Here is a 72,089-nt window from a genome sequence, read left to right as displayed (position 1 = left end):
GACTTTTATTTCAGCACAATATATATATCAACTTCTAGGATTTAATTAAGGAATTTGATAGACGTAATCTCTATAAAGTGTAAACTTTTGTTCTATCAATATATATATATATATCAACTCTATTTTCTCCAATTTATATTTCTCTCTTTCATGTTTGTTTTCTCTTTCTCTCCTTCAATATAACACTAGCGTTCACTTTCTATCCTAAATATTAATATGTCCCCTTTATATTTTAGATCTGATTTGGATCACTGATAGAATATGTGCGTCCACTATCAGTCAACGGACCAGGTCTCTTGACTCAGCAAGAACAATAATAAAGAATAGACAATGAACAAAAAACACACAAGCAGTTTAAGTGGAAACCACCTTGCTCAACGGAATAAAACCACGACCTGTCACACAAGATTTTCAATTGTTTTCACTAATCTCTTCAAGCAAAAGTGAAACACGGATACAACACCAAATGAGATTAAGCTATTAATATCAAAGCTAAGTAATAACTCTATTACTTACTGAGCCTAAGAATTATCACACTGCCCACTAAGCTATCAACCCTAGATAACTTAAACTTCAACTAAGCAGATACCACACTGCCCACTAAATCAGTTAGCTCTAACCGATTTAGACTTTTACAAACGGAACAAAGATCTGAATCCTTTATAGATTAGGAACGGATTTACAATGAAAGCACAAAAGATATAATCCTAAGACAACTAGACAGCTTGCAACTTTATTAGGTCATGTTGCTCTTGAGGATGATTCTTCACCAAGATGGTCTTTGTTTGTATACTTGAGAATTTTCAAGATGCAAAAACTAAGGTTGTGTCTATTGGACATAACCTTTATGAATAATAGACACAACCTTCGAGGCCATGCCATTGGCCGAAGTTTCTGGCACAGTTGGAGACTGTGCACGAACCAATTGTTCTTTTTACAGCCTGGCATTTGTGTGTACATTAACACAAGGATTAGGTCCCTTTACAAGGTCCCATGGTTTGTCAAATCATCAAAACTGCAACTAACATTTTCCCCCTTTTTCATGATAACAAAATCCACACAAATGCCTTCATTTTCATTCCCCCTATCAACCTGCCAAATGCCTTCATTTTTATTCCCCCTGTCAACCGCAACTTGTTCATTCCCCCCCGCCCCTCCCCCCGTCAACCTGACTTGCCACGTGTTCTGCCTTCCCCAACCTATGTAACCAACATTTTACCCCCTTTTGGCATCATAAAAAAAAATGCAGTAAACCAGCATCACAAGTAAGTTTGCAAAGTAAGATTGTAGCTAGGGGCAACACAAACATGGTGAGAAAACAGGATTAAACAAGGATTAATCACAAAAATCAGGAACCAATTTCATTGCACAAAGCATAACATTCAATACATTAAAATTAAACTGATATTGAGAACCCCGGACACTGTCCACACAAAAGAAAGGCACAAGAAGGGAAAGGGAAAGACTATGTAGATGGTGGTTGATGGGAGAGAGACTTGACAACAAAAGTAAATCGAGCATTTACTTCATCATTATCTTTGATCAATTTCTCTTATATAGAAGCATTCTGAGCTACAATGGCAGCATTTTGTAACCTTAACTCTTTAACTGCCTCAGTACCAGGTCCCTTAGTCTATGCTTTGAGCAGTTGAGCCTTTAATAAGGCAATATCTGCATCTTTGTTACTCACAAGTACAATCATCTCCTCCAATTCGTGCTTCAGTGATTTTTTTCCGTTAACAACTGAAGCATCTTGCTCAGTGGTCCTGCTCTCCCTTCGATGCACTCAGTTACATCCAAAGAATTCAGAGAGAAGGACTGTTTGGCAGTTCCAATAGTACCTAGTCCCACTGGAATGTTCTAATATTTAAACACTTTTGTTAGAAAGTGTCCATAACCCATGCCATGTTTGCCCTTGTGTTTAATTATGGTTTTATACATATGATCCAACATTAGATCTTGGAGATTAAGTGGTTCAAATTTGCTGAGTGATTCCATTACAAACAGGTCAGTTGCAGATGCCACTGTGCGTTTCTCAGGTCGAGGAAGAAGTACCTTATTCACAAACTCGAACAGCACTTGGTACTCTCCTTTCGTGAGTTTCTTTTGAACACCTACATGGCGCATGTCAGGAAGTTTGGAACATTCTTTCACATACTCTTTGGTGCACAACTTTCCCACCACAGATCTGGTCCCTTCTTTGGGTACCTCCAGTATTTTCCCAGCTGTTTTTCATCCATATGTAGACTTTCATTACCCACCCAGGTGTTAAGGTTGCCATCCTCTGCAAACTCTACATTGTAGTAGAACTCTCGAACTTGTTATTCATGTAGAACGGGAGATTTTTCATGAACAAGTGCGACCATGATTGAAGTTCCACAAGATTAGCCAATGAGCCCATCCCTGACTATGTAAGGATTTCAGTATCAAACACCCTCCCTCCTAGAACCTTCTGTAGGCATAGATTATCAATAATCGCTTGCTTGTTCACTTCCTTTTCATCCTTATTTCATTTGGTACCTAGTCCCTGTTCAGAGTTTTGCTGCAGAACAGGGGAAGTTTCTCTCTTCCTCTTTGATGGTTCCCTCTTCTTTTGTGAATCATTTTCTTTTCCTTTTGTAGTGTCAGCTTTCTTGACTGTATATGTTCTAGATTTCACCTTACTTGTTTTCTTCGCTGGTTCTTTTTCCCTTTGTAGCAACAGCCAAAGGGGTGTCTTCATCCACATACTTATTTTCAGAAACTTCGATGGTGACATCCACCACATCATCAGTAGGTAACTCCATTACCATATCACCAGACCTTCTTCTCCTTTTATTCTCTACTGTAGTTATTTCACTTGACTTCATAGCATTACCCATGAGTTTTTGAGAGATTGCTCTAGTAAAGTTCCTCCTTTTTGAAGTTTCTTCTGTGACCTTTTCTTTCCCCTTTGTTGTGATAGTGACTATTCTCCTTTGCAATGCGCACCTAAGAGGAACGTCGTCCTCGCCGGTGTCACTTGAAACAGTAGAAGGATGGAGACAAACCTCAGGTGTTTGGTCAAAAACTGGTTCGGTATCTCCGAGCATTCCCTTTATAAAGATACCTTCTTCTACATTCGCAAAACTACCTCCTTCTTCATGTATCACCCCTTCTATCATCTGTGTCAGACTTTCGATAACTATGCTTTCACTAGCTACCAGAATGTTTGACCCTGAAGACTTACTCAGTGGAAGATCTCCCTCAAAAAAATGGTCAGCTAACATAGTTGAAAGGGGACCAGGTTGATACGAGGGTGCAGAGTTGTTGAGATCTATGGGAGCTTGGGGAGTAAGAGGACTAGTTTCAGTAGTGTTGACTGGAGAGATAGTCGACAATTTTGTTGGAAAGGGAACAGAGGATGATGTGTAGAAGGTAACTGGATCTATTTCATTTGGGGAGTCCAGTATTTTCTTTAAAGAAGAACGTGACTGAGACATGTTAGAGAGAGGAGTAGAAATAGTATTGGAGAGAGAACAATTAGGGTTTTTGCAGAGGACTTTGTGAGAGAAGAGTTTGAAAAGTGACGAGATGAAATGGAGGGAAGAGGAATAAAAGGAAAATGAAATGATATGTCAGGTCCCTGAGTATACGCATCGCTTGGACTTGAAGCGATGGGACAATGGTCAGAAAATCGATGACTAACACGTGGAGATCTCAATGGTTCTCATCTAACAGTTTAAGAAAAATGTAGAGAGTGCTAACCTTTAGACATGACCTTGTCCCTATTTGTGGGAGAATTTTGATTCCTGAATGGTTCTGACCATTCTTTGCTCCTGTGATTTTCCATGAGTGTATACCTGCAGCAGGTACATAGTTGATCTCACTTAAACAAAGAATTACAAGTAATGAGGATATCTGCCTTTCCGATCATATGTAACGACCCAAATCATTGTTATTTAGGAGAAATGAAAAATTCAGGAAATTTTGGGCCACTGTCACGCTAGGGCGGGCCAGATGCCGCTAGGGTGGCGGCGCCAGGGTGGGGTAAGTTGACGCCAAAGCAGGATAGGTGAGGCAGAACATAAATTACAAGAAATCCTATTTTCTCCATCTTCCTAAAATATCTAAATAAGTCATAAAACACCATAGAAACCTCAGAAAAGCTCCTCTAAACTTGGGAAGGAATGAGAGGAAGATGTGTAGCGTGAGGATGGTGATATCTTGCAGATTCTTGGCCAAATTCACTGTCGCGATGCCCGAAAAACTAGAATCAAAGTCAAAAACTTCGTGCAACTACTTGGCGCCCAGGTAGGCTAGGTTTTATAAATTGAGTAGTTATAAATCTGTGCTTACTTCTTAATATATGTAAATCAATGGTAGGCTTTATGTGTAGGCCTTCGTGCACCGAGTGAAATCCATGGATAACCCTCGAAATCCAAGTATGTGGGTTTATTCCTGGTGAAGAGAAGTTGATGATTCTTGTTAGGTCTTCTAAAATTGCCACCATGGATAAAATTGGTTCAAGAATAAGAATATGAAATCATGAATGGTACTAGAATTATGAATGTATGCTATATCTGATAAAATTGGAGTGATTGAATTTGGGACTTTATGATGAATTATGATGAAATCCTAGAAATAAGCCTTAGATGATGAACTAGGGCTGAGTATGGTCGAATTAATGTTTACATGATATGGGCTGAGGAGTAGTTCATGGTGATGGTTGTGATTCTATGATTGTGTGATGTATGTCTGTTTTTGCATCATTATGATACATGTATGTATATGAATGTTGCATTATTGATCACACTTGTTGTAAATGAGATGGATGGACTATGATTGCCATGAATTCATGACTTAAATATGTGGTCATTGAGAATATACTTGTGATTGTGATTGTGATGTGTTGAATGGATCGGTTGCCACATTCTGACATAACTAACTTGGATCGATTGCCACGTTCCGGCATAATTAACTTGGATCGGTTTCCAAGTTCAGGCATAACTATGGATCGGTTGCGACGTTCTAGCATAAATATTGGATCGGGTACCACGTTCCGGTATGCTAACTGTTTGGGTTTTGGCTCCATGAGAGGACCAATGATTTCCCATAATTATGTAGCTTGAGGAATGTGAAATGTGTTGTTGTTCTACATATGATAAATGATATTGTATATGTCTCATATATATGCATGTGATTACATTGTTGTATTGGCTTATATTTGATTGTTCTTGGGTTAGTGAACTTGTTGGGCATAGTGGAAGGGTAAAGTGTTCAAGGGGCGAGTAATGGATAGTAAGGGTTGTTCGTGCGTTGTAATGGCAAGAAGTAGAGGTAGATGGTGTGATGAAATATGCTTAGGTGGATTTCACCTTTGGAAAAGAAATTGGGTCTAGTTGTGAAAAAGCTTAATATAATGTACTATGTGACCATAGTTGGGTAATGTGACGAGGAAGTAAAGGTAGGACGTGAGCGGTTAGTTGAAATACAGCGTGGTGGTTAATTGGGGATTTGTTAATGAGTTAGAAGGTTAGGCCACGATCAAGTAACCGGTAGGTAAGTTGGTTGAGAAGGTGGTTAGTAGTCAGAGCACCAGTCTTGTAAATTGGAGGTATTTTAAGACAGGATAATGGTGGAGAAGCGAGTGGTTTATTGCATAAATGTACTAGTTATTTCCTTATATGATGCGGTGGGAGTTGGGTTGACCGATGATGCCTACTAGTACGTGTGGTTGTACTGATACTAGTCTTACTATGTCTTTTGACATAGTCTGGATGCAGGTTGATGAGGTTTAATTAGGTCAAGATGAGGTAATTCTCCAGCAGCTTCTATTCTTCCTTCCGCATGGTGGGAGCTGTGTCTTTTATTTATCTTGTCCAGTTGTACTCTTAGTAGCTCTTGTACCTGTTTAGCCTAGATCCATGGGAATTGTTAGTTACTGTACAAGTGTTAAATCAAAGGAGTGTCCAAAGTTATTGTTTATAAAATCTTGTTATTTTACTTATCTCTGTTTACCTAAATTTTATGCATGTTTTAACTATTTGGATATGAGGGTTCTCCTACTTAGGTGTTAGAGTGGGTGCCCGCACGTCCCTGTGGGTTAGGTTGTGACAAGTTGGTATCAGAGTCCAGGTTACCAGTCTCCTAGTGCAAGAGCAAAATGTGGACTAAACTCATGCAGATTGGTGTGTTGAAGTCCACATCTAATCTTCCGGAAGATAGGAAGCATTCTAGGAAATTGTTCCACTCATTCTCTCTTTTCATGCGAAGTGTCGCTTGTGGTATGAGTTGCCAATTGGTATCTCCCGATTCCAATTGGTATCTCAATGAAGTGAACCAAACGTCGTGGTCACGACTAAAGGAACACAATCAACGTAAACTGGAACTCGGAAGGTTTCAATTGGTATCTGGCCTTAAGGGTTGCGTAATTGCATGGATGACTAGAAATGTCTATCTGTGAAGCGAACTAACTAATAATTTGGACTTGAATGTGGGTTGTATCTTGGAAACTATGAATGGATGATTCTAGTTGTTTGAATTAATTGCATATATGAAGTTGTAATTGTTTAAATGTTATGAGGTGAATATGTGTGATTTAACCTTGCTATGTGCTATGTGTTGGCCTAATTGAACGAAACAAATTGCGTGAAAGAGCTACACGCGTCTTGTGCTTGTGTAATAACTGTGTGAATGTCTAGGTGTATCCTGGGGATGTGTGGGTTGTGGTGCTAAAATAATGTGGATAAATTTTGGTTCGTATATCATAGACTGGCCGTAGTAGACAATGATATTTCCTAGTAGTAAAGCCAGAACCTTTGGGAAATTTTAGAAAAGCGAAAAATCCCAGAAATATTTTGGCCAGGTTCTATTTCCGTTTTGACAGCTGGGGCTGGACTATTTCCCCAGGGCGGAACCGCCAGAGCGGAACAGAGTGAGGCAGAACCTCAGCCCTGCTTCCCCTATTTTTCCTAACCACAATTTCAGACCTCGAATAGTATCCGAATTCAGCCCTACCAATCTATCAGTGTTCAACAACAGATTTAATAGATCACAACACCTTAAGATTTAATGTAAGGTTACATTAGGCAGCGAAAACAAGCATCCTTGTGCTTATAAAAACTTAAGCGAGTCGAATAATTAAAACAAATCTAAAATTTACAAGCCAAAAGGGCGAAATAATAGTTAGATTAGAACCCTCAGACTAGGTGGTGTCCACGTCGGAGTCAAGGTCCTCTGGGAATATCACACCAGTCAGGCCTCATTCAGCATAGGGAACTGCGTGTAGTCCTTCGGATCGAGTCGGGTAATCTCCTTGCCAGGAGCAACACAAGAAAATATGGCCTTAATAGTATTCCACATTTAGGCCATCAAGCGATCCCTCTCCATAACTTTTCTCTTCTCCTGGCATAGCTGGCGACGGAGCATCTCGACCTCTAGGGAAGTGTTGGGTGGAACCGGAGTGAAGTCGGCATAGGCGCTCCCCATCCTCTTCCGAACAGCCTCCAGATCCTCACCTGATAGTGGGTCCTCGTCGTCTGAATCCACGGCTGCCTTATTGCTACTATTCCTGCCCTTCCTCCTAGAAGTAGAGGCTTTTCTGACTAAAAGAGGGTGAAACGGGGGATCCATAGGAAGTACCTCATCGGCGTCAAAAAGTGGCACTCCCTCCCACTTGCACAACGCAGTAATCAGTCCCGGTAGAAAGAAAGCCTTCTTGTTACCCCGGTAGAACATCTTCCACTCTGAAATGATCTGCGTCCCCACATTTAACTGAATGCCCTGTATAGCGCATGCCGCCACCAGAGCCCGAGGAAAGGTCACGTTTGTGCGGTTGCCCGATGGGCGGATCCTCCTAGTCACCAAATGTAGCCACCTCTTAGCATCGGGTGACCAATCAGTGCTAGTTCTACCCTCTGCAGTAGCCCAGTATATCTGATCCCAGCGTGCAGGCTCAACCATAGTGTCTCTCAGCCACTCCAGATCCATCTCTCTTAGCTTGGCTTCAAATTTCGCATTTGAGACATCGGGAAACTCTAATACTTCATTGATGGTGGTGGCATTCAAGGGGATGTCGACTCCCCGGACACGAATGACTGGGTAAAAGTCATCCTAGTGGACGGTAGGGAGGATGGCATAAAACTCCCTCACCCAAGTGGAACGTGCATTTGGGGGTGCCTTAGTCAGTGGAGCCCATCCGAACTCCATCAAGCGGGCATGAAATGCAAGCGCCTTCTCTTCTAGCTTGAGTAATAAAAAACCCCTCTCGCAACAGAACCCCTTGGTGCGGTTGTTGTGATACCTTTCCCGACTCGCGACAATGGGAAATCGGACGAAGGGTAAGTGTTCGTCATTCTGAACTGCCATTTAGAGAGCCTGCAATAAGTTGAACATAAGTTAGAACACGATGGGATAGTCGGATGAGGCTAAAATAAAAAGGAGAGAAAAGTATGTGTTAAAGGGCAGGCCACTGCGTGGCGTATCCCGCCACAGCGGCTATAATCCCTCTTTGGTGAGGTTATGAAGGCCGCCATAGCGGGATAAAGGCTGCCAAAGCAGCCTTCATCTGGGACGAACACAAGCGCAAAAATGGTGCCTTTTCATCCCAAAATCCCCATTTTCGACAGAATTTTAGCGGATCAGAGTTATTTAACTGTTCTAGAACATGAATAAGTAAGTATTTCAGAAAAATAAAGCTTAATTGGGGCCTAAGTTGGAGTTTTGCACCAAGAGACCCTTCAACTTCCCCCTTCCATTTTTGTATCGATTTAACCATATATTTACGAAATCCTTATGCCCAGGACGTTGCGGAAACATTAGGCATGTAAGGAAAGTGCCCATGCTACGTTTATTATATCAATCAAGGAACCTAGTTCAATTTCAAAATAACTACCATAAAACCATTTCTAAACAATCAAATAGCAGCATGCAATTGTTGTTTAATGAAGTAATGCAGTAAAGAACGTGAGAAACGAGAATTTACCTTGAGTTTTGACGCTTGGAGGAGAGTAATTGAGAGGATTTTGGGAGTTTAAGGGAGAAATGGGAAAAATGTTTCCATTTTCCCCCTTTACTGTCTCACGATCTTCTGCCTCAGTGGGAGATCCTCGCCACAGCGGCACCGCCTCAGCGGGAGGGCTACTACCCTAGCAGGTCAGACTGTATAGTTTCAATCATTTCATTTCTTCGTGGGTTGCCTCAATTTTCTCCTAGTCCTTGAGTATAGTACCTTTCTTGTATTAACTAGATAATCAGACACCATCCCTCGTGGTTCTGCAATAGCCTTATTTTTTAGTTTGAGAGTACTCCAGAAATAAGGCGTGTGATTATCCTATGTTAATCTTTCGGGGATGAACGGGGGGTAAATTGGTATCTATTGTAACAACTCGAACCGTCGTTATTTAGAAAAAACAAAAAAAATGAGAAATTATAGGCCATTGTCCCACCAGGGCAGGCTAGATGCTGCCAGGGTGGGCCGTATACCACTAGGGTGGGGTAAGTTTACGCCAGAGCGGGATAGGTGAGGCAGAACATAAATTACGAGAAATTCTATTTTCTCCATCTTCCTAAAATACCTAAATAAGTCATAAAACACCCTAGAAACCTCAGAAAAGTTGCTATAAGCTTGGGAAGGAAGGAGAAGAAGATTTCTAGCGTGAGGATGGTGATATCTAGCAGATTCTTGTCCAAATTCACCATCGCGAAACCCAAAAAACCAGAATCAAAGTCAAAAACTCCGTGCAACTACTTGGAGCCCAGGTAGGCTAGGTTTTATAAATTGAGTACTTATAAATCTGTGCTTACTGCATAATATATGTAATCCAATGGTATGATTTATGCGTAGGCCTTCGTGCACCAAATGAAATCCATGGATAACCGTTGAAATCCAAGTATGTGGGTTTATGCCTTGTGAAGAGAAGTTGATGATTCTTATTAGGTCTTCTAGAATTTCCACCATGGATAGAATTGGTTCAAGAATAAGAATATGAAATCATGAATGGAACTAGAATTATGAATGTATGCTACATTCGATAAAATTGGAGTGATTGAATTTGGGATTTTATGATGAATTATGATGAAACCCTAGAAAGAAGCCTTAGATGATGTACTAGGGCTGAGTTTGGTCGAATTAATGTTTACATGACATGGGTTGAGCAGTAGTTCATGGTGATGGTTGTGATTCTATGATTGTGTGATGCATGTCTATTTTTGCTTCATTATGATACATGTATGTATATGAATGTTGCATTATTGATCACACCTATTGTAAATGAGATGGATGGACTATGATTATGAATTCATGACTTAAATATGTGGTCATTGAGAATATACTTATGATTGTGACTGTGATGTGTTGAATGGATCGGTTGCCACGTTCTAGCATAACTAACTTGGATCGGTTGCCATGTTCCAGCATAACTAACTTGGATCGATTTTCACGTTTCGGCATAACTATGGATCGGTTGGCATGTTCTGGCATAATAATTGGATCGGGTACCACATTCCGGTATGCAAATTGTTTGGGTTTGGGTTTGGGTTCCATGAGATGACCAATGATTTGCCATAATTGTGTAACTTGAGGAATGTGAAATGTGTTGTTGTTCTGCATGTGATAAATGATTTTGTATATGTCCCATATATATACATGTGATTATATTATTGAATTGGCCTATATTTGATTGTTCTTAGGTTAGTGAACTTGTTGGGTATAGTGGAAGGGTAAATGTTCAAGGGGCGAGTAATAGATAGCAAGGGTAGTTCAGGCGTTGTAATAGCGAGAAGTAGAGGTAGAGTGTGTGATGAAATATGCTTAGGTGGATTTCACCTTGGGAAAAGAGATGGGTCTAGTGGTGAGAGATCTTGATATAATGTACTATGTGACCATAGTTGGGTAATGTGACGAGCAAGTAAAGGTAGGACGTGAGTGGTTTGTTGAAATACAGTGTGGTGGTTAATTGGGGATTTCTTAATGTGTTAGAAGGTTAGGCCATGATCAAGTAACCAGTAGGTAAGTTGGTTGAGAAGGTGGTTAGTAGCAAAAGCACCCGTCTTGTAAATTGGTGCTATTTTAAGAGAGAGTAATGGTGGAGAAATGAGTGGTTTATTGCATAATTGTACTAGTTGTTTCCTTATATTATGTGGTGGGCATCGGGTTGACCGATGATGCCTACTAGTACGTGTCGTTGTAGTGATACTACTCTTGCTATGTCTTTTGACATAGTCTGGATGCAGGTTGGTGAGGTTTCATTAGGTCAGGACGAGGTAATTCTCCAGCAGCTTCTATTCTTCCTTCCGCATGGTAGGAGTTGTTTCTTTTATTGATCTTGTCCAGTTGTACTCTTAGTAGCTCTTGTACCTATTTAGACTAGATCCATGGGAATTGTTAGTTACTTTACAAGTGTTAAATCAAAGGAGTGTCCAAAGTTATTATTTATAAAACCTTGTTATTTTATTTTCTCTATTTTCCTAAATTTTCTGCATGTTTTAACTATTTGGATATGAGATTTCTCCTACTTAGGTGTTAGAGTGGGTGCCCGTACACCCAGCGGGTTGGGTCGTGACATCATAGCGAAAGGAAGATTGGATGCCTTTGGATAGGGTTAGCTCAGTACATGCTCATCATCCCCAACTTCAACCTGCTACTCTCAAATTGATCCTTACTGAGGGCCTTTGTGAAATCGTCTGCAATTGGATCTTCAGTTCTGCAGTACTGCATGTTGATGTTTCCCTTCTCAACATTGTCTCTCAAGAACTGATTCCTGACATCAATGTGCTTTGTTCTCTTGTATTGTACTGGATTCTTTCTCATGTTGACTGCACTGGTATTGTCAAACATGAGAGGAATGGTATGGATGAGTACTCCAAAATCCTCAAGTTGTTGCTTAATCCATAGTAGTTGTGCTTAACATGATGCAGCAGCTACATATTCAACTTCAACCATAGAGAGAGCCACTGAATTTTGTTTCTTAGTTCCGCAAGAGATGAGTGAGGACCTCAGGAAAAGTATCATTCCGAAAGTGCTCTTCCTATCCACCTAATACCCTGCAAAATCAGCATCTGCTTACCCCACTAGATCAAATAAGTCTCCTGCTGGATAGAAGAGGACTAGGTCCCCTATCTTCTTTAGATACCTCATAATCTGATTGGCTGGCTTTAGATGCGATTCCCTGGGACATGCTTGAAACCTTGCACACATGCCTACACTGAAGACAATGTCAAGTCTGCTTGTTGTTAGATATGGCAGTGATCCAATAATTCCCCTTGATTCACCAAGGCATCAGACTCATCTGCTCCCATCTTTGAGTTTGTACCCATAAGGGTGTCAATAGGCTTAGAGTCAACCATATTAAACTTCTCTAGCAACTCTTTTATGTACTTCTCTTGAAAGAATAAGGTGAACTTGCGGTTTGCTTGATCTGCAGTCCTAAGAAGAAATTCAACTCTCCCATTATGCCCATCTCAAATTCATTCCCCATCAAGGTAGCAAATTCTTCACACAGATATCTAGAGGTGGCTCTAAAAATGATATCATTCACATACACCTGGATGATGAGCAGCTCCTTTTCTCTTTTCTTCAGAAACAAAGTGTTGTCTATCTTGCCCCTTTTGAATCCATTCTTCAAAAGAAATCTGGACAGCCTCTCATACAAAGCTCTGGGAGCTTGTTTCAATCCATACAGGGCCTTGTTGAGTTTAAACACATGTTTTGGGCAGTCAGCATCCTAAAAGCCAGGTGGTTGTTTCACATACACTTCTTCCTTTAGGTATTCATTCAAGAAGGCACTTTTGACATCCATTTGGAAGAGCTTGAATCCCATGAAGGATGCAAAGAAATAAGGATTCTGAAAGCCTCCATTCTAGCGACAGGGGCAAAAGTTTCGTCATAGTCAATGCCTTCCTCTTGATTATAACCCTGAACAACCAGTCTTGACTTCTTCCTTGTGATAACTCCATTTTCATCAAGTTTGTTTCTGAATACCCACTTGGTCCCTATAATGGTTCTATCTACAGGTCTAGGAACCAGGTGCCACACTTTGCTCCGCTCAAATTGATGGAGTTGCTCTTGCATGGAATTGACCCAATCAATATCTTTCAAGGCCTCTTTCACATTTTTGGGCTCAATAGTTGATATGAATACTGAAAATGCAACCAGATTTCTAGTCTTGGATCTGGTTTGCATTCCAGAATTCAATGGTGAAATGAGGTTATCAAGAGGATGAGATGATTGATGCTTCCATCCTGATTTAGAGCTCAGGGGTTGAGGTTGATCCGTCTGTTCTTCTTCATCTTCGAAATCACCATTCTCAGATTGAGGTGATTCCTCATGATCTACATTGTTGGATGGACCAGGTCCCTCAGTAGACTTGTCAGCTTCATTAACTTTCTCTGATTGACCGAAGCTAATACCATCAGGGCCTTGACTTCCTTCAGCTCGTGGACAATTAATTTCATCTCTTTCAATTTTAAACAGCTCCTCAAGATCATCATCATCTTTCAGTTCAAGATTCTTCAAATAACCACTTTCATTAAACACCACATGAACACTTTCCTCAATGCATAATGTTCTTTTATTAAAGACTCTGTAAGCTTTGCTAGAAGATGAGTACCCTACGAACACACCTTCATCACTTCTAGGATCAAACATTCCCATATCATCCTTGCCATTGTTTAGCACAAAACACTTGCAACCAAAAGTCCTTAGATAATTCAATTTTGGATTTTTGTTGTTGAGCAGCTCATATGGTGTTTTTTTCAGTAGAGACTTGATCAAAAACATGTTAGTCACGTAGCATGCAGTGTTAACTACTTCAGCCCAAAAGTTCTGAGAAAGATTTGACTCTATGAGCATGATTTTGGCAATATCTACCAGAGTTCTGTTCTTTCTTTCAACAACTCCATTTTGTTGAGGTGTTCTGGGTGCTGAGAAGTTGTGATGAATACCGTTGTCTGTATAGAAGATATCAAGCCTTTTATTCTCAAACTCAGTCCCATGATCGGACCTGATCCCTGAAATCTTGCAGTTAAGCTTTGTTTGAATCATTTTAAGGAATATCATCACCACATCAGTTGTCTCACATTTGGACTTGAGGAACATAGTCCAAGTGAATCTTGAGTAGTCATCCACAATCACTACGATGTACTTTTTTTGACCTCTACTTTGGACTTTCATAGGCCCACACAGATCCATGTGAATCAACTCAAGATCTCTTGAAGAACTTACTTGCTTCTTTGGCTTGAATAAAGATGTGGTCTATTTCCCTTTGACTCATGCATCACTGATGTTTGCGTAATCAAGACACAACTTCCGATGCAAGTGTCTACGATCGTACAATAGTTTAGTAACTCAACCAAGGGTTAGGATCGTCCAAGAGAGTGGTTTTGAGAATTTATAGAAAAATAAAATTTAGTTCTAACTAGTTGTAGCTAAAGACATTAACGAGTAAAAACATTGTAAATTAAAGGGGGACACAAACTTGTCAATTAACAAAGGGGAGTTTTGTCACTAGTAAGTAAAAACAACAAAATAAACAAGGGTTTCTAAGCAATGAGAGGGGATCCTTGGGATATGACGGGAATACGGGTTAATATAGATTATTGGGTACATGCTTTCAATAGGACATTCATAGAGTAATTGTGACTAGGCTAAGCTTTAAAGGGGATAAGCTATCTCTTGAGGAACTTACCCTGTCTCAAATGTGTTCCTCTCGGACACCCACTTACCGCATGAAGACCAGCCTACACCTTAACCCACTCATTCTCTCGAGCTGAGTGTGTGGACATGGGACTAGGGTTAACTCTCTCGAGTTGAACCTCATTTCGACCCACTCACACTGGCCATCAATCTAGTGGTCTTACTTTTACGACCTCTCTCTTGAACAAGATGAAAACACATAAATAAACTTGTATTTGCAACTACAAATACATTAAATTCATCCACAACCACTAAACGAAATCACAATTAAACTATGATTAAACTATCAGGAAGCAAGACCCAACAATTATCTTAACCCATATTCGCTAAATCACACCCCAAGAATTGGGGGTTTTAGCCACATATCAAGAGATAGAAATTTATACCTAAATGAGCTTACATTCAAATGGGTATTATGTCTTGTTACATGCCAAGAATGAAAAATCCAAGAGACCCAAGTCCAAATCCTTGGAGATGAAACCCTCTTCTTCTTCAAGTCTTCAAAACCCTCAAAAAGTATTATTCTATATGAAAATTATAATAATTGTTCGACTCTAAGTGAAAATTATAATAATTATTCCACACTTAAAACTATAACTCTAACTAGTATTTATAGATTACACAGATCTATGTTGCAGCTGATCATTCGACGTCGTTAGTTAGAATTGTCGATTAACTCGGCGATTCGCCCTTTGGTGTAGTTCATCGCCATCTTGCACTAGCCTTCAGCATTGTTGTGCTCTGGGTCATGGGGCGGCATGGTACTGCTTCACGGAACTGCTCGGTGATGCACCGACTGCTCCCTTTTTCCGCTGACTTGATCCTTTTCTTCAAGGCTCAGCACACTGGAACTAAAAGGAAAAGTAAGACCCTTCAGCGACTTGCCAAGTGGACTCAGCGATCCTCAGGCCTTCATTTCTTCATTCTTTTCAGCCTTTTCGTTCCTTTTTGCGACGTAGTGTCCATGCTTTCTTTAAAACTTCAAATACCTGAAACTTAAGGGTTTTCATCAGATATTGAGATAAAATAAGCATTTGAGGACACAATTTCTATTAAAATATAGCCCTGAATGAGTCCAATTTGGGGACTCATCAACCACACACTNCCCTTTGGTGTAGTTCATCGCCATCTTGCACTAGCCTTCAGCATTGTTGTGCTCTGGGTCATGGGGCGGCATGGTACTGCTTCACGGAACTGCTCGGTGATGCACCGACTGCTCCCTTTTTCCGCTGACTTGATCCTTTTCTTCAAGGCTCAGCACACTGGAACTAAAAGGAAAAGTAAGACCCTTCAGTGACTTGCCAAGTGGACTCGGCGATCCTCAGGCCTTCATTTCTTCATTCTTTTCAGCCTTCTCGTTCCTTTTTGCGACGTAGTGTCCATGCTTTCTTTAAAACTTCAAATACCTGAAACTTAAGGGTTTTCATCAGATATTGAGATAAAATAAGCATTTGAGGACACAATTTCTATTAAAATATAGCCCTGAATGAGTCCAATTTGGGGACTCATCAACCACACACTTTGTTGTTACTGAACTTCAGCTTTGGTAAGCCACAAACCAGGTCCCTAGAGACAAGTTTGTTCAGTAGAGATGATCTCACATGACCTAGCCTCCTATTCCATAAGTTGGCATTTTCACTTTGAGCGTTGAGGCATGTCAAATCGTTTCCCTGAGCCTTGTTCAGGTCTACCACATACATATTCTGACGGCCAGAATCACCTCCTTAGTTGACAAGCTGGTAACAATGCATTTTTCTATTAAAAATTTGACCTCTTTTCCCTTGTCATAAATCTGGAAACACTAAGAAGATTGTATTTTAATCCACTCACGTAGTAAAAATTTTCAATAGAATGTTCAAGTGATTTCCTAATTCTGCCAACTCCAAGAATATACCCTTTTTCCATTATCAAAAGAGACACCTCCACCTTGAAGTGCCTTGAGTGAAAGGAAGTTTTCAATATTCCCAGTCATTTGCTTCGAGCATCCACTGTCCATAAACCAACACTGACTGCTACTTCCTTCACTCCCCTGCAACAAAGATCACTTGTTAGACTTGGGAACCCATTTTAATCTGAGTTCCCAGTAAGCTGATAAGGGCGTAATAAGAGTTCTTCTTGCCCAATGAGGCAGGTTAGTCCTTTTCCTATTTGAGGACTTAGAAATAGGAGCAGGTCCTCTTTTTTGTGCTATTTTCTGTCTAGAGTAGACTGAAAATTTTTCTTTTGAGGCTTGCCAGGCAGGGCAATCCCTTTTCAGGTTACCATTGCGACCACAGTGAAGATATAATAGATTATCTGACACCGACACATATTTACTATGGGGATTGTAGGGAGGACTAATGTTCAAGCTACCTAACCCCTTCCTGTTGTAGTTACTTTGACTGGTGATGTTAGAAAGTAGCTTGGTGGAGCTAGTCCATTTTAGAGAATTTTTCAGTTCATCTCTAAGACGGACCAGGTCCCTCTCCATCTGATCATTCCTTTCCAAGGCTAGAGCAAGTCTGGTCTCAGCAGACTGGTTTCTAGCTCTATTTGCAAGCTAGTGGCCTCCTCTTTTCTTTTGCCAGATTTCTCATTCATTATGCTCAATTGTTCCTTGAATTCTACATTTTCAGTTTCTAGAACCATCAATTGTTCCTCGATAACAGACATGTGGATAATCAAGGCTATCTTTTCTTCACTAAACTTATCTAGATTGTTATTCATAGAGTCCTTTTCAGTTGTTAACTCTCTAACAGAATCGATCGGAACATCAGAAAGATTTCTCAACCTTCTAACAGAATAAGTATTCAAGTTTTGTTTAACGTCAAAGAGAGTTACCTTTTCTTCATCTTCCCCGTCATTAGATTTTTCCATGAGGGCGAACAAGCCATCAAACATGTTCTCATCATCTTTAACAACCAACATGGATGCATCATCCAGACATTCTGAATTTCCTGACTCACTTGAAGAATCCCCCAGACGGCAAAATCTTTCTTCACAACGTAGTCAGCTGCAGCTTTTCTTGCATTATTCTCAGGGTACCAGGTCCCTTCTTTTATCATTTTCACCTCCAGGTCTTTGATACTCTTTGGTTTCATCTTTGAGCATCGGACAATCTCTCATGAAGTGTCTCACCTTTCCACACTTGTGACATAAGTCACTTACATTTGCAGCATGGAGAGGGTTCCCTCCCTTTCGAAAACCTCCATGCTTTCTCACATTTTTTTTTGAAATCTCTTGGTGAGATAAGCCATGTATTCATCTTCACTAGAGATTTCACCTAGTGAGATCTTGAGAGCTAGAGGCTTATCTTTCTTTACCTTCTTCTTTGAAGTGTCTTGGCTTCTATTCATTTCATTAGTCTAAAGGTTACTAATCAGAACATCCATCGTCAGAACCTTCAGGTCCTTTGCTTCGGTAATGGCATCTACTTTTCTTGCCCATGTCTTGGGAAGGATTCGAAGACTCTTCCTGACCTGCTTACTGGGATGGATAGGTTCTCCCAAACATCGCAGCTCGTTGGTTATGGAGGAGAATCATGTATGCATGTCATGAATAGTTTCCCCCTCCTTCATTGTGAAGTTCTCATATTGGGTGGTCAGCATATCCACCTTTGATTCCTTCACTTGCTTTGTTCCCTCATGAGTTGTTTTCAGAAATCCCATATTTATTTTGCCGACTCACAAGCAGAGATGCGATTGTATTCTTTAGCACCTATACCACACACTAGCAACTTCTTAGCTTTATAACTTTTCTCGATCTGCCTCATTGTACTGTTGACGAGGTTTAGAAACGACCTTTGTGATTTAACCATCCTTCATTTCCATTGTTGGGATAAAGGGTCCATCCAGCACAATGTCCCACAACTCGCTGTCTTCAGCCATTAAGAAGTTGTGCATCTTTGTTTTCCACCATATATAGAACTGGCCATTGAAACGAGGTGGCCTTGTTGATGATTGTCCTTCTTCTAGATTCAGTGGAGCAGCCATCTTTCTACATAAATCTCTCTCTCTCTTGGTGCTAACCAGCTAGAGAGCACCTGCTCTGATACCAATTGATAGAATATGTGCGTCCACTATTAGTCAATGGACCAGGTCCTTTGACTCAACAAGAACAGTAATAAAGAATAGACAATGAACAGAAAACACACAAGCAGTTTACGTAGAAACCTCCTTGCTCAACGGAGTAAAACCACGACCTGTCACACAAGATTTTTAACTATTTTCACTAATCTCTTCAAGCAAAAGTGAAAAACAGATACAACACCAAATGAGATTAAGCTATTAATCTCAAAGCTAAGTAATAACTCTATTACTTACTAAGCCTAAGCAGATACCACACTGCCCACTAAGCTATCAACCCTAGATAACTTAGACTTCAACTAAACAGATACCACACTGCCCACTAAATCAGTTAACTCTAACTGATTTCGACTTTTACAAACCGAACAAAGATCTAAATCCTTTATAGATTAGGAACAGATTTACAATGAAAGAATATAAGATATAATCCTAAGACAACTAGACCACTTACAGCTCTATCAGGTGCTTGTTGCTCTTGAGGATGATTCTTCACCAAGATGGTCTTTGCTTGTATACTTGAGAATTTTCAAGATGTAAAAACTAAGGTTGTGTCTATTGGACATAACCTTTATGAATAATAGACACAACCTTCAAGGCCAAGCCATTGGCCGAGGTTTCTGCCATAGTTTGAGACAGTGCACCAACCAATTGTACTTTTTGCAGCTTGGCATTTGTGTGTACATTAACACAGGGATCAGGTTCCTTTACAAGGTCCCATGGTTTGTCAAATCATCAAAACTACATATAACAATCACCACATAAAATATATTTTTTTGATTTCTTAAAAGATAGCACAGCAAAAAAGATTGAAAATTCTAGTTGAAAATAGTCTCTCAATAATTTTATTAAGTATATAGGGCTTTCACTAACCAACTTAAAATTACATAATTTTAATGGAAAAGGTTCAAATATGCCATTAAACTATTAAAAATGACTCATATATACTTTGCATTAAAAGTTGGTTTCATCTATGCCACTGCCGTTACAAAAATGGCTCATTCATGCCATTATTTTTTAGCAAAATAATATTTAATTTTTATTTTAATTAAATAGTGGGTCTTTTTAATTAGGTGATGTGGACCTCGTATAATATGCCATGTGGCATGAATATTTTTGCAAAATTAGATATATCTTTTGTTAAAAAATAATGGCACAAATGAACCTTTTTATAATGGTAGTGCATAGATGAGCCCAACTTTTAACGGATGACATAGATGAGTCATTTCTAATAGTTCAATGCTATATTTGAACCTTTTTCCTATAATGAAATATGATGTAATGACCAAATAAATCTTATGATATACATTCTCCACAGTGGCATGCTGGAAGGTGGGACCCATGGGAGACTTACGAGCTCCATATATTTGTCTCCATTTTTGTCCACTAACAACTAATTTTTTCTATCCATGACATTATGAAGTACAAAATACGTCAGATCTTGTCAAAAATCAGTGAAATCCTTATGCAAGTCTTTTCAAACATCATTTTTAAAAAATCATGAAATAAGCTGAGTGAGTATGCTAATATAATAAAAGGAAGTAGAATGCAACAAACATGCTAGTATAATGCAATGCTCAACTCAAAAACACATGCTACAAGTTTCAATATCAATAAAATTCCTCAATCTTGCACAAGACCACATCTCATCATCAACCCATTACATTCTCTATCGTCCTACTTCTGAAGTTGATTCTACGAACCTTATCTACGGTCTGTGGTTCCATCTACGACCCGTAGATGCTTCTCGTAGATCCCAAAAATTTCTGCAAACTTAATTTATGAACCTTCTAATTTTGATATGGATTTTAGACTTCTCGGGTGTTACAATAACATAGTAAATAGACCGAATAGATTTTAAAAATCTCAATTATTACTATCATTTTACAGTTTCATATTTAAATTATTAAATATTTTTATTACCTCATGGACTATGATTCTCTTTAAATTGAAAACCCCCTTTGTGAATGTGTACTAAAATATTGAAATGATTTCATGCGAAACTAAGGAAAGAAAATAAAAAATCTTAAAATGAGTCCACCTTACCCAATGAATTCACAATTGTTCATAGGGTTTGGTGAATATTTTATCATTTGGGTTTGAAATTAGCGAAATGGTAATAATTTGGGATTATTTTAACCTAATTTACTCAAAAGTAAAAAAGTAAAACTTCACATATAATGTCACTTGAAACTCTTTAAAAGAGCTTTTTAACTGTGATGCTCACATAACATGTTATCTTCTCCAAGGAATTTATGTACAAAACTCACAAAATGATGTAGAAGAATAATAACATATTTGGCCAAATTTCTAAAATCTAACTTATTTTGACAATGTGTTTTTTTTTCGAAAGTGCTTTAAAAAAATATTACTTTATACTCCCAAATGCTTGTCAACAACACTTGCCAATACATACATACATAAATAGATAAGAAATACATAAAATCAAGGTTTAATTGTGTTTCGTACACACAAGTTTTACACATTATACTGCACCTTCAACTAATGAAGAAAAATATTCTTAAAATTTTCAAATTGCAAGAAACTTCACCTCATCCAATTTCCAGAGGTCTGCATACTTATACCACCTCATGAACCCCTCATCATTTCGAGTGCGCTGACACATGATGCACGAGTCACTCATGCAGGTTAGAAATTTGACCTAGACGCTTTTTCCAGAATAAATTCATCAAGCTCGGTCAGAATTTTCAATGGTGCGGGTGGAGGAAGGTATTCAGTAATTATGCAATGCGATATGTTGTGCACTTTCAACTTTTTTAAGCCCTCCAAGAGAATAACCAAAGCAGGTTTAGATAACTCCGTACACCTCACACTCAACACTTTCAAGTTTGAAAGAAATGAGATCAGTGCAGATGCAAACAATATATCGCAGGGAGTCATAATCTTGAGCTCAGAATTTTTTTGCAAATCCTTCCAATTTTCTCGATGACATAGGCAGGTTCTTCTAAACTAGGCATCGTCAGTGATTCAAGATCTTTCCATTCATGAAAAGCACTGAATATTGTTTGGTTTTCTAGTTTTTGTCAAGTAGGCATAATAAGGCGTTTAAGCCATGGACACCTGAAAAAGAGGAAATTTAATTAGCTGTCCAAATTATCTCAGATGCGATGCTTGCTATAAAGTTTCTTGATTTAAGGTACAATACTATAGAAAGATTAAAGTTTATCTGGGGAATACCTTTTGGTAGTATAAGTCAATTGCTTGTTGTCAACATACAAATTGTAATGGAAGATCAATGTCAGTATATTTCCACGACTATGGTTCAAGAAAATCTTTAGGATGCGGGTCAATTTTTCACGAGATGGAGTGTCGACAAATACATACGGCGGTATTGAAATTCTGATGAAATTTGACTGCATTACTGACAAGTCCAGCGTTTTCCAAAGATGTTGGTCAGAACAAGCTGATTACAAAGCAGGACAAACTTGAGGAATTACAAAGATTAACTGGAAAAGACCGAAGGACTGGAATATCTTCACCAGCATATCAATATTAAGGTCCTCCCATCTCCTTGCAGGAGAATTTCCTTCTTCCATCACAACAACTTCAATCTTTTCTTATTTTTGAAAAGACATCATAAAAACTTCAATCTCCTAAGTTCCTGTAGTTACAAGAAAGGCTATTACTTCACTAGATCCAAGTAGAATATTTGAACTCCTGACATCAAATTGATGTTGCTTATTGTCATTTGTGTTCTAGTGAATATACTCAGACCATGAAGAATAAAAAGTTACGCCCGGCAATATAAAGAAACATAGAAGGGAGTACAAATACGCTCAAGGAGTACTTTGATGCCCAAAAGCAAAGAAAATACGAAAATATAACCTGGAACTTAAGTTGGTTGTAGATAACGACAGAGAACTAAGTTCTTGTTGGCATAGCTGACGAAAGGATCACATTTTGGATAAAAATAATCATTATTGAGAGTAAAATCATGCAAAATCAAAGAAAATATTGGAACTCGCATTACGTTCCTCGTAAGCCTAGTGTTGTTATTCTTCGGTAACATGGAGGACGGTCATTTCTACTAAAACTGTCTCTAACTTAACTTGGTCAATGATCTCAATGATTTCTCATCAAAGCTAAATCAGTAATATCCTACCTTATATGGTATATCCCTCCAACCCAATTTCCATACATTTTTCAATTGCCTTGCAATTAAAGTAAGGAAATTTAATTCTGAGATTTCCTTACGCATTTCTCTTAACTTTCATTTAATTAATTTCTAAGCTCAAATGTACTTCTCTTCTGCATCTTCTTGATATATTTGCTGATGTTTTTTTACCTTAACAGAAAAAATATAATCTTAGCTTCCTCGTTTCCTTTCACTTACATTTTATAACACAAATTCAAGCATAGTTTTAGCCAGTGTACCGGAAGCCCTTTCCGATTTTCTTAAAACAAAAAACAAAAGAGGGCCTGAAAGCAAATGTATCTTTACCATAAGAATTGTATATAAACCTATAAATATATGAATCTGTGCACCAAAATATATTTTTAAATTAGCCAATGGGAGCTCATAGACCAAGTGTGAAGCCCCATGAATTTCTATAATTCATTCAGGCTAGATACAAGCTAAAGAATGCAATTTAATTGAACCCAAGCAACATGAGGTGAGTTTAGTGGAGAGAAGTTATTGGGATGCTTTGGGATAATTATTTCATACACTATTGAGAGTTGGACTAAAGAGAATACCTAGGATTTTAATTTTTATGTAATGGGAGTTAAATAGAAATGTTAGCAAAGGTGGAAGCTCACAGTATTGATGAAAGTGAACCAGATAGGCTAAGATGGGGAAGCAAAGGTGCATTTTATAGTGAAAGGATGTTATAGACAACTATGCTCACAAAGTCAAGTACTTGTTAGATGGCCACATAAATTAGTATGGAAGACCAATCTACCTATGAATATTAAGTGCTTCAGCTGGATCAAACTAGACAATGCGTGCCTTAGACAACCTGAATAGGTAAGGATTACAGGTGGTCAACAAATGCTATTTTGCAATACAACTCAGGAGACAGTCAACCACTTGTTTCTTCACTGCCCATGAGCATATGATCAATGGAACATGTTCCTGTGTTTTTTTAAAATGTAAGTTGGTGATGCCACAAAGATTAAGAGATGCCAAGATGTCTTGGAGTCTATACACAGTTGATAACGCTAGACAAAAATATTTGTAGTAATAAGAGTTCTTGATAAACATCAATACACCCAAAAATGTTGTGAATATCAAAAATACCATAAAAAAATAATGGTAAAGATTATAAAAACTTACCAATTCAAGAATAAAAAGATTGGTATCTATTTGGGTAATGAGGGGGAGAAGCATGAAAACATGGTAGAGAAGAGAAGCAAGAGGCATGGAAGTTTTTGTGACATAAAGAGTGTTATTTTAAACGAGTTCGAATAATATTAAGATTCTGTTATAGATCTAATTCATTTAGACCTAATAAGATTCATTAAACGATTTTAAACAAAACAAAAACAACTACACTTAATGGGTTAAATCTGAATGATTAAGATTCAGATCTTACAAACAAATGAACTTAATTGTCTGAATCTGAACAATTCACATTAAGACCTCCATTAAGTGCAAACAAATGAGGCATGAGTGATGTTTGCCTCTAAACTGCTAGTTGCCGACTGAATTCCATAGAGAGGAAACTAACATTAATATTTTAGCAATTAATATGAAACCTATATCAATCTTTTCTCTCATATAAACTACTAATCCTCTATCTACGGAGATTATATGTATTAAATCTATACTGGTCAAAATCTAAATCTCTTTTTGAGAAAAGAAAAGATGGAATAACCAAAGCACCATTTGCATTAAATTTATATAGGTCAAAAAATGATGTTACAATTTTTATGGATATCGATGAGAAGTCTGTAAAAACATCAAAAGAAGCTACATTCTTGATTGCAAGACTCAAATTGAATCGTTATTTAAACAAAAATAAAAATTCAGTAAATCAAAACCAACCTTGACAAAGAGCTAAACGTTAATAACAACAAAACACACATTTTATCATACCACACTAAATTACTAATAGTTGAAACGCAGGAAATTAAGATATAAAAATTTAGAGAACCTTAATTCATATTTGTATGGGCAAAAATCAAATAGCTTGAAAAAGAAGAAAAGAATTCCACAAGGTGTACACCGAATTCCTTAAACACCCACAACAACTTCTGGAATCTAGATCCGACATGAGTAAAGAATTAATCAAAAAAACATTCTTAGAGAATGTAAGAAGAAGATAAGACAGAGAGAGATTTAGGATATACCTTTAGATTGTTTATTCAATTCAGTGTGTGCAAAAAATATTGGGTGAAAATTACGGGATGTTAGTGTGCTTTGATGAGGAGTGAGATTCGTATACGAAATCTTGGTCAAATGTAAATGGATATGTCATCCACCTGTAAATTGATTCTGGTCAACAATCTTTAACATTTTTTCCTTTTTTACTATCCTACCTATTTTTTTTTATAAATGACAAAAAAATAAATCTAAGTGAGATTTTCTTTTGAGTTAATACCTCTAAACTCCCTAAATTATTCACGTTTTCTAGTTTAACACTTAAATCATGGGGTATTGTGGATAGTTATTATTAACCCCTGAACTATAGACCACGTTATATGGAGAGTGACAATCAAAAAGAGCATTTATGTGGATCTAGTACACTGTGTGAGGTCCGTCATTTTCTAAGATTCACCTCGTTTAGTGCATTTCTATTACTTGAATGGCAGCTTATGCAAATTGATTACTCAATTTTCTTTCTATAAGTATCAAAGTTAAAATTGACTGGTAAATTCTATCCAATATAGAATTATATTTAATATTTCTCTATTTTCAGGAGGATTTTAGTAATGATCGACGCCCTTTTCTGTGAAGACTTAAGAGATGTAGATTCTCTTAATTACTTGACTTTCATATTCCTTCAACTAACCTCTCTCGTAAAATTCTCAGATTACACAATCTGTAATCATTTTAAGTGTCTAATCAGTAAAGTGATCAACTAAACATTTGATAATGTTCACAAGTCTATGAATTCAAAGTAAACGAGACTCTTACTGTTATTTATTATATACACTAAAGTAACATTGAAAGATTATGTAGTACTTGTTATTTTAAAAAAATCCATAGATTTTTTTATTTTTGAAGATGATCTTTTACCTTTGCATGTTAAAGCCATTTACCTCGTCTTTCAGTAGCCAATAAAATGATATAAATGGTAATCAATTAGCTACATCTTTAAAATGAAATTAGAGGAAGTTGTGAAAAAAATAATTCTAATGAACATACATTCATAATCAGGAAGAGATTTAGCCATTTGAAATATGTCAATTGTATTATTTTGAAAATTTTCAAATCATCTAATTTGATTTTACATCAAGATTTAAGTAATACAAATTAAATTTACACAAATCTAATGGCGTGTCTGCAAGTATTTGTAACATTTACATTTATGAAAGGAAAAGAGAAAAAGAACAAGAAATCTCCCGAATGGTATCCAAGAGTTCGTATGAGCATTAAAATTTAATAATGAAAATATATAATTCTTGTGTGAGAAATAGGATTTCTTCTTCTTTCTAAAAGACAAGATAAATGAGTTATATGAGAGATGTTAAATTCAAACTCTGAACGAAAAGGGCTTTAAAATGTCCTAATGTATTGTAAAGGAGAAAAGGCTCACAACAGTCCACTATTATTTGGACTTGGACTCAACATGAATCTATTTCTTTCACATGGTGCACTATCGGTCATAACCCTTACTATGGTGAATTTTTAACAGAGACTAAATTTTGCATGCTTCTCACGTGTTTCTGACCCTAATATCTAACCTCCATTCTTCTCTTCCCTCTTAACTCAGACCATCTGCAGGCAAACATATACATATAGAACTAAATATATATGGTAGTCTTGTTTGTAACTTCTTCTTTGTTTGCTTCCACATGACCTGCTCGCATCAAAGCCGAAAAGCGCAAAAAAACTCTAAGGTCCATAGGAGCTTTAAGTGCAAAGTGCAAATAAAGTGTGGGCTTTAATGAAAAAAGGCGCAAAGGGAGAAAAAATACAAACATATATGTTTAGTCCAAGACTAATAATTATAAACATGAATGACAAATATATGACCAAATAATTGAATTTTTTTATGATAAAGTGAAATATCAATTATTTAGTGTTCACTTCTTCAGAAAAGGTTCATTAACAAGGAAATGTTTGTCTTAGAACCTTGATGATGACACTGAAGCGCACATAAAGCGAGGCGAAGCACACAACACATTTTGAGCCTCGCTTCAAGGCTCAAGCACCTTTAACTACACTGCCTGCTCGTGATGGATTTTCAACCAGACCAATTTTAGTGAACTTCACAAAAGTCTACCCGTGTATGAAGGAAAATTTGTTTAAATTGCCTAGAGTCTTTTTGACAGTATTATTTTTTGACGGTCCTTTGACTTTTAGATGGTTAACAGGATCTTCCTAGTCTTCCATAACAACTATATTAATTTCTCACCTACAGTTACTTCAAGTTAAATATGTTTCTTGTTGAATGACAAGAACTTCATTATACCAGCAAGGCTTGCTAGCTTTTGTCAAATGGGTTGAGATTCAATCAATTAGAAGTCAAAAGTTGTAGATTGAGTTGGCTTTGATAAATTCCACACATTGATATATATATATAGTATGACTAATTTAGCATAAAACTAAATACTCTGCCATTGGTAACTCTCTTTTTCTTCCTCTACCAAAAGTTTCACAACTTTCCACAACGAAAATCTAAAAATTCAAATTCAAAACTTCACGTAGAAATTACGATGAAATTAAACCTACCCAGAAGACATAAACCACTATGAAAATTACCTTCTCTGAAAAATATGATAGATCTAACCCTTGATTTCCATCTTCTTTGAATCATACTGCTCCAATACCTCTCCCAGATGAACCGGAGGTTGTATCTGTTCCTCGAAATCTTTGGTGGTGAGCATGATCTGGTGAACCCAAAAACTCTGAGACAAGGAGATGTAATAGAATCTTTCAGTGTTTCCCATATATCTTCCGCTATACTTGTACTTGGACATGAAGAGAAGGAGACTACAATAGCTTCCTCCCACCCTGGAATGAAATTGAAAATTAATTAACACAAAAATTTTAACATTACTTTTTGTAAAAATAAGAGAAATAAAGAAAAATATAAATGGAAAAAGAGAAAAGAGTAAAAAAAAAATATAAAGCTATTTTTTTAGGTATATTGTGATTTAATTTTTGTATCTATTGAAAAAAATTGAGGTATCTATAATACACTTTACAAGAAAATAAGTAAAAAATAAATAATTTGACTGTTAAAATAATAAATTCAAATTAGTAGTTATAAAGTAAAAAAAAATACTCTAATAATTTGAGCAAATGTTACAACAGTTACAATAACAATACATTTTGTTGATTAATAATATGTTTTTTCATTTACTTAGTAATTTAATAATTACTAATTTAATATACTTTTGGTAAATTTAATTTAAAAGTCAAACAAGCCTAAATTTCTACACCAAATTCAAAAATATTTTCTTTACTTGAAAGAGTATTAGTTTTTTTTTCTTTCTAAAAATAATCCGTCCTATCATTCCTTTGCAAAAAATAATTCCTTTCAATATTCAACAATATCCTCTCGACGTCTCTTTTGTATTTCCTTCATATAGCTAGCTAGACCTAGTACACATGAAGGAGAGGTATCACTATTTTCATTGAGGTTGTCACTCGAGGCTGTGTTGATGTTAAAGGCTCATTGAGAATCTTAATTCTCAAAAGTTGTATGTCGAAAATAATAATTCAAAATTGGAGTAGGAATCCTAAGTTGTTTAGAATTTGTTATTTATGACATTTACTTATTTATGTTTAATTATGATTTGTTAGTTAGGGTGGTTCCTAGTCCTAGTTTAATTTTTTTTTTTTACTTTTATAATAGACATGTTACTGTTATTTTCAACATACAACGATATACATAATAGATAGAACTTGAAGTAAGATTCAAGAACCTACTAGTACTTGGAGATGAAGAGAAGGAGACTGCAATAGCTTCAAAATAATAAACTTTCCTATCATTCCTTTACAAAAAAATAATTATTATTTTCAATCTTCAACTCTATCCTCTCGGCGTCTCTTTTATTTTTCCTTCATAGAGCTAGCTAGACCAAGTACACATGAAGGAGAGGTATCACTATTTTCGTTGAGGTCGTCACTCGAGGTTCTAGTTGGTGTTCAAGGCTCATTGAGAATCTCAATTCTCAAAAGTTGTATTTTCACCTGATTGTAACAAATATATTTTCTCTAAAAAATCAGCAATGAAGGTCCTTTCTTTACCAATGAAATGCTAATTTAATTTTATCCATATATGAATTTGTTGATTGTTTGCTGAACAAATTTAGCATGAATAGTTTGTAAATTTGTGTATTAACATTTTCTTCTTTTGATATTATATACATTTGTTAGTTTTGTCATCTATATTGGCTCCCAATTGGTTTGTTTGTGCATTTTGAAAGCATGTAGTTCAATTTTGTTCATTTTGTAATAGAATTTTAATGTTTCGTGCTAATTATGAGATTTATGCAAATTTTAAAGTAGAGCGAGATTTGTTTATGTGCTAGTAGATGTGAGCAAAGGTTGAACGTCAAATGATGTTTATCCGTTAATCTTCAAGAACCAATTTTCAACTCGAGAATTTCACTGTATATTTTTCATCAATCTTAAGATTCTTACGGTCATCACTAGTTGAATTATATCCCAATCTCCAAGTATAATAGTCCCTTGGGAAAATTGTCTAATAGAAGAGGATTATTGATTCTCTTGTATACGGGTTCCATAGCAAAGGTAGGAAGTGTATTTAAAGTTATAAAACCTGATAAGCGCCAAGCCATGGTAACAACAATATAATGTGCAATGTCATGATTTAGTGTTAGAACTTCTGGGTTGTTAATGAGACGGTTCGGTCGGTTATTTTTAAGAAATTATACCATCCCAATTTTTCAGATTTTTTTTATAATATGTAGCCAAAATTAGATTTTTTTAAAACCATCCTTATCATATCGGTTTCTCTTCGGTATTCATACAATTCGGTAATTTTCATTCTATTTATTTCTAAAGTATTACGTTAAAATTATTAAAATATTTCTTTCACAAGTGTATTCTTGAAGAAGCACTTCAATTTTTAACCACAAAGCTAAGATTGTAAAACCTTGTTATTGTATGGTTTGATCTTAAACTTTTAATAAGAGTGTTTGCATACGTTTTGTTGTATTGTTTGATGACTTTTATTATAGTATTTTTTTAAAAACCTGATTAATTAAAGGACAAATGCCCAAAGTCGTCACCAGAGGTCTAGGACCTAGGCTATATTTATATTTGAAAAATGTTAGAAAATGTATTTATATAAAATTTAACATATTGTTAGTATATAAATATATTTGCATACATGTAAGGTTATTCAATTCAGTTCAGAAATTTTTCAATCTTCTTTATGAATTAAAAAGACCATCTCAATTGTTCGGTACGGTTATACACTTAAATAAAAGTCCACAATTTTCTTTTTAAAATGATATAAATTTGTTCAGTATGGTTTGGTTGGTTCGGTCAATTTTTCCTATTCTTTTGACACCCCTAGTTAGAAGGACAATAAAGTTTGTATACTTGCTCAACTTGTTGAGCTGACGATAAAGAAGAATAATACAAGGAAAATTCCTCATATTTAGAGTACCAGTGGTTAACAAGGATTTTTTTGAAAATTCTTGTCATTCCTTGCATGATTGAGATGCTCCATCGAAAAGTAAGGCTCAAATATCAATGTCATCCATAACTTTGAAACACATTTGAATTGTAGAAGTGACCTCATAGGTAGCCTGTTGAGGATGTCTGCAGCCACATTAACATCCATCTTCTTTGTTTTCTTTAATTTGAATGTTTTGCAACTCTTTTCCCTTAAAATTAAATATTGAAGATTTTACCTGCACAACTAGTCAACTTAAACTAAAAATAGCCGAAAGTTATATATATACCATCAAAAGATATTTGGCAGAATAATCGAGATAGTAGTGTACCTTTGAAAGAAGTTGCTTCAACTTTTCTCTATTGCTTATGATTTCCTAGCTAGGGTTTTGCTATTGGGAATGTAACGATCCGAGCCTACACCCTGGACGTGGCCGGCACTCGACAATCATTGATGGTCCCCAAGTGAACCGTCATCCTGGCTGGCTACAAGCGGAAGACTAAGTCAAGCATAGAAAAGCTTAAAACTGAATTAAATTCATTGAACTTAATTACAAATCTTTAAATCAAATGAAATAACTCTGAATAAAAATAATATATTCAACTCTCTATAAAATAGGCAACTTAAGTCTTTAAAACATTTAACAAAATAAATGAACAAACTTTCGAAACTCTATTGTCTATCTATGAAGCCTGTAACTGACAAAGATGGAAGTCGAGACATGACCCACGACATCCTAACAATTGATATAACTGAAATTGCAAGTGAAACCCTTTGGAAGCAAGGAGGTTCACCATAGCTAACTCGAAATGCATGTGGTATCAACGAAGCGCATGTTGATGATCCTGAATCCCTGTTCTGCATCACGTAACGATTCAGGTCAAATGGCTCAGTACGTGGAATGTACAAGAATGTAAAGGGAATTCTAAAGCATAACATAAGCTTGAACTTGATAAAAAGGAAACATACATACCTCTTCTCAACTCACTCAACTAAACTCAACTCAAGAAAACATAGTTCAACTCAACTCAGAGAAAATAGGGCTCAACTTAATGATAAGGTATTCAACGCAGAACTCAATAGTAAGATACTCGACTCTGGGTACTCAACTCTGGATACTCAGCTCAATATAAAGCAATAATACAAGATGCAATATATCAAAAGCTTTGAAAATAGTAGATAGCAACTCAATGTATTAGAAAATGCAATGTAACTCTGTTTGTATGCAAAAATACAAAATAAACTCTGTTTGTATATAAAAATAAAAAATAAACTCTGTGTATATAAGAATACAAAATATCTTTGTGGGAGTTTCTCTAACCGACAACCATCACTATGAGCTAAGTGATGATACAACGTCTCGCCCGCGCTGCATGAACTATCCTATACTTTGACAGTGTATAAGACCTACTCACTAAGTATATCCACTAGTCTATGCTAAAAAGCATTAAGGAATTATCTAAAAGTATGACCCTTTCTGCTCACGTTGGCAACATGGTTTATGGGGGCTGGGAGTTATCTGAACTCTCCCCCATATCGGTGCTCAATACTACTCCCAAAATATACTAGCTCATATGTTTAAAAACATAACTTTTTCTATGGTTTGAGATTATTACTCAAAAATCTTTCTCTTAAAAGAGATGGTACTCAAACTGCTCAAAACTCTTTTGGAAATCTCAGTTTCTTATCATCTTAAATGTGAAAACATTTACTCCTGGTTATACTTAGTTCCCATATATCATTTTAAGGAAAATGAACTCAACTCTGCTCTTTCTCAAAAACATTTCAAATACATATTATAATTTGATCATTGATGACTCGGGAAATCATACTGCATAAATATTGATGGTATATCTAGAACCATACTGCTCATACATTGATGGCATACTCGATTGTCATACTAATCATGTTTTTGAAAACTCATTTCTCAAAACTCATGTTTACTTTCTCAAAACTCAGTTTAAGAACTTAAGTGTTGTCTTTAAAGATCTTTTTAAAATTGATAACTCAAATCATAGGGTTAATGTGGAATAGTGAACATGACTCAACTCAGGATCTTAATAACAATAAATTAAAGAGCCTCAGTACTCAGATTCAAGACTCAATGATACTACTCATCTCTAGACTGTTCGACTCATATGGTTCATGCAGAATTATGGGCATGAACTACTCAACTCAAGGACTTTCATGGGTAACGTGTAGTAGCCTCATGGTTAGGAATATAATTCCAAAATGATTAGGAACTCAATACTCAAGACTTAGAACTTGAAGATACTACTCCTCTCAAAGATACTTAACTGATGGAGTTCATGCAAAATTAATGGGCATGAACGACTCGACTCAAGGGTCTAAATAACAATATAGAACTCATGTATACGACTCTTCTCATTTTCATACTTACTTCCTAAAAATCCAGTTTAAAACTCAAGTGTTGGCTTTGAAAAACTTCTGAAGATTTATAACTCAAAATATGGTACATGCTGAATTATACACATGAACAAATCAACTCAAGGATCTCAATAAAATATAGAAACTCAATAATTAGGAAATTATTTTTTAAAAGAACCATGAACTCAATAATTCAAATCAACTTATCTCAAGAATACTCAAATCTAGGGGTAGAATCCTAAATTTCACTTTTATTGATTTGAAAGAAGATGTAGGGCTTGAGGACGAACTAGTCTAACACTATGATAGCCTTACATACCTGGAAGAACAAGGTTCTTGAAGAATCTTGAAGAATCGTGAAGAATCTTAAAGAAGAACTTGATTAGAAGTCTTGAAACCCTAGCTTGAAGGTAAACGATCAAGAAAACTATTCTTCAGATTCTTGAATTAGTTTGTTGAAATCTCTTGAAGAAGAATCTTGAAAAAGATTGAAAGAATCTTGAATGGAGTCTTCTACTTTGATTTTTCCTTAGGGTTTTGCCCTAGGGTTTGAGAGAGAAGGGAATGACGAATTAAAAGATGAAAATCTAATTGTTTTGAGCCTTTTATTAGTCAAGAAATTTGTTTAGGGTTTTCTTAGAGGAAAAAAAAACAAAAATGACCCTTTTTAGTGTTTTTCGTCGGGTAATTTGTAGCAGCACTGTATCAAGTGACTAAGATAGTCATAAATATTTACTCAGAAATTGGATTGACGCGAGATTAGTTGCGTTGGAAAGTAGATTCAAATACCTTTAATTCGATAGGTTATGGCTCACATAACTCTTTATATTCTAAGAGATATGATCGTTTGAAGTTGACCCAAGTAGAATCTTACATCAAAACTTAATCGATAAGGAAACTTCAAGAACACTTATCAAGAACTCATCAAGAAATTAAATTGCTCAATTTTAAAGTAAAGAGATCTAATAAAAAAAAAGTATGGGATAATAGTTATGTATTGTGAATTGATATTTTTCAATTTTCGATATATATATTGTGAAACATTAATATTTCTAAAGATATTCCGTGAGTTGGTTATTTCTAAATTAGTATATAATTTTTTAATGTATCATGGTTATAGTTTTGTTTTGTCATTTGATATGAATATGTAAGTCATCATATATTAGTAGTAAACAACACGCGTGTATTGTAATTTTGAATCTATGGATTATGATGTGATCATTATTTTGTATCTAACTGCGATTTGTATAAAAAATGTATCATCATAATAGATTGTATATGATACATGTAATGTAACACCCCGGAAAATTTTTGAGCTAAGAATCGAACCATTCTTCGTTGTGAGAAAGATTTTACCGAGGAATTTAAATTTTTCTTAAGAATTAAGGTCACTAGATGTAGCACCTTGAGTTCCAAAAAGAACTTAAGAGAATTCATTCAAGTCATTCGTAAGTTCTTTTAAGTTTTGGGTCAATTTCAAATGACCATAACTTTTACCACAGGATGAGTTAGGAGACCCATAAGATATCAAATGAAATATCTCTGAGTCTTCTTTCCAACGTCATTGTGTTTGCTAAATTTTGGTTTGGATGAGGGAGATATGACCGTTTGAGTTCAACCTGTCCAGTTAAGAAAAGTTACTCGAATTAATGAGGGGTATTTTGATCTTATCCTTACCCCACTAGCCTAGCTCGTTTTTGTTAACCTTTTAGGGGTCTAAACTGATTGGAATCAGTTTTAGTTATTCCAAAACACGCTTAGGGTTTGGAGAGGAATTCAAGAGGAGGAAAAGAGGAGAAAAGGAAGAACGATCAAGGTTCTTGCGAATCGAGGATTTGTTTCGCCAAATTAAGGTATGTAAGTTTTCATAGTGTTGGGTTCATTACCCACAATCCAATCATAATTTACATAGTCGAATTTCATCCATCAGATTTGGAATGTTGAGTTCTTGATGAATTCTTGATGAGTGTTCTTGAAATGTTGCTTTCATTCTTGAAATTATGATTGTTTGATTGAGTTCTTGAGGCGCGGACCTTGTTAATGATCTTTGTTCTTGAGTGTTTTTGAGTATATTTTCATGAAAATAAGTTGAGTAAGCAAATCTAAGAGGGTTGGGAAGAAACCATTCAATTCTAGGCGAATTAGGGTAAGAAAACGAAACAAGAAAATTTGTCGATTTTCTAGGCAGAGGCTTAGGGCGCCACGCAACTTAGTGCACCCCAACTAGTGTTATGTATGTTAGGGTATGGTGCCCTATGCCACTCAGTGCGCCAGGGTCGCCAGGGCCCTTACCCTTCCGTCCTTCTTTCCGCCTGAGTCCCCTCAAATCGTACCTATATTTTCTACTTTATATCCACAATTAAAATCTTCATTTATCCTTGATAGATCATGCTTATCCAAGTTATAAATCTTGAATTCATAATTCAAATTCAAGATAGAGTTAAGAGTAAGGTTTGAGAAAGTCCCTTTGAGTCTTTTCGAGGAGTCTTCTACAATTACTTATAAATTGTTTCAAGACTCGAGTAAGTGAGTATGCTAATAGGAGAATGAATTCATGAGTCTACATTATAATTGAGATCCTTGAGTCGAGTTATTCATGCCTATAATTCCGCATGAACTCCATTAATTGAGTATCTTTGAGATGAGTAGTATCTTCGAGTTCTAAGTTCTTGAGTATTGAGTTTCTTATTCTTTTTAAAACTATATTTCATAATTATGGATTACATAGAGGTCCTTGAGTTGAGTCGGTCATGTCCATAATTCCCCATGAACCCTATGAGTTGAGCATTCATAAGATGAGTAGTATCATTGAGTCCTTGAGTTCTGGAACTATTGGGTTGCGAGTATTGAGTTCTATTTATGGTTGAAAAACCTTGAATTGAGTAATTCACATCCAGAATTCGGCATGAACCCTATTATGAGAAGTCTCTTACAATTATTTATAATCTGTTTAAAGACTTGAGTAAATGAGTATGGGGATAAGGAGAGTCGAGTTTCATTTTTTCAAAATGAATACATGGGAACTAAGTATTCCCAAGAGTAATTTTTTTTACATTTAAAATGAGGGGAAACATTGATTTCCAAATGAGTTCATGAGGAGTTTGAGTACTATCTTTTTTAAGAGAAATATTTTGAGTAATAATCTCAAAGTTTGAGGATGAAGAAATGTTTTAAAACATATGATCTAAGTTATATTTTGGGAGTAGTATTGAGCACCGATATAGGGACGAGTTCAGATAACTCAAAGTCCTCATAAACCATGTAGCCAATGTGGGTAGAAAGGGTCATACTTTTTAGATGATTCCTTATTGCTTTTTAAGCATAGCTTAGTGGATCCACTTAGTTGAGGAGTTCTATATCCTAACAAGGTATAGGACAGTTCTAGCAGCATGGGTAAGACGTTGTATCATCACATAGCTCATAGTGATAGTTGTCGCTTAGAGAATCTCCCAAATAAGAGTTATTATTGTATTTTTCATACAATTGAGTTATTATTGTATTTTTGCATACAACAGAGTTATTACTATTGTTTTAAAAGCTTTCCAGATATTGCATCTTTTATTGTTGCTTTCATTTTAAGTTGAGTATCTTGAGTTTGAGCTAAGTATCTTGAGTTTGAGTTGAGTATCTTGAGTTTGAGCTAAGTATCTTGGGTTTGAGCTGAGTATCTTGAGTTTGAGTTGAGTATCTTGAGTTTGAGTTGAGTATCTTACCTTTGAGTTGAGTATCTTATCCTTGAGTTGAGTCTTCTATCCTTGAGGGGAGTTTGAGTTGAGAAGAGGTAAGTATGTTTCTTTTCTATCAGTTCAGGCTTATGTTTATGCTTTAGAATTCCCCTTGCATGCTCGTACATTCCATGTATTGACGCCATTTGGCATGCATCTTTTATGATGCAGATACAGGTATTTAGGATCATCAATAGGCATTCTGTTGAGGTCATGTGATATTCTAGCTTTGGTGAGCCTTCTTATATTCTAGAGGACTTCGCCTTTACCTTACATTTAGTAGTTTTGAGATGTCGCGGGTCTTGTCCTGACATCCTTCAGTATTAGTAGAGGTTTCATAGATAGAGAACGTTGAAGAGTTTTTTGTATATATTTCATTTGAGTATTGTACAGACTTTTTAAAAGGCTTAGTATTTGCATTCAATGAGATTTAATTCAGCCTTAAGCTTTTGTATGCTTCAGTTAGTCTTCCGCTTGTACTAAGCTAGGATGAGGGTTCTCTTGGGGACCAGTAATGATTCTCGAGTGCCGGCCACGTCCAAGGTGTAGACTCGGTTCGTGACAAACTTTCTATCAGGGCCCAGAGTTCAAGTGTCCTATGGTATCTATGAAGTCGTGTCAGTAGGATCTTATTTATGGTTGTGAGGACCCCACTTCTATAAATGAGGGACTATATACATTTAGGAAAAATGTCCATTCTTTCATACTTTTAATCGTGAAATAGAAATATGTCTAGAATTAATCCAACTCATGTGTTCGCATATCCATTCGACTAGCCCTCATACTAGAGGTGGTTGAGAAGCAAAAATCAGTTCTTTATTGATGAGTTTCTCTTAGAAAAACCTTGAGGAAGTCATGAGACTCCATGTCACACCACAAACTAGAGAAGGCGTGACTGGCACTCGACACCTTAAGCAATCGAGTTAGCCACATAAACATGCCAACTGACTCAATTGAGGGCTTAGAAGGTCGGGAACCATTTTTGTTGCTAAGCCTTGCCTCTGAGCTGATCTAAGCTAGGATCTTCACTTTGTCAAGCCTTCACCTCCACAAATAGAGATGATATTACCCAGTCCTAAATTGTGACTCTAGTATCATTGGAGTTTTATAATATAACCTCAAACCAGCTAGTTGATGGAGCTTTAGGCCATCTCCTGGTTCTTAGTTCCCAAAGGTGATAAACTACCCATAGAATTACGACTGAGGGCATCCGCTACTATATTTTACTTTCCTTGGATGATATAAGATATCCACATCAATAACTTTCAGCGATTCATTCCATCTGTGTTATTGTAGAATTACCATTTTCAATCTAAAAATATACTAGGGGGCTCTTAGGATCTGTATAAATATCAACATTAAAGACATTCAAGTAATGCCTTAAAATCCTCAAGGAATGAATACTTGCAGTCAACTCTAAATCGTAGATCGAGTAGTTCTTTTCATTCTTCATTAACTATCATGAAGCATAAGCAATTACCTTTCTTTAATGTTTCAGAACATAAACCAGCCTAATTCTTGAAGCATGATAATACATTACATTTCCCTCTTGACCGTCTTGTAGGGTCGGAACTGGTGTTGCAGTAATTTGATATCTCAGCTCTTGGAATCTCCCCTCATAGGCTATTGTCCACTGAAACTTAACTTCTTTTTAAGTCAACTTTGTTAGGGGTAATGAAAGTGGAGAAAAAGAAAAAATCCTTCCACAAAACTTATATAATACTCCACTAACCCTTAGAAAGATTCAAACTTCCACCAAGTTCATAGGTCTAGGCCAAGTCTTCACGACCTCAGTCTTCTGTAAGTATACCTGAATACCAGCATCTAATACAATATGTCCCCGGCAAAAAAAACAATTAAATACAACCAGAACTCATACTTTGAGAATTTAGCTTACAACCTCTAACCTTGGTGTAACTGAAGCACTACTTAGTGATGATCTCTACGATTTGCCTCTAAATGAAATGTACCAGAATATCATTAACTAATACAATTACGAACAAGTATAGAATGACATTGATCTACTATTCATCAGGTTCATAAATGTTGTTGGGTCATTCGCCAATCTAAAAGGCATTACAAGAAACTCAAAATGGCCATATCTAATCCTAAAAGTTGTCTTTGAAACATTACTCTCTCGAACAAGTACCTTGTGGTACCCTAAATGTAAATCAATCTTTGGGAAGCATCCGACATCATATAGTTGGTCGAAAAAACCCATCAATCCTTTGTAGTGGATATTTGTTCTTTATAGTCACCTTATTCAGCTTTTTTGTAGTCTATACACTTCTATAATGATTTATCTTTCTTCCGAACAAATAACATTGGTGCACCGCTTGGTGATGCACTAGTCCTGTTAAAGCTCTTATCTAATATATCCTTCAATTTTGCTGGTGCGATTCTAAATGGGGAAATTGATATTAGTAGAGCATCTTGTAATGTATCAGTAGAAAAATTTATCGCTTGTTCCAGGGAAATAGCAAGAAGCTCACCTGGAAATACACCTGGAAACTCATTGCCCACTACAATAACTGAAGAGTCGAGGTCTCAACATCAATATCTTAAACTCGCTCGGAAAATATGATAAGTACAGCCATTGGCAAACATTTCCTTGCCTAAAGATTGCAAATAAACTTGCCTTTTGGCATTGCACCATTAGCCTTCCATTCTCATACTACTTCCCCTGACAACTGAAATCTAACAGTCTTCTCTTGGTAGTCGACATCGACATAATAAGGTTTCCACCAATCCATAGCCATATCAATAACAAAGTCAAGCATCTCTAACCCTATCACGTCTAAAAATAATTGATGACAAACAATCTCTACCATAGAACCTCGATAAATCCTCTTGAGCGTATGTGAAACACAAAGCACGAATCAGATTTATACGTACTTATAACTCAGCTCTATAGCATGATCTATAAATTGAAAGAAATGTAACCAGTCCTAAATGCCCTATAGCCTCTTGATTATAAGTGTGGTGCACAACACACCCATAAACAAGAATCTACAAGACATGGCTTATGTACTCATCGGGACACGACCTGCTCTGATACCAAGTTTGTCACGCCCCAAACTAGAGAAGGCGTGACTGTCACTCGACACCTTAAGCAATCGAGTTAGCCACATAAACANAATCAGATTTCATACGTACTTATAACTCAGCTCCATAGCACGATCTATAAATTGAAAGAAATGTAACCAGTCCTAAATGCCCTATAGCCTCTTGATTATAAGTGTGGTGCACAACACACCCATAAACAAGAATCTACAAGACATGGCTTATGTACTCATTGGGACATGACCTGCTCTGATACCAAGTTTGTCACGCCCCAAACTAGAGAAGGCGTGACTGTCACTCGACACCTTAAGCAATCGAGTTAGCCACATAAACATACCAACTGACTTAGCTGAGGGCTTAGTAGGTCGGGCATCATAACATTTAAAATACTATGACTGGACCCTTAAGGTCATAACTTGAATATCGGTAAGTCATATAGACGAAGGTAGACAAGCCAAAGATAATAAGGTACTAGCTAGCCGATAAGGCTACAATGAAGATATACACACATACATACATACATACATATCTATACACGCCAAGCCTATGTGGCTGGAAACTAGAAGCTGAAAAGAAACCCAGAATAATGTGTCCACAATATCCTCTATGAGTGACATAAGCACTGGTCGAGACAAGGCCCCGATTATATCCAAACTTTACAATAAAAGTAACATCCTATGAAAGCTCCAGGAAGAAGTGGAGCTTACCAACTCACAGTTGAACGCCGAATCATAGCAGAGGTGTCAATCAGAATCCCAACCTGGACCTGTACACATGAAACAAAAATGTGTCCCCAGGCAACGGGACATCAGTACGAATAAAAATGTACTGGTATGTAAGGCAGAAAATAGAATAATAAATAGTTACTGTAAAAAGGGCAATGACGATACCACCTTAAACAAAAACTCTAGTAGCCACCACGCCTAACATCAAACCTTATATAAATTAAATATACATGGTATGCTCACATAAACGTATGTCATGAATATATATATATATCTATATAGATGCAAATGCATGTCATACCCAACCAAGTGTTAGCAATGGTGGTGCCTTCCGGTAGCAAACTGAGATCATATTCGCCAACTTGTGGCCATCTGTGTCTCATACGTATAAATATAGGCAATAGGCCCCATACCTTTCGATTATAGCTCGGAAGTAGAATGCATAGCATGTAATGCCATGGATCTGTAATGCCTTTGTTACCTGAATCATGTTGACAATCTTGGCTCATTGGTACTCTTGTTCTCATAATCTCGTAATCACTTTCGTATCACATGTAAATATCTCGTGAAACTTATATATTTGTAGATTAAACTGGAACACTTAACTTGGATTTAGAAAGGCAACTTAAACTTGAGGACGTTCATAAAGAGCTTAAAGTTCTTCACTTAGTATCTCTATATGTTTCCTTAGTGGTTTGTAAAGGAAAGTATTTCAGAAAAAACCTGTACTTTAGTAGTTTAAACCTACGATTTATATTTAAGAGCTTTGGAGATCGACGTTTTATTTTAAAGTTTTCAAAAATATAAATTAGTGAGAAAGGAGGACTGATTTCAAATTCATATTGTTCATCTCTAATCTTTTTAAGTTACTACACCTAAAGAAGAATAAGAATATGTACACATGGACCTATAGTCAAGAGAATCAACAAAATGATATAAAGACGCCAAATACCCTATCTAACCGAACGAGTGGAATAGCAACATAATGGAGTCACAAAAATACACCAACTGCAATATCACCTTTCACCAAAGGTCTTTCTAGTAATAGAGTAGTAAATCAATATTTGACGATTTAGGATTCCAAAATTCGTGCTCAAAGGAAGTACAGTGCTTAGCTTTAACATACCTCAATTTTGGGTCTTGTTGTATCAATATGGATTGTACCCCTTCCTTACAGTATGTAATCTACAGAAAATCATGTCACACAACCATTACAGGCAGAATATTAACACGACAGGGTCAAAGTAGCAATTTAGATCTTACTAACAGAGTAATTAGCTCGCCAGACCATTTTTAAATGTATGCTTCATTACCTTTTCTTCTCCAAATCACAACCCCAAATTAATGGCGTAACATACATTTTTGCAGCATCTATTAACAAGTGGAGGCCTACACAATAGTCAACAACAACCAAATAGAGTATGCCTGCACAATAATAAAAACTCGGCGTATCGCCACACCCCTCTTTTCCAACCCAAAATAACCATAACCAAATCCTAACCATGAGTCTTCAAACCATTAATGCCATAAAAAAATATGTATAATACAGTCCTATAATTGTTCAATATAACCATAATAACTTGAACTCCCCACTTCCAATCATCATCCTATACGTTCATCCAATAATTACATTTGGAGTCATGTCTTTCTCTTCATATGCAATAAGATCTTAAAAGGAAAAAACCTAAACTTAAACTTGATGAAGCTTTCAGTACATTAACATGTCTTGTCAATAACAAGCAGTCTCATAAAACGCAAGACATTGAACCAGGAAGAAACAATTTGAAAATTGCAATGCAATAATAGAACCAACGTTAAACTAATTTATGTTACAATCAAATATCCATTTATACTTCTTCTTCTCTTCCAGACTCATATCAACAAGAACCACACACATACAAAGCATTTCCAAAAAAATTCCAGCAACAACAATATCAGAAAATACTTCAAAACAGCCCAACATCACATAAATATCCAAATACGATTTTTCCAACCATCTATTCGTGTTCTTTCTTATATAGCATAGCTATAACTTGGACTCACTCAATAAAATGAAGGGTGAGAATTATTACCTCCAAACAGTAGCAACACCACATAAAAAACGAGACTCCTTCACCATGAAGAATCCTTCTAATCACAACCAACGAGGAGGAAAGAAATAGCACAATCTCTACGAACGTTCCGAGAGTGAAACCACGTTGAAATCTTGTAAATCTTTGCTTGGATGATAGGGGAACCTTTAGAGAGGATTTAGGACTGTTTTATTTTTATTTTGGTAAAAAAATAATGAGATAAAACGAAGAGAAATCTGATCTTATAAAGCTAAGCCGACATATGTGCTAGGGGCCCACCTTCACGTGCCTACTTGTGCAATCTCACTAAAATCTGAATATCTCTCAACTCTAAAGTCGTATGGACAAATGATTTAGTGCATTGGAAAGTAGACTCGTAGACCTTCGATTTCATATATTGGGGTTCTTCTAAAGCTTTATAGATTGGGAGAAAAGCTCCAAGACATTTAACCCAATTTTCAGAAAATTTATCAAAGAAACTTACTCTAACTTTTGCCAACTTTTTATTTCTCAACTTGCTTGACTTCAAAACTTAACTTACGATCATTGGGCAACTATATCACCTCATAAAACATCCTTATTAGCATATAAGACACTCTTTGTCTTATCCCCAAAGGTACCAGTTAACTTAAGCATTATGAACGGGCGGGGTGTTAGAATAGACATTCTTTAACTCGAACTTGTTTAAGGGCATCCTTGACCCCTAACGTTAGTCTAATTCTTTGATTTTTTTTCTTTTTTTTACCTCCCCTTTGCAACCTTATTCTCCTGAAATGATACACCAAGTCATATAAGCCTCATACACTCATTCAATGATACACATATTACGCGAAAGAACCACGGGGTCTCACACTCCAGAGGGGCTTGAGATAAGCCCATGAGTGATTTAAGTGCTGAGTTTCAAAGAAATGCACTCATGTTCATATGAATCGTGCGTTCAAGCTAAAAACGAGATGTACTCTCTTCTCTTAAAACCTTGTTCCTATTGAGATCCTTATGAGGAAATGTGTTGTAGAATTTGGGTAATATTCCACCCGAAAAGGTAGCATGAGTTACGAGATTATGAGTTGTAGTAGTGAAAGTGCCCAGAGTTAGACGAAAGTATGCAGAGGTATAGTAATCTAAGAAATGGATATAGTGAAGGGCAGATTATGTTATTGCAATCATTTACCTAGTCAGTTTTAAGTGATGAGTTTCTGTATGAGTAGAAAATGGAATAACAATGTTGTAGAGAGTTCTTGATAGAAGGAAAAGGAAGAGTTACTATGAGGTGATAGACCCAAGCTAGGCTTATAAATTTTAAAAGGGGAGCCCCATGGTATTTCGAAGGTGATAGAACTATTTGAGAGGTAATGCGCAGTAAGTGAGTAAATAGTACTTAAGTTGTGAAATGAAAGGTGAAGGTAAAATGTAGGTAGGTAGACGGAGAGCTAAAGATTTACTACTTGTCATGACATCTCAGTGGTGAAGTGTTTCTGGACTTTTCTGGTAGTCGCAAGTAGTATAAGGTGTGAGCAATCATATTGATAATTGTGTTTAATACTAGACACTAAGCTTGAATTTGAGATGAGTATTGTGATCAGAAGATGGCAACATGAGGGTGATGGTGTTAGTTTTGAGATCTGATCTAGTAGGTCTGACCTGAATTAGGTGAGGAGATCAAAGTGGTACCTTGTAATGAAAATGTGGTATTATGACCCATATAGGAGAGAAATGAATGTAGAGCAGTAAGAGGTACACCCGAGGTAGTATCTGGCCAGACCAGGTCCCAATTGAGGTTAAGAGAAGCATCTTAGAAAGAGGTCTTAGTACCTGATTATGGAGAGTTCGGTAGTCATGAGATAAACTTTTACCGAGTGTTAGAGTAAAGGGGGATGTAGACTAGTTCAGAGATGATTGAATAGGTCCATAGCTTTCAAGTGTCAACTTTAGACCTAAGTGGGAGATGATAAGATGAGAAATCAAGTCAAGTGTTGAGAATAAGATAGTAATGAGTTCAAAAGAGTATGGGAGAGATCTTTTCAGAGGTCCTTTTAGTAGTGGAGTGATTTTAGAAGGAGAAGGTTAATGTTCTTATCACAATAATGATGGTGCATGTGATAATTCCATCTAAGGTTATAAATGAGGAGGATGAGGTTTTACTATGAGAAATAGTTAAATAAGAGCCCTTAGTTGGTTCCGAGTAGTAATGCTGGAAACTCTAGTTGGTATGGAAGAGATGATGAGAGAATGAGAACTTCTTAGGTGTGAATAAGGAGGTTTAGTCGATTAACTTTTCTTTAATGCCCCTTTAGAATAGGCCAAAAAGACATAGTATAGGAATTAAAAGAATAAAAACAAAGACCAAAACAATCATGGGAGAAAATTGCTACCGGAAGCTTTCACGAAATCAATTGTGGTATGTAAATTGATCTATGGTCCGTAGATATCTCCCGTGGAAATCAGGTCAATTTCTGAGTCTCTGAAATTTGATCTACGAGACCTATCTACGGTCTGTGGTTCCATTTACATACTCCAGATAGTGTCCATAAAAGTCAGATCAAATATCGAGTTTCAGGACTTAATCTACGAGATCATCTATGACCCACAAAGGGTTTTACAATCTGTAAACTTGCCTCATTAAACTCAAGCTAATCTTCCTACTTCTGAAGTTGATTCTACGAGCCCTATCTACGGTCTATGGTTCCATCTACGGCCCATAAATGCTGCTCATAGATCCCAAAAATTTATGCAGACTTAATTTATGAACTTTCTAGATTTGACATGGATTTTAGACTTCTCGGGTGTTACAATAACATAGTAAATAGACCGAATAGATTTTAAAAAATCTCAATTATTATTATTATTTTATAGTTTCATATGTAAGTTATTAAATATTTTTATTACCTCATGGACTATAATTCTCTTTAAATTGAAAACCCCCTAATTGAATGTATACTAAAATATTGAAATAATTTGATGGAAACGTATAGGGAAGGAAAATAAAAAATCTTAAAATGAGTCCACTTTACCCAATGAATTCATGATTGTTCATAGGGTTCGGTGAACATTTTTTCATTTGGGTTTGAAATTAGCGAAAGAGCAATAATTTGGGGATTATTTTAACCTAATTTACTCAAAAGTAAAAAAATAAAAGTTTCACATATAATGTCACTTGAAACTCTTTAAAAGAGCTTCTTAAGTGTGATGCTAACATAACATGTCATCTTCCTCCAAGGAGTTTACGTACAAAACTCGCAAAATGATGTAGAGGAATAATAATATGTTTGGTCAAATTTCTAAAATCAACTTATTTTGACAATGTGTTTTTTTCTGAAGTGCTTTTAAAAAAATTACTTTATACTCCCAAATGCTTGTCAACAACACTTGACAATACATACATAAATAGATAATGAATACATAAAATCAAGGTTTTATTGTGTTTCATACACACAAGTTTACACATTATACACTACAGCTTCAACTAATGAAACAAAACATTCTCTGGTTCCACGTCAACATACAAATTATAATGGAAGATCAACGTCAGTATGTTTCCACGACAAAAGTTCAAGCAAATATTTAGGATGCGGGTCAATTTTTCATGAGATGGAGTGTCGACAAATACATACGGCGGGATTGAAATTCTGATGAAATTTGACTGGATTACTGACAAGTCCAGCGTTTTCCAGAGACATTGGTCAGAACAAGCCGATTGCCAAGTAGGACAAACTTGAGGAATTACAGAGATTAACTGGAAAAGGTCGAAGGACTGGAATATCTTCACCAGCATATTAATATTAAGGTCCTCCCATCTCCTTACAGGAGAATTTCCTTTTTCCATCACAACAACTTCAATCTTTTCTTGTTTTTGAAACGACATCATAAAAGCTTCAATCTCCTAAGTTCTTGTAGAACCAAGAACGGTTATTACTTCTCTGGATCGAAGAAGAATATTTGAACTCCTGACATCAAATTGATGTTGCTTATTGTCACTTATGTTCTTACTCAGACCATGAAGAATAAAAAGTTAAGCCTAGCAATATAAAGAAACATAGAAGAGAGTACAAATACGTTCGAGGATTACTTTGATGTCCAAAAAAAGAAACTAAGAAAATATAACTTGGAATTAATTCTGCTGTAGATAACGACAGAGAACTACGTTCATGCTGGCATAGCTGACCGAAGTATCACATTTTGGATAAAAATAATCATTACTGAGGGCAAAATCATGCAAAATCAAAGAAAATATTGGAACTCGCCTTACGTTCCTCACAAACCTAGTGTCGTTATACTCTGCTAACATGGAGGACGGTCACTTCTACTAAAACCATCTCTAACTTAACTTGGCCAATGATCTCAACGATTTCTCATCAAAGGTAACGGTATATCCCTCCAACCCAATTTCCATACATTTTTCAATTGCCTTCCAATTAAAGTAAGGAAATTTAATTCTGAGATTTCGTTACGCTTTTCTCTTAACTTTCTTCTTATTAGTTTCTAAGCTCAAATATATTTTTCTTCTGCATCTTCTTAATACATTTAATAAAGTTTTTTACCTCAACAGAAAAAATATAAGCTTAGCGTCCTCTTTTTTCTTTCACTTACATTTTATAACACAAATTCAAGCATAGTTCTAGCCAGTGTACCGGAAGCCCTTTCTGAAATTCTTAAAACATAAAAAAAACAAAAGAGGGTCTTAAAGCAAATGTATCTTTACCATAAGAATTGTATATAAACCTATAAATATATGAATTTGTGCAGCAAACTACATTGTTAAATTAGCCAATGGGAACTCAAAGACCAAGTGTGAAGCCCCATGAATTTCTATAATTCTTTCGGGCTAGATTCAAACTAAAGAATGCAATTTAATTGAACCCAAGCAACATGAGGTGACTTGAGAGGAGAGAAGTTATTGGGATGCTTTGCGATAATTATTTCATAAACCATTGAGAATTGGACTAAAGGGAATACCTAGGATTTTAATTTTTATGTAACGGGAGTTAAATGGAAATGTTAGCAAAGGTGGAAGCTCACAGTATTGATGAAAGTGAACCAGATAGGCTAAGATGGGGAAGCAAAGGTACATTTCATAGTGAAAGAATGTTATAGACAACTATGCTCACAAAGTCAAGTACCTGTTAGATAGCCACGGAAGTTAGTATGCAAGACCAATCTACCTATGAAGATTAAGTGCTTCAGCTGGATCAAACTAGACAATGCGTGCCTTACTCTAGACAACCTGAATAGGCAAGAATTGCATTTGGTCAACACATGCTATTTTGCAAGACAACTCAGGAGACAGTCAACCACCTGTTTCTTCACTGCCCATGAGCATATGATCAATGGAACATGTTCCTATGGTTTTTTTAAATGTAAGTTGGTAATGCCACAAAGATTAAGAGATGCCAAGATGTCTTGGAGTCTACGCACAGTTGATAACGCTAGACAAAAATATTTGGGGTAATAAGAGTTCTTGATAAACATCAATACACACAAAAATTATGTGAATATCAGAAATACCAAAAGAAAATACTGCTTACAAATTCAAGAATAAAAAGATTGGTATCTACTTGATTAAGGAGGGGGAGAAGCGTTAAAACATGGTGGAGAAGAGAAGCAAGTGGCATTGAAGGTTTTGTGAAATAAAAAGTGTTATATTAAACGAGCCTAAATAATATTAAGATTCTGTTACAGATCTAATTCATTCAGACCTAATAAGATTCATGAAGTGGTTTTAAACAAAATAAAAACAACTACACTTAATGGATTGAATCTAAATGATTAAGATTCAGATCTTACAAACAAATGCACTTAATTGTCTGAATCTGAACAATTTAGATTAAGACCTCCATTAAGTGCAAACAAATGAGGCATGAGTGATGTTTGCCTCTAAACTGCTAGTTGACGACTGATTTCCATAGAGTTTTAGCAGCTAACATGAAGAATACATCAATCTTTTCTCACATATAAACTACTAATCCTCTATCTACAGAGCTTATATGTTAGATGCCTCAAAATCCAAATCTCTTTTTGAGAAAAGAGAAGATGGATTAACCAAAGCACCATGTGTATTAAATCTATACAGGTCAAAAAATGATGCTACAGTTTATATGGATAACAATGAGAAGTCTGCAAAAACATCAAAAGAAGCTACATTCTTGATTGGAGGACTCAAATTGAATCGTTATGAAAACAAAAATGAAAATTCAGGAAATTAAAACCAACTTTGACAAAGAGCTAAACGTTAATAACAATAAAATACGCATTTTATCATACCACACTAAATTACTAATAGTTGAAACGCAGGAAATCAAGATATAAAAATTTAGAGAACCTTTAATTCATATATGCATGGGTAAAAATCAAATAGCCAGAAAAAGGAGAAACGAATTCCACAAGGTGTACACCGAATCTCTTAAACACCCACAACAACTTCTGGAATCAAGATCCGAATGAGTAAAGAAATAATCAAGAAAACAACCTTAGAGAATGTAAGAAGAAGATAAAACAGAGAGAGATTTAGGACATACCTTTAGATTGTTTATTCACTTCAGTGTGCGCAAAAAATATTGGGTGAAAATTGCGGGATGTTAGTGTGATTTGATGAGGAGTGAGAGTCATATACGAAATCTTGGTCAAATGGAAATGGAAATGTCAGCCATCTGTAAATTGATTCTGGTCAACAATCTTTGACATTTTTTTCTTTTTTTACTATCCTACCTATTTTTGATAAATGACAAAAAAAAAACTAAGTGAGATTTTCTTTTGAGTTAATACCTCTAAACTACCTAAACTATTCACATTTTCCAGTTTAAAACTTAAATTATGGGGAATTATGGACAGTTGTTGTTAACCCCTGAACTATAGACCACGTGCTATGGAGAGTGACAGTCAAAAAGAGAATTTACGTGGACCTAGTACACTGTGTGAGGTCCATCATCTTCTCAGATTCACATTGTTTAGTGCATTTTTATTACTTGAACGGCAGCTTATGCAAATTGATTACTTAATTTTCTTTCTATAAATATCAAAGTTAAATTTGGCTAGTAAATTTTATCCAATATAGAGTTATATTTAATATTTCTCTAGTTTTAGAGAGGATTTTAGTAACGATCGACGCCCTCTTCTTTGAAGACTTAACAAATGTAGATTCTCTAAATTACTTGACTTTCATATTCCTTCAACTAACCACTCTCGTAAAATTCTCAGATTATACAATTTGTAATGCTTCTAAGTGTCGAATCAGTAAAGTGACCAACTAAACATTTGATAATGTTCGCAAAACTATGAATTCAAAGAAAATGAGGCTCTTACTGTTATTTGTTATACAAACAAAAGTAACATTGAAAGATTATGTATTATTTGTTTTTTTTAAAATCCGTAGATTTTTTATTTTTGAAGATGATCTTTTACCTTTGCATGTTCAAGCCATTTACCTCGTCTTTCAGTCCCAGTAAAATGATATATATGGAAATCAATCAGCTACATCTTTAAAATAAGATTAGAGGAAGTTGTGATAAAAAAATAGTTCTAATGAACATGCATTCATACAGGAAGAGATTTAGCCGTTTGAAATATGTCAATTGCATTATTTTGAAGATCTTCAAATCATCTAATTTGATTTTACATCAAGATTTAACTGATACGAATGAAATTTACACAAATCTAATGACATGTCTACAAGCATTTGTAACATTTATATTTATGAACGGAAAAGAGAAAAAGAACAAGAAATCTCCCGAATTGTATCCAAGAGTTCTTATGAGCATTAAACTTTGATAATGAAAATATATAATTCGTGTGTGAGAATTAGGATTTCTTCTTTTCTAAAAAACAAGATAAATGAGTTATATGAGAGTTGTTAAAGACATACTCTGAACGAAAAGGGCTTAAAAATGTCCTAATGTATTGTAAAGGAGAAAACGGCTCAAAATAATCCACTATTATTTTGGACTTAGACTCAAAATGATTTTATTTCTTTTACATGGTGCACTATCAGTCATAACCCTTACTATGGTGATTTTTTTAACCGACACTAAACTTCATATGCTTCTCACGTGTTTCTGATCTGAATATCTAACCTCCATTATTCTCTTCCCTCTTAACTCAGACCATCTGCAGGCAAACATATACATACAAAACTAAATATATATGGTAGTCTTGTTTGTAACTTCTTCTTTGTTTGCTTCCACATGACTTGCACGTGATGGATTTTCCACCGAATCAATTTTAGTGAACTTCTCGAAAGTCTATTTATGTATGAAGGATTTTTTTTTTAAATTGCCTAGAGTTTTTTTGGGAGTATTATTTTTCAACTTCTTCCATAACAACTATATTAATTTCTCACCTACAATTACTTCAAGTTAAATATGTTTCTTTTTGAATGACGAGAAGTTCATTATACCAGCAAGGATTGCTAGCTATTGTTAAATGGGTTGAGATTCAATCTATCAGAAGTCAAAAGTTGTAGATTGAGTTGGCTTTGATAAATTCTCCACACATGGATATATAATATGACTAATTTAGCATAAAACTAAATACTCAGCCATTAGTAACTCTCTTATTTTCCTTTACCAAAAATTTCACAACTTTCCACAACGAAAATCCAAAGCTTCACATAGAAAGTACGATGAAATTAAACCTACCCAGAAGACATAAAACACTATGAAAATTACCTTCTCTGAGAAATATGATAGATCTGACCCTTGATTTCCATCTTCTTTGAATCATACTGCTCCAATTCCTCTCCCAGCTGAAATGAAGGTTGCATCGGTTCCTCGAAATCTCTGGTGGTGAGCATGATCTGGTGAACCAAAAAACTCTGAGACAAGGAGATATGATAGAATCTTTCAGTGTTTCCCATAGATCTACAGCCATACTTGTACTTGGAGATGAAGATGAAGAGAAGGAGACTACAATAGCTTCGAATGAAATTGAAAATTAATAAACACAAAAGTTTTAACATCTTGTAGTTTAAGTTCTTAATATTTTTTTTTTAATTTTTTATTTATAATGTAAAAATAAGAGAAATGAAGAAAAATATAAATGGAAAAAGAGAAAAAAGTAAGAAAAAAATGTAAAGCTATTTGTTTAGCTATATTGTGATTTAATTTTTGTATCTATTAAAAAAATTGAGGTATCTATAATACACTTTACAAGAAAATAAGAAAAAAAAAAATTTACTATTAAAATAATAAATTTAAATTAATCGTTAAAAAGTACAAAAAAAAAAGTTACTCTAATAATTTGAGCAAATATTACAACAGTTACGACAACAATACATTTGTTGATTAATAATATGTTTTTTTTCATTTACTTAGTAATTTAATAATTACTAATTTAATATACTTTTGGTAAAATTTAATTTAAAACGTAGCCTATATTTTTACCAAATTCGAAAATATTTTCTTTACATGGAAGAGTATTACTTTTTTTTCTTTCTAAAAATAATACTCGTATCATTCCTTTACAAAAAAATAATAATTCTTTTCAATCTTCAACTCTATCCTCTCGGGCTATCGGCGTCACTTTTATTTTTCCTTCATATAGCTAGCTAGACCTAGTACACATGAAGGACATGTATCACTTTTTTCATTGAGGTCGTCACTCAAGGCTCTAGTTGGTGGTGTTCAAGGCTCATTGAGAATCTCAATTCTCAAAAGTTGTATTTTCACCTGATTGTAACAAATATTTTTTCTCTAAAAAATCAGCAATGGAGGTCCTTTCTTTACCACTGAAATACTAATTTAATTTTTATCCATATATGAATTTGTTGATTGTGTACTGAACAAATTTAGCATGAATAGTTTGTGAATTGGTGTATTAACATTTTCTTCTTTTGATATTATATACATTCGTTAGTTTTGCCATCTATATTGGCTCCCAATTGGTTTGTTTGTACATTTTGAAAGCATCTAGTTCAATTTTGTTCATTTTTGTAATAGAATTTTAATGTTTCCTGCTAATTATGAGATTTATGCAAATTTTAAAGTAGAGCGGGATTTGTTTATCTCCTAGTAGATGTGAGCGCAGGTTGAATGTCAATATGATGTTTTATCCGTTAATCTTCAAGAACAAATTGTCAACGTGAGAATTTCAAGGTATGATTTGCCATCAATTTTAAGGATCTTACAGTCATCACTAGTTGAATCATATCCCAATCTCCAAGTATAATAGTCCCCTAGGAAAAAATTTTAATAGGAGAGGATTATTGATTCTCTTGTATACGGGTTCCATAGCAAAGGTAGGAAGTGTACATTAAAGTTATAAAACCTAATAAGCGCCAAGCCATGGTAACAACAATATAATGTGCAATGTCATGATTTAGTGTTAGAACTTTTGGGTTGTCAATGAGACAATTCGGTCGATTATTTTAAGAAATTATACCATCCCAATTTTTCAGATTATTTTATAATGCGTAACCAAAATTAGATTTTTTTAAACCATCCCAATCATATTGGTATTCATACAGTTTGGTAATTTTCATTTTTTTTTTATGTTTAAAGCATCACCTTAAAATTATTAAAATATTTCTTTCGCAAGTGTGTTCTTGAAGAAGTACTTCAATTCTTAACCACAAAGCTAAGAATGTAAAACCTTGTTATTGTATTGTTTGATCTTAAACTTTTCATAAGAGTGTTTGCATACGTTTTGTTGTATTGTTTGAGAACTTTTATTATAGTATTTTTTTTTAACCTGATTAATTAAAGGCAAATTAAAGGACAAATGCCCAAAGTCGTCACTAGATGTCTAGGACCTAGGTTATATTTATATTTGAAAAATGTTAGAAAATGCAGTTATATAAAATTTAACATGTTGTTAATATATAAATATATTTGCATATATGTAAGGTAATTCGGTTCAGTTCGAAAATTTTTTGATCTTCTTTTATAAATTAAAAAGACCATCTCAATTGTTCGGGACTGTTATACACTTAAATAAAAGTCCACAATTTTATTTTAAAAATGATATAAATTGATTCAATATGGTTTGGTTGGTTTGGTCAGTTTTTCATATTCTTTTGACACCCTTACTTAGAAGGACGATCAAATTTGTATACTTTCTCAACATGATGTCACGACCCAGACCGTCGTGAATGGTACCCACACTAACCCTCCGGTGGGAGAACCATTACTACAACCCAACTAAGCAACTTAACGAAAACTAAAACATTTAAAGATACGAAAGTAGGTTTAAATGTCTAAAGAAATATAGATTTCCCATAAACTCTTAAGTTTAAATAACCAACTAACATAACTATTGCAGAAATTCAACCCCTAGAACCTGAAAGTCAATGTAGCAAAACTCTACTAAATGATAAGTCTAAGAAAAAGGGGTACAACCCCGAAACTAAACATAAGCAAATGTCTAAAAGCACAAATAATCAGAGTCCAAAAAGAGTGGACTAAACTAAGGATGGATCTGTGGCAGCCTAAAATACCTAGCTCACCCTTGAATCCAGTCTCGATCAGTGATCTCCTAACAAAGGTATGTCAGTAGCCGCCTGAAGATGCCCTGTACTCAACAAAGAAAGAGCAAGTGCAGTATTAGTACACAACCACAGTGCACTGGTAGGATCACGCGGCCACTCCCATAAGCACAATAACACAAGCAGGAACATACAATTTCCCAACTTAAATGGCAACTAGATATAACACAATTGTCACAAATGGTTGTCTCATGGAACCCATACCTAAATTGTTAGTGTGTTGGAACGTGACACTCGGTCCAATATATGTGTCGGAACGTGACACCCGATCCAATATATGTGTCGGAACGTGACACCCGGTCCAATATATGTGTCGGAACGTGACACCCGATCCAATGCATGTGTCGGAACGTGACACCCGATCCAATTAGCACAACCATAATAATAATCACATCCATAATGAATACTACTAAAACCATGCAATCAAGTAACAAGTTCATGGCATGTATTGTTTGCACATCATCATTTCATTAGATTGCTTCACATTTCCCTATTCACATACACATATGCAATACAATGTAGCAATCAACCGGCCTATATCACACAAACAGGAAATCAAACCATCGCCTACCTCAAAACTAAGCTTGAATGCTCCTAGACACTTAAGCCTTCCCTTCCTAGATTCTTTCCGCTTGTTCTTGGTCTACAACGAGTAATTTAACACAAGGATCATGATTCAGGTCTAATTTACTCGGATTATAACAAACCCAATAACCCAAGACCAAACCCATGATCCTAATGTGAAGCTAGGGCTTTTTCCCACTATTAACTTCAGGCCAAAACCCTCCCCCAACGATAATTACCCAAGAATCTAAGTTTTACGGATCAAAAAATAGATTAGGGGAGTAAAATCCTTACCTTTAGCACTAAAAGTTGTGGAAAATTGTCAAGAAATCACCTTGTGTCGTCTCCTAGCTCTTAAGAATGAATTTTGCAGAAAAATAATGAAATTGGGGTTTTTCCTGACTTAAGTCGCAATTGGACAAGTTCTCGAACGAGGTTTTTGAACAGAACTTCGATAGGTGAGAGGTGTAAGCACCGCGAGGTGTGAAGAATCTCGTACTTAATGAAATGACTTTCACTTTCAGGCCAAATTATATATGAGGAAAGGTTGAAACGACAAGAAGAGTGGTTAGTGGTGAGACAGCACCGGAGGGAGGAAATTCTCTACCTCTCTCATCCTCTGATCATTTATCTACCATTCAATCTATTGATGAAATTTCTTCTCGACTGGCTTTCATTGTCTTTAGTACGATCTGGCTTCACACCTCTCACCTATCGAAACACCAACCCACGACTCACTTTGGAAGCAGAACAACAACCTATTTTCGCTATTTCGGGCCGCTACAACAGACCCCAACCCGCCCTGGTGGAAATAATCCCACCTCGACGGCTTACACGGAGATAGAAGCTCGGAAATTGAGTTCCAAGATCCCATTTCACAACACACCTTCTACCCTTGACGTTCAAAAACTACTCGTTCACGCCAAGATCTTTTCGAGAGTTCTACTCGCCCGAATTCGATTCCATAAAGCTGTACATGCTCCATAACGTCTTGTCTATCCACTCATGTGATAAAATTCATAATTATATCCCCCATTCATTACCAGATCTATCTAGAACTTCCCTGACTCCAATTTCGTCTAAATATTGCCTAGGCTAGAATTTCCAAGTACTACAAAAAAAAGTTTTCTGGCCCAATTTCCTTCCCCGTTGGCTTTTCTATAATGACGAGAACTGGTCATTACAATATATACCAATTTACCCATCATTCGTCCCCGATTGACAAACTAAGAGAAAAGGGCTAAAGCAAGAGTAGAGTAGTACCTGAATCGTCGAATAACTGGGGATACTTGTCTCACATGTCCTTCTCGGTTTCCCAAGTAGCTTCCTCAACTGGACGATGCATCCATTGAACTTTCACTTACTTTATCTCCTTGGTCCTCAGCTTTCGGACATCGCGATCAAGAATTGCAATCGGTTCCTACTCGTACGGAAAGTCTTTGTCTAACAGAACTTAGTCCCACTTTATGATGTTATCTCTGTCACCATGATACTTCTTCAGCATGGACACATGAAACACTGGATGAACTCTAGATAAGCTAGGGGGTAAGGCCAATCTATATGCCACTAGCCCTACACAGTGAAGGATCTCAAATCGTCTAATGTATCGAGGGCTAAGCTTGCCCTTCTTGCCAAATCTCATCACCCCTTTCATGGGTGACACCTGTAGAAAAACTTGCTCACCAGTCTGAAATGTCATGTCTTTTACCTTACCGCATATTTTTTCTGTCTACTATGGACTGCTAGAAGTGTAGCTTGAATGCTTCTTACCTTATCCTGAGCATTTTTCACCAAATCAACCCCCAAAGATTTCACATCTCCAGCCTCAAACCACCCTATGGGTGATCTATATCCCCTCCTATAAAGTACCTCAAAAGGTGTCATGTCAATGCTGGAGTGATAACTGTTATTATAGGAGAACTCACACAAAGGTAGGAACTTATCCCAATGCCCTCCAAAGTCGATTACACATGCTCTCAACATGTCCTTTAACACTTAAATCATTTTCTCTGACTACAGGTATGTCTGTGGATGGAAAGTTGTGCTAAAAGCAAGTTGAGTGCCCAACTCCTCATGCAATTTTCCCTAAAACTTGGAGGTGAACTGCATACCACGGTCTGAGATGATAGAAAGGGGCACCCCATGCAGCCTCACTATCACTTTCACATAAACCTTAGCCAACTGCTAAGCATTATAGTCTACTCTGACTAGAATAAAATGGGTTGACTTATTCAATCTGTCTACCACTACCCAAATGGAATCAAACTTTCTCAATGTCTTGGGAAGACCAACCACAAAATCCATAGGTATCATTTCCCACTTCCATTCCAGAATTGGCATTCGTTGAAGCAAACATGCAGGCCTTTGGTGCTCATACTTTACCTGCTGACATTTTTGACACTTAGCTACAAACTCAGTTATGTTTTTCTTCATGCCAAGCCACCAATAAAGTCGTTTCAAGTCTCGGTACATCTCGGTCACACATACCGCGAACCATGGGATTTTGTCATCATCTTCTAAATCAAGTCATCCACTCGGGGAACACAAATTCTCCCCTTAAAACTAAGCACACCACCCGCATCAAGAACCACATCTTGTGCCTTACCAGTTAATGTCTTCTTTCTAAGCTCATTCAAACTCTCATCCTCAAACTGCTTGGTTTTTATCTTCTTAATGAATGTGGGTCTAACCTCAATGATAGCTAACACCCCACCTTTCTCTGAGATACCCAACTGCATAAACTTAGACTCCAAGGTTTGAATCTCCTTGGCCAAAGGTCGCTTGTACACACCCAAGCAAGCTAGACTATCCATACTCACCGTCTTTCGGCTTAATGCATCGGCCACCATGTTAGCCTTACCCGAATGATATTGAATGGCTACATCATAATCCTTAAGTAACTCCATCCACCTCCGTTGTCTCATATTTAGAACCTTTTGAGTGGATACATGTTGTAGACTACTATGGTTAGTAAACACCTCACACTTGACACCATAAACGTAATGCCGCCAGATCTTAAGGGCAAATACTACCACTGCCAACTCCAAATCATGCATCGGGTAGTTCCTTTCATGCACCTTAAACTGTTGCGATGCATAAGCTATGACATTTTTATCTTCCATCAACACAGCACCCAAACTCAAATGGGAAGCATCACAATAAACAATGACATCCTTACCTTCCACCGGTAGTGCTAGACTAGGTGTTGCGGTCAGGAGAGTCTTGAGCTTTTGAAAGTTCTCTTCACTTTTTTCAGTCTATTCGAAAGGCACCTCCTTTTTAGCCAGTCTTGTCAAATGTGTGGCAATCGAAGAAAAGTTTTTCACAAACTGATGATAGTAGCTAGCGAGCCCCACAAAACTCCTAACTTTAGTCACAGAGCTAGGTCCGACTCAATTCTTAACCGCTTCAATCTTTTGGGATCTACCATTACCCTTTCCCTTGAAACTGCATGCCCCAAAAAGGCAACTGAATCCAACCAGAATTCACACTTGGAAAAGTTGGGATACAACTTTTGTTTCCCAAGGACACCCAAAACAATGCGAAGATGGTCAGCATGCTCTTCCTTACTTTTTGAATACACAAAAATGTCATCAATGAAAACAATAACAAAAGAGTCCAAAAACGGTTTGAACACATCATTCATCAAACTCATGAAAATTGCAGGCGCATTGGTCAACTCAAACAACATCACTAAAAAGGAATAGTGCCCATAGTGGGTCCTGAGTGCCATTTTTGGTACATCCTTAGGCCTAATATTTAACTGATGGTAGCCAGACCTTAGGTCAATCTCAGAGAAAACTAATGCGCCTTGTAACTGGTCAAACAAATCATCTATTCGAGGCAACAGATACTTATTTTGGATGGTGACACTATTCAATTGTTGATAGTCTATGCACATCCTCATACTACCATCTTTTTTTCTTAACAAACAAGACAAGAGCACCTCACGGGAAAGCACTACGACGAATCAACCCTTTATCAAGAAGCTTCTGGATTTGAGCCTTAAGCTCTCTCAATTCTACAGGAGCCATGCGATATAGAGGGATGGAAATAGTGTGAGTGCCCGATTCCAAATCAATGCAGAAATTTGTATATCTATCCGGAGGCATACCAGGCAAATCAGTAGAGAACACTTAAATTCAGATACTACAGGAATAGACTCAATAGAGGGAGACTCAACCTCAACATCCCGAATATGAGCCAAATATGCCAAACACCCCTGCCCCACCAGTTTCCTAGCCCGAATGGAGGATATAACCTTAGCTGGCTTAGGCTTGTACACCCCTTCCCACTCTAAATTTTCCCTACCCGGGATCTCTAGAGTCACAGACTTAGCATTACAATTAAGCACAACATAATAGGGGGACAACCAAGTCATACCCTAGATTATATCGAAGTCAGTCATATCCAAAATAACCAAATCAGCCCAAGTCTGAAAACCCATAAACAAGATAGGACAGGTAAGATAGAAAAGGGTGACTATGACCGACTCTCCAACTGGGGTAGAAACATGGATGGGGCCATCAAATACATCACAAATGATACGCTCAAATTACACCTCTCTACAGAAGTATATGCGATCGTTATCAAGTAAAGAACCCAACTTGTAGGTTGGGGTCGATCCCACGAGGAAAATGGTTTAGACTTTACTTTAACTAACAATTATATTCAATTAGTCAAATTATTTCCAGAAACAGGTAATTAAAGGGGGGTTTGTTTGTATAAAACGAATAGTAAAAATTTAATAAGTAATCAGTAATAAAAACTTAATTTTTGGTTGTTATCAAGATAAGAGAAATAACAGGGTATACGTGTTCCCCACAAGCTCATAACGCAATAATCCTAGTAACAGCAATCTTTTCCTAGTGTATTACATGCAAAGTGATAAGTTAGGTATCTCTAAATCATTGGTCCGGCATCTAGAGAATTTCACCCCGCACCTTGGTCCGGCTACGTGTGTATAATTTACTAACCCTTACCTTTACCTCATATTAGACATCATAATCAATGTTTGGCTTAGTTATTACTTCGCACCAATCGACACTAGCCTATTAGATAGTATCACACTAAATCTATGTTGATAATTCTTTTCTTGTTGATTACCTCCTTGGTCCGGCAAGTAGCAACAAGGTGAGTTCTAACGCGTGCACTCGTTAAAAAGACTTTTAAACGAAAGAATTATCAATGCATGCAAAACACTATTCAAGAATTGCTTATTTACTATTCATACTTTGTTAATCGCTCATGGCTCCCACAACCCTAGTTGTGGATTTAGTTACCCATATTAGCAAGAACACAACTCATAGTTTTAGATGAAGAAATCATGAACTTACGTAAAGAGAATAATAAACCCAGAAATTTAACTTGAATTGCAAAGCCAAGATCTTCAAAACAAACTTAGGAAATCAATAATTGCTAGAGTTGCAATTTAATCTCCAAAGTCACAAAGTAAAACTAGAATAATAATGTCTAACCCCAAAAAACGAGGTTTACATGCCCTATTTATAGAAAACAAATCCTAAATTAAAAGGGAAACAATTTAAGGAAAGTTTGTTCAGGTACGCGTCTTCATTCCACGAGACTGACTTCCGGACCGTCGATGGATCTATGGTCCGCAAGTCCCTTCCGTCAGCCAGGACTTAGAAAATATTTCAGCTTCCAAAAATCAGCTTCTCTGAAGCAAACGACGGACTTGCAGGACGGACCGTAGATCTATCTATCTACGATCCGTCAATCCCTTCCGTAGCTCCACACTTAGAATCTTCAAAAATCAGGTACTGGAACCCTCGCAGTCTCATTCTACGGATTGATCAGTACGGTCCGTAGATCAATCTACAGACCGTCAATGGCCACCGTGGTTCCATACTTGGTCAGATTTCCCTGATTTGTCATCCATACCTTGCCTGTTGATCCACGATCATCACCTACGGACTGTCAATGGACCTACGGTCCATAGATCACCTCCGTGAATGCCCTTTTTCTGCATTTTTCTCAGCTATCTCTATACTTCTGCGCCTGAACATCTTTCAAGCAAAATACAATAAAAACACATAAAAACCAATACAAAAAGGCCCTAGAAAAACACAACTTGTAAGTGAAATGTATTAGAAATATCGTAAACTCACGGTATATCAACACCCTCAACTTAAATTCATTGTTTGTCCTCAAGCGACGCACTACGACTCTAAACGACACTTGTATAGAAGCAAGCATTTCTGGCCCAAGCAATCACATGGCTCTCTACCCCCCTCACTTTTCAGATGCAACTTCGTTCTCTTAGACTCGACAAGCTAATCCATGCAGATCAGACCATGACACAGATCAACCAACTGACACACAACAGACACTTTCTAATTGTCACCAAGGTACCAACTTTCCGACAATGTAACTAGTGCCCTTACTTCAAATGAAGTCCCTTTTTCACAAAAATTGACTGTCATTCATGGTACAAGGATTTATTCAACACTCACTCTCAGAAGTAATTTCAAATACAGTAAGTGCTTACTGCCATAAGCTTTCCCTTATTTTCACTGCTTAGACTCTCCAAACTAGACTCTAGGATCACTATAGGACTTTATTGGCTTGTAACATAGGCTCAGGGTCAGGTGTGGTACATTTGGGTACTGCTTAGTGACTTTCTGCCCTCCTTGACATTACATTAGGCTTTTAAGCTCTTTTTGCCCTGCTTTTGTCATACTATCGCTTTACCTTCTTTCCCTTAATTTTCTTCAACCACGGATGTGACTTTGGACTTTGTAGCTTATTTTACTTTTATTTTATTTTTCTTTTAGCTTTCAACAAGTCACATCCTTTCCTCACGTTTTCTCTTTTTTTGTTTTTTCACGTCACTCGTTTCATACCCAATTTTCTTTCAGTTTCCTCTTTCATAGCCACCCTCAACTTATGGATTTTCCGTTAGTTGAGGTGCACAACACCCGATGTCGGGTCAGGGCCAAGATTGAAGTTAATTTTTACATTAGCCACCCTCAACTTAGGCTTTTGGCCTAAGTCAAAGTGCACATGTCCAAGGAGGGACCGGGGCCAACATAGTAGATTATGGGAAGGTGAGTTCGGGGTTTAGAAAGAAATGGTTTACTTTTAGGCTCAAAATTGGATCAAACGAAGCAGTTATTTCATTTGGTTGGATCCTTCTTTTAGGCAATTTGTGGACTTTTCAGAATAATGGCCTATGATCACTTCCTAACTTCTAGATTGAATTGTCTTAGCATGACTAACCGAGCAAGTTCTAGTTTTGCACAAAAATTGTTTGAACACTCAACGATTCTCACCCACTCTTGGCACATAGTTTCAATAACAGATTATCAGTTTACCCAGTTTAAGTTTCAGCTTAAGTCATGCCATCGAGTTGATTCGATATTATGTCATACTCAGAGCCAACACATTCAACTAATCGTAGCCTACAACTTCTAGCATACATCCCAAAATCTGACGAGTATCATTTTTCATAAGCCATCATGCTTTTTTCTGTAGCATGCTTCTACACATACAATCCAAAGACATGCCGGTTCAACAAAAAATTAAACAGTCTCTTGGGGGAAAAGAACACAGGCAAGAAAACCCCAAGAGAGGATTCATGAGTTGGGTTATTCAGACTTCACCCTATCACTCACAATCCATTTACCCCACCCCCAACAAAATTAGATGCAGTTGTCCCCAATGCATACAAAACATAAAAAGAAAATGGATTGGGTGAAGCAAACCTGTGGCGCAAAGCGCCGGCGAACCATCAACAAGCAGGGGGTCCGGTTTCCCGAAACCCGCTAAAACAACAGTGGGGGCACCTTCAGTAGTGTCCATATCAGCAAGCATAGCATCCTCAGTCGTGCTCTCTATTAATCTCTCCGCACCATCAGTGGTGTTCACAACGTCCCCCAAAACAGATTGGGCCGCTACAACTGGGGTAGAGCTCGATGCCCCTGCAACTCTCTCACGCACTCTCTGCTGGCGCAGCTCTTCGTCTACAATCGAGGCCCTCCTTGCCTCCTTCTCCTGCCTACATTGTCTCTTGAGAGCTTCCTCCTCCTCAGTGCAATGAGACCGGTGCGCTTGCCTTTGGCATGTGTAGGGGCAAGCTCCTCCTCGGTGGTCCCACTGAATAGAGCATCTAGCACTGTATCATCAGCCAGTGCAGGAGGTGCAACCTGAGGCTCAACTGAAGGTACGGCAAGGATGGCATCAATGTCAGTCCGGAGGCTGGCTAAGTCAGCCTATAAAGCAAAGAGATTTATGGTTGGGGCTGATCGCTCGAGGACTCGTAGTTCAAAGGCATCAAGGCGCTAATTAACGGCCTGGACCTTCCGGTCCATCATCCTCTCCATCCGGTGCTCCATTCTAGCCTCGGACTTGGCTATCAACCTTTGCATCCACGGCTGGATGTGATGCAGCAGGGTGGCCATTTGAGCTTCTAGCTTCTGTTCTCTGGCCAATGGGACAATAGTAGCTCCTAACTGTGGTGTGGACCGGGAAGAGCTAGGATCCATACTAGCTGCCTGAGATGAGGAGCCTGGGACAGTGTCGGTGTGATCAGGGATGCTGAGGTCATCGCCTTGTGCCTGCCCCACTGTGTCTGCAAGATCAGCACCCAAAGGAGGTACCTCAACTTGAGGCTCTCTGTGAGGTGCTACCACATTTGCCTCATCTCGAATAAGGCCGATGTCCAATGCCCGTGCAGGGTGGACTAACTTGTCACAATGCCAAATCGACATTCCAGAGTCCCTGCAAAAATGAAAAATTAGACAGGGGAAGGGGTAAGTAGTGGAGGTCCTGAATGCCCTCTCGTGAATCTCTGCCAGCAACATGCGGGCAAAGTCAATCTTAACTCCTGCTACCAATGCCGCAACCATGACCGCTCTGTCCCACGTGACTTGATTGTCAGCTTTTGTCGGTGACACTCTGTTACGCACCAACAGCAAGAAGAACTTGGCCACAAAATTTAATGTGGCCTTCCGGATGCCTAACCGTGGAGCGGCGACCCATTCCGCACGCTCGCCATCTGCAGCAATATACCTGGCCAGCCAAANCAGCCAGAAGAACTTGGCCACAAAATTTAATATGGCCTTTCGAATGCCCAACCGTGGAGCGGTGACCCATTCCGCACGCTCGCCATCTGCAGCAATATACCTGGCCAGCCAAAGTAGAACAGCCTCTCGCTGCTCAGCATTCCTCTTGAAAGCGCCACTCCGCACGATGTCCCATCTGTAGTCAAACTCTTCTGTGTTGAGAGACCAAGAGTGACCCGTGGTAGGACCATAGAGAAAGCATCTGATCGTGGCAGGTGATATGTCCACCAGACACCCTCGAACCAAAGTGGAAGTGAACGGATCCTGAGCTAGGGGCTTTGACCGCTTGTAAATGGAACCGCGGAGAGTGGCAACATAAGAAGCATAAAACTCCCGCACAATCTCCTCGCTGTACGTCCCTGGGTCTCGAGCCATCCATTCACACTTGTGAAGGTTGAATAGCCGATGAATGTCTGGAATAGTATGCAAGCTCCCCGTGAGGACTCTGCGCTCTTCTGTAATTAGTCGGGCCATCTTCTGTTTGTCGTTGACCATCTTAGCATCCTGATAAATTTGCCATTGGCCCTCTACACACCACCTATTTAGCTCGCCAGCTATAGGAGTGGGGTCATCATTCTGTGGTACAGGTATGGACTCTGAGCTAGTTGCCTCATCAGACGAGGCTGCTTGGTCATTCTCTCCAGACACTGTGAATGATTTGGCATTGGACCCTGCAGCATGGGCAGACTCAGATCGTAAAGAGTGGGCAGACTCGGAGCCTAAAGCATGGTCAGACTCGGATTTGAGCATACCGATAGTGAAGGCTCCGAGATCTTTCTTCTTTTTTATCGTCTCATTAGTCATAATTGCACTACGACTATGAGAGACTTCAATTGTTTCAAAGTCCAAGCTTTTTTTCTTGGTGAGTAACTCCTTCATAAACTTGGCATAACGCGGCATCTCCAACAATGCTTCCACTAGAGATAGATTAATTGATAGTGTCTTAAACACCGACAAGAATTTCTTGAACTTTTCATCTTCGTTCTTCTTCTTAAGACGTTGGGGAAATAGAGGGGTCACTTTGGGAATAGGTTGCGCCACTTTTGACATTGGAGGGCTTTTTGTTACTTATGTTTGTAACTCCTTGGCAACACTTTGTTGGATGGGTGTTTCATCTTCCTTAATGCCCTTGTCTACTTCGCGAGTTTGTGCGTCATCATTTCCTTTCACATCACCTACTGCCACATTTCCACTACGTGTAACCACAGCTAGCCCTCTATCACCATTTTCCCTCGTCATAATTGGCTCCAATTGTGCTGAAAGTAAACTCAACAAACCTTCAAGTAGCTTGATTGCATCCGCGTGAGAGTTCACTCTATTATTCAATGATGAAAAATCGACCTTCATTCCTTTTAACAAATCATCCAAACCTTCAACTTTGTCAAGGATGCGTGACAACAAGTCATTCATCTGGGGACTACTTGCACTCCCTTTCGACTTTGGGCTGTCACTCGATTGAGTGTGGTCTTCTTCATAATCATCCTCTCTTCTCCAATAGTCACTTTGCTCAGCCCATTCTTGATAATATCTTCTTTGCTCTTTCTCTTGTGAAAGTTCCAACCTTGATTCCCACCTCGCTGTAAATAGCGTTGTTGGAAACCCTCCTCATATCTCTTGGAATTCAAACCTTGATTCTCCCCTGGCTTTGAATAACCCGAGGAAGAACCCTCCTCAACTCTAAACACTCAATTTGCCCCGTTTTGCTTCTTCACATTTTCTAACACCTGCTTTTGTAGTAGATCCATTTGGGCCAACATCTTCTTAATGTTCTCATCCCTTTCTCTTTCCTTATCAAGTTTCTCTTGAGTCATTCTAAAACAAAAAGGTAAAACCTGATCTTCTCAAGTGTACCATGCTTGATTTATTTTAGTCATGTCATCAAGAAAAAATGAAGCCACTTCAAATGATTGCAACATTATCCCTCCTCAAACCAAATCATCAGCTACTCTTTTATTTACCGAATCAAGACTCCGGTAGAAATATTGGAGTAGAAAATCGTTCGGTAACCCATGAGTTGGGCATTGAAGAAGGAGTTTCTTAAACCTCAACCACGTTTCATGGATGCGTTCACCCTCCAATCGCTTAAAATCTTGAATGTTATCTCTGAGTTTTATCATCCTCGATGGAGGGAAGAATCTCGCGTTGAATGTCGTGATCATCTCATCCCACGATGTGATGGAATTCCTTGGTAACTCTGCCAACCACTTGCTAGCCTCCCCCGTCAAAGATAGTGGAAATAACATGAGCCGGATTGACTCTTGTGACACATTCCTGAATGAAAACAGGCTGCACACATCTATAAAATTCCTTACATGTTCATGTGGATCTTCATAAGCCAGCCCTCTATAAAGTCCCTTCATTCGGAAGAGATGAAGAGTTATGCTCGTGACCTCAAATATCGCATTCCCATCCGTTGATGGTAGGCAAATTGCACCCATTTCACCTGGTTGAGATGGGTTGTACACACTATTAATATCATTGATACCGTCTCAGTAACCTACTTAGCTACCATCCACCTCTGCCTCACTCATCCTTACTTCTATTCAACCCACCCAACACGAGCACAATGCAACCTAAATCGATTCAACTACAGTCGACAAATTCACTAGTCAAACCTCGATAAAAGAACTCTAAACAACGGTATTCCTCGACAACGGCGCCATTTTGATTAACGTTTCAAAAACACTTCATCCAATTCTAAGTGTCAACGATCGCTAGTCAGTATAAAACTCAACTAAATGAGTTGGGGTCGATCCCACAGAGAGTAGCTTTCTTTTGAATTCGATTATGAAATTATGATGGTGACCTTTTCATCTGAACACACAAAATGCTATGAAATCTGTGAACCAATACTCGAAAACGTCACCACTAATCCAAGTGAGAAATTGACGGACTACCAAACACTTCAACAATCAATAGAAGACAATCAAATAAGAAGGTAATGCTTAGGGGAATGACTAACCAACTGCCAAAGTTAACTCAATAGGTGAAAATCCTTAACCAACTATGTTAATTTGTTGTGGGTAGTATGAACTTTAAGTAAGGCACTTTTCTCTCGAACAAATACCTTATTTTCACTGAGTTCTCTCGAACCTCAATGCATCATATAAGAAGACCAGCTCACGATCTCATCAAATCTACCCTCTCGAGCTAGATACAAAGGATGGAGCTTGGGTTTCACTTTCTCAAGCTGAAACTGTCAAGACCCACTAGCTAAGGATACCAAGGTACTACCTTAGTTCTACACTTCTTTCTCAAGCAAGTGTAAATCCCTAAAATATATCGCAATAAACATAAAATATAGAAGATAAACCACAGTAATAACTCAGACCCACTTCAAATTAACACCGAAAGTCAATAATTACTAGCACCCATTAACTTAACCAAAGAAATTGGTCACATTGTCAAACCCCCAAGATTGGGGTTTTAGCCAATCGTCATAAAAAGACGAAATTCAATACCTGCTACAAACTCCATAGCTGGGTATTTGCAAATCAAAAGTTTACTATCAAGAATCTCCTTGCTATTACAATACACAATTGAAAATAGTGTAAAAATGTCTCAAAATCAACAACAGCAGTGTTTTTCTCTCTTTCCTTTGTTCCTCACAATTTCTGAATGCTTTCTCACTCTTCCAAAAAATAATTTATACTAATTTAAGGCGTGGCTTTTAGGGTCATTCAGCGAGGAAAGTCGGATTTCACCGACCCATTAGGCGACTCGCCTATCGCCTTCTCATCTCGCCTTCTTTATTCACATTTTCCTCATCCAGCCACCGTAAATTTAGGCGATCCAGATCGGGATCGCCGTTGCATTTCGTGATGCGCCCTTTAGTGTCTTAGCTCGCCAATCATCAATCACATGGGTCTCCATCAGTACTGTTTGGCGACATGGTTGCCCTTCACCGAAGCAGTCGGCGATTCATCGATAGGAGATGCAGTTCACCAAAATTCCTCCTATTTTAGGCTCAGTGGTCTATAAACTAAGGAGATCCAGGAACTATTTTCAGTGATCCATCGAGTTCTCACGACGATCATCAGGTTTATTTTTCTTCTCTCTTTTTCATCTTGTGTTGTCCTTCTTGCCTACTAATGTCCTAGCTTTGTTCCTCAATCTATGTACCTAAAAATCAAGGGTTTTACATCAGTTATTGGCACAAATTAAGCATTTGATGACACTAATTCTATATAAACAAAGCCTTAAATGAGTCCAAATCTCCTACTCATCAGGGTGTCACTTTTCCTCTGCCCCTGCCCCTTGTTCTTCCCCTACCCCTCCCTCAACCATGACCTCTGGCTGCGGACTCCTCTGCTGGCTCATTGGTGGGTGCTACGAGCCTGACGCCATTGAATCTAGTTTTAACCATCTGCGGACAGAAGAGTAAAGGAGATTAGATACTAATTTGGATCACCATATACCAATTGGAATCCAGTCATAACACGAAAGGAGACAAGAAAAGACACAAAGATTCCCTAAAGTCTTATAGTCTCTCAAAGAAAAGTACAGATGTGTCTGTACCGTTCCACAAGACTCTACTAGACTCATTTTGGTACAATGAGATCAACAAATCTAGGGTCCTAATACCAACTTTGTCATGACCCAGACCATTAGGATTGGCACCAACAATAACCCTCCGCTGGGAGAATCATTACTACAACCCAACTAAGCAACTTAACGAAAACTAGAACATTTAAAGACACAGAGGCAGGTTTAAATGTCTAAAGAAATATAGAGTTCCGATAAACTTTGAAGTTTAAATAACCAACTAACATAGCTATTGCGGAAATTCAATCCCTAGAACCTGAAATTCAATGTTCCAAAACTCTACTAAACGATTAGTCTAAGAAAAAGGTGTACAACCCTGAAACTAAACATAAGCAAATGTCTAAAAGCACAAATAGTCTGAGTCGGAAAAAAGTGGACTAAAATAAGGATGGATCTGTGGTAGCCTGAAAGAACTGGCTCACCCTTGAATCTGGTCTCGATCAGTGATCTCCTAACTGAGGTCTGTCAGTAGCCGCCTGAAGATGTCATGTACTCAACAAAGAAAGAGCAAGTGCAGTACCAGTACACAACCACTGTGTACTGGTAGGATCATGCGGCCACTCCCATAAGCACAATACACACACAAGAAATTACAACACAATAAGCATACATATACATAATACAGTCCAGCCATCATTTTACAGCAACATACAATTTCCCAACTTCAATGGCAATTACATGTAACACAATTATCACAAATGGTCCTCTCATGGAACCCATACCCAGTGTGTTGGAATGTGACACCCGATCCAATGTATGTGTTGGAAGTTCACACTCGATCCAATATATGTGTCGGAACGTGACACCCAATCCACTGCATGTGTCGGGACGTGACACCCGATCCAATCAGCACAACCACAATCACAATCACATCCGTAATGAACAATATTCAAATCATATAATCAAGTAACAGGTTCATGGAATGTATTGTTCACACATCATATTTCATTAGATTGGTTTACATTTCCCTATTCATATACACGTATGCAATACAATGTAGCAATCAACCGTATATATCACACAACAGGAAATCAAACCATTGCCTACCTCGAAACCAAGCTTGAATCCTCCTAAGACACTTGAGCCTTCCCTTCCCGAATTATTTCCGCTTGTTGTTGGTCTATAACAAGTAATTTAACTTAAGGATCAATAATTAAGGTCTAATTTATCTAGATTATAACAAACTCAATAACCCAAGACCATGATCCTAATGTGCAGCTAGGGCTTTTCCCCACCAATAACTTCAAGCCAAAACCCTCCCCCAACGATTATTACCCAAGAATCTAAGTTCTACGGATCAAAAAATGGATTAGAGGAGTAAAATCCCTACCTTTAGCACTAAAAATCATGGAAAACTATCAAGAAACCACCCTAGGTTGTCTCCTAGCTCTTAAGAACGAAGATTGCAGAAAAATAATGAAATTGGGGTTTTCCTGACTTAAGTTGTGACTGGCACACTACGGCGGACCCTAACCCGCAACAGCGCCCCCCTCCCCCCGGATGGGAATAATCCCACCCCGGCGGCTTACACGGAGACAGAATCTCACAAATTGAGTTCCAAACTCCTATTTCACAACACGCCTTCTACCCTTGACGTTCACAAACTACCCATTCACGCCAAGATCATTTTCGGGAATTCTATTCGCCTGAATTCGATTCTGTAAAGTCATTCTGGCTCATTAACGACTTGGCTATCCACTCATGTGATCAAATTTATAATTAGATCCCCCATTCATTACCAGATCTCTGTAGAACTCCCCTGACTCTGATTTCGTCCAAGTGTGGCCTAGCTAGAATTTCCAAGTACTACAAAAAAAAAGTTTTCTGGCCCAATTTACTTCCATGTTGGCTTTTCTATAGCAACAGGAATCGGTCGTTACACTTGTTGAACTGACGATAAAGAAGAATAATACAAGGAAAATTCCTCATATTTAGAGTACCATTAGTTAACAAGGATTTTTTTGGGAATTCTTGTCATTCCTCACATGATTGAGATGCTTCATAAAAAAGTAAGGCTTGAAAATCAATGTCACCCATAACATTTAAATACATTTGAATCGTAGAAATGACCTCATAGGTAGCCTGCTGAGGACGTCCGTAGCCATATTAACATCCATCTTCTTTGTTTTCTTTAATTTGAATGTTTTGCAACTCTTTTCCCTTGAAATTAAAAATTTATGATCTTACCCAACAACTCGTCAACCTAAACTTAAAATAGCCTAAAGTTATATATATACCATCAAAAGATATTCAAAAGAATAGTCGAGATAGTAGTGTACCTTTGAAAGAAGTTGCTTCAACTTTTTTCTATTGCTTATGATTTCCTGGATAAGGTTTTGCTATTGGGAATGATTTAATTAAGACCGTTAATTGAAAAAATGTGGCTTGGTCATTTATTATATTTTAAAAAAATTATTGACTCCTAAAGTATATAACCGAAAAAGAGTCTGGTGTTCTTTTTTGTATAATTTATAGGAGTCCATAGTGTGTGACCTAAATTACATCATATCTTACTCTTTTCTATTTTACAAAATTTTCTTAAATAGCAGTCACCAGAATACATAAGTTTTATCTGATACATTACTTATGAAATATTATAAAACTTATTTGTTATGCTTAATATGGAATATTAACGTAAAATTGATTTTCTTACCCACAAATCACACAGAACTGATTGGTATCAATCTATTCCAATCTGTAGAAGCTTCACAAAATTCAAATTTCAAATTTTCATTTTCTCTATCAATTTGAAATCGTGAAAGTTTCAAATTACTTGATCAAAGTGGCTGGTACAGGATGAATATATCAATTTTGTTGAGACAATTAGTAATTTGGGTAAACGAGGTGAGTTATGAAGGTTATAAAAGTGACGAAGGTGTTGGACAAATGATTTCTTTTGTGAATCTCAAATCTGCAATTGCAGATGAGTTGGAGATCGATGAAATTAGAAAAAAACATGGAAATCAGATACATCATAGAAGGTAGTTCATATTTGTAATGGCGAAATATAAAATAGAGCACAACTTCAATTTCAAAGTAAGAGATCTGATAAAAAAAAGTATGGAATTATTGTTTTGTATTGTCAATTTTTATTTTTCAATTTTTGAAACATATAATCGTGATACATTGCTATTTCTAAAGATATTCCGTGAGTTGGTTATTGATAAATTAGTATATAGTTTTTTAATGTATCGTGGTTATAGTTTTGTTTTGTCATTTGATGTGAATATGTAAGTCATGATACATTAGTAGTAAACAACACGCGTGTATTGTAATTTTGAATCTATGGATTATGATGTGGTTATTATTTTGTATTTGACTGTGATTTATATAAAATGTATCATCATAATAGATTGTATATGATACATGTAACAAATGAATTAACAATTGAGATGGATCAGATACATTTTTAATATCGAGTGTGTGTATCACAGATTTGTATAGATGTATCAAACTTGTGTATATTATACATATAAATAATGTAACAATCAAAATATGTAAATTACTTGTTTTGATCAAGAAAAAATTTAGATGATACATTAATATATATCAGTCTTGAATTTTTGTAAATGATTGTATCATTGGTTATTGTAATGTGTCTGGTACATATTATAAGATGGTTACAAAATTGTGTCGCTATGTGTTAGTTTGTTGTTAGATAGATATTGCTTTGAAAATAAAAAAAAAATGTAGTTCATATAATGTCTCACTGATTTTTATTGTTTTCAGGTTGTTTCATGTTGTCTGAGTTTATTTTTTTCAATTTATGATGTTGGAGGAAGATAAATTATTTGCCTTAAGCAAAAAAAATATAATTGTGGTAGATTTTAACTAGACGAAATACCTTGTGCACGTTGTGGACAAGAAGGACACAACTAAAGAACTTGTACTTTCTTCCCCAAAGAGAAGTGAAACATATTTTTTATAAGACGTCATGTTCATGTTGAATAATTTTTT

General features: G+C 36.9%; 1 non-coding gene and 1 pseudogene across 1 annotated transcript; one reads left to right on the top strand and one right to left on the bottom strand.

The window, feature by feature from the left end:
* Positions 1–21,244: 21,244 nt before the first annotated feature.
* LOC125841631 (F-box/LRR-repeat protein At3g48880-like) lies at positions 21,245–51,179 on the bottom strand (annotated as a pseudogene).
* Positions 51,180–65,591: 14,412 nt separating this feature from the next.
* On the top strand, positions 65,592–65,698 carry LOC125854000 (small nucleolar RNA R71). Its single transcript, XR_007445299.1, has one exon. It is a non-coding gene; the product is annotated as a small nucleolar RNA R71 (small nucleolar RNA).
* Positions 65,699–72,089: the final 6,391 nt, after the last annotated feature.

This window comes from Solanum stenotomum, chromosome 1 (genome assembly GCF_019186545.1).
Source record: "Solanum stenotomum isolate F172 chromosome 1, ASM1918654v1, whole genome shotgun sequence".
NCBI lineage: Eukaryota > Viridiplantae > Streptophyta > Magnoliopsida > Solanales > Solanaceae > Solanum > Solanum stenotomum.
Note: the sequence above shows the minus strand (reverse complement) of the source record. Positions and strands in the feature narration are given on the sequence as shown.